This window comes from Oncorhynchus clarkii, chromosome 25 (assembly GCF_045791955.1).
Source record: "Oncorhynchus clarkii lewisi isolate Uvic-CL-2024 chromosome 25, UVic_Ocla_1.0, whole genome shotgun sequence".
NCBI lineage: Eukaryota > Metazoa > Chordata > Actinopteri > Salmoniformes > Salmonidae > Oncorhynchus > Oncorhynchus clarkii.
Window position 1 is genome coordinate 19363288 of NC_092171.1, and position 61670 is coordinate 19424957.

Consider the following 61670-nt stretch of genomic DNA (forward strand, 5'->3'; position numbering starts at 1 on the left):
TAAACGCTTGCTTACTTGCTTATGGCGGCACAATGTGCAGGATGATGTCATGCCATAGCTCGCCGTTATTCATGACAGCTGGAAGGTCCCCTGTTCTGAGACCAGTGTCTCTGCATATGTTGTCCACGCAGGTTTAATGTGGTCTTCCAGGAGGCCTGCGCCCATGAGAGGATACCCACAGTATGAGACTGCTGGTGGCTAGCTCGAGATGCCTGGAACAGTGACCAGCAAATCTCAGCCTCCTTAAAACATTGACAAATTGACACACAATGTAATAATACTTTTTGAATCACATTAAACAAAAGGGACTGCAGAGCAGGAACTCTGACATTCATCAGTGATGACCAACAGTTTGGCCATTTTATTTTACACAAAACAATCTCCCCTCCAATCCATAAGCAACTAATTAACAATATTTACATAGATACAAATCCAATACCAAACCCCAATAACCACTGAGCTTCCCAAATCAATCGAACTGGAACCTTGAACACTGAAAGCTGGACCTGCTTATGAATGTGAAAGACTATATAAACTAACTTTAAATCACAACTTCCGTTTCTTTACACATCTTCATATTATGTCCTTATCTGAACTGTATTAAACTATTTACACTTTTGTAAATGCACATGGTTTGTATAAGAATAGTTCAGATCTTGATTCCTATAGTACAATGCATTTCTACTTTTGACTTGTGCCTCCATAAGGATAGCACCAATAACACAAACAGCCCCCTAAAGAAGATCCCAATAATGTTGAATTATTCTGTTAGAAGTGTGTATCCTGTTCAACAAGAATTATGTGACGTTTAAGTGGTAAATCTCTTAGTGGTTGATTCACATTGATAAATGTGAGGAGGGTTGAATAACAACTTAACCTGCCGTGGGTTTGCATTTGTGGTGCGTTGTGAGGCTAATGATTCAAATGATCTTTTAACACTTCAAAGAATACAATAGTATTGCTTAAAATGTGTGTGTGTCTGTCTGCTTTAGGCTTTTGTGCTATATGCTGCATTCTACATTATGCTTTCCTAAATAGCCTGTATGTGTGGTTAGCTGCCCACTGTAATACACTGCATATTGTCAAATGTACAAATGTTCGCTGCAGAGATGAAATGACCATAGAAGAAGAATACATGCAGTTCAGAACATAAACCAATATTTCACACCATCCCGTAGGCTCATGGTTTGACTTAACAACAGTATTATACGTACATGGGCATTGGAAAACTGTGTAAATATGTAGAAATAAGTCAATAATACAATGAAAACACAGGCAAGAAATATTCACCTTGTGTATCCTGTCTCAGTATCCTTGCTCAGGTCAAATACAGCAGCCTATGGGTAGTACAGTCAGAAGGGAGGCAGCTAAAATCACACAAGCACTCGGATGGACACAGACACACATACAGCGAGTGGATGCATAGATGGAATTGGAGATCCAGAGGTAAACCCAGTCAAGAGCAAAAGACATGACCGATATCAAGATAACAGTTGAATAGGCTGGAACTCAAGGTTAAAATCCAATTGATATTCACATCTCAAATCTCCCCGGCAGTCAACAGAAAGTAATGTTATAGTAATATCTCTGTTGTTATATTTTTACAGGTCTAGGCTTCGTTTAACTATACACTTCTCCAGATAAAGTCAGAGGCAAAGGGTTTGAATAAGGCAGGTTTAAAAAAACAAAAAAAACATTTATGGATCAAGACGAATAACATCGTCAACAAAAAGCCATCAACAGTATGGGTGAAAACAACACAAATCCCTAAGTCAGTCCATAAAACAGACAGTGACATGGGCAAGTACTTTGTTTGTTCCTTTGAAACCCCATGTCTTTGTACAGTGAAGTCAATTGGTGATGTGAAATGTTAAAGGGATATTTTGGGATTTTGGCAATGAGGCCCTAACCCTTTATTTACATGAAGGTAGTTTCACGAGCCACACCTATAGACTTCCAGTCATTGCGCTAACGCTAGTTGGCAATAGATCGTGACACTACCTCTAACTTCCTTCATACTGGACACAGAGACATAAAAATGTTATCCACAAGTTCATCTGACTCTAGGGATGCCACAACCCATTGCCACAACCCTGAAGTATCACTTTAATAACAAAACATAAATGAATCAGCTGGGCTTCAACTGTAACATATGAAAATCCCACCAACAAAAAAGTGTGACCTCAAATATATAAATATCAAGTACCACTTGTCCCTTCTCTTTGAAAATGAAACAAAAATATCTGAACTGTTGCCATAACATGAAAACCTATTTACATGTATGTACACAAGTAAAAGAGTCATATATATATATATATATATATATATATATATATACACACACACACTGTATATCCTTCCCTGATCAGTTAAGGCCAAAGTGCTATGGGTGCGCAGCTACTCCAAACTTTGTATAGGCTGCATTTGCATTTAAATGTTCCTCATTTTTTTTCTCCAAAACAAAATTACAAAAAGCAAAATGACATCAAGCTCACAAGGCTCTTAAACTAGTGCTACGTTCTGTCTCAAACATGTAAAACTAAGTAACTCTTGCATCTAGAAGAAAACTATCAAGCCTTTTTTACACCAGTTCATCTTTCTTCATTAGAAAAGCAAGTGTTGTACAGCATATACATAGTGCCAGCAGACATATGAGGACTTCCCAGAGCTTTCTGGGACATCCTGTGGGTTTCCTGTAATGCCCTCTACCACTGAAAGAGGATCATGGGTAGTCTGTGTGAGTCGAGGAGAGTTGTCCATTGTCCAAAGCTGATGGAGAGGATAACAGGAGTATACCAGAGTCTGGGGGTGAGCTCCAGGGATAAGGCCAATCAGAGCATGCCGAAGCCCTCACTGCCCTCACTGATGGCGAGCTTCAGCATCTTGTGCAGCTCCTCATAGGAGTCATAGGTAGGGAGGCACAGCTGGTTAAAACTAGAGAGAAAATAATCCAGAGTCAATTTACAGTTGTGTATGTGTTTATTATATAAGATGTATAGTGTGTCTGTGCATTATTCAAGTAAAGAACTGAAACCAACTACATAGTACATACATGTATATGAGCCGAGTGTGAATGTGCATATACTGTAAATGTCCGTCTGTGTGTGTGTGTCTGCCCGTCCACTCACCAGGTGTGTGCGGTGGGCAGGGTGCTGTGTGTGGGCGCAGCGATGATCTGGAAGGAGGGGCAGAGGGTGCTGAAGCCCCCGGGGGGCAGCTGCGAGGAGCCGGTGGTGAACTGCAGCAGGCGAGCCAACTCCTCCTGGGTGAAGCTGGACACCACGGCCCAGAACCACTTCATCACCTAGAACACAGTCAGCATGGTGCTCAACACGAGCACATTTAACACATCTCCATCAATGCTGTAGCAAAGCAGTATCTTTCACCGTGTACTATGGGTCAGACCTGGTGATGTCACCCACCTTCTCTCTGAAGTGCCAAGACCCTCCTACGACCACAGCATGGGCCTTGAAGTCCTGGACATCGATATCCCCCGTACCACACAACAACAGCTAGGGACAAACAGACATTTAGACATCACAGGGCCATAAGAGTGACATTTAGAATGTATGACAAGGGATGTACGCTTGGAATGTATGACAGTGAATGTGATTTTATGCAGCATACCTCCAGCTCATTCTCATCAAATATGGCCAACAGGTTCTCTGGAACAAGTTCATTCAAACCTGCAATTCACAAAACAGTTTGTTGCCTATCCCCTTACAGAGACTCCAGATTAGACACACAGGTGAATGTGAAGAGGCCATACAATATCTACGTTTGTATCCTTACCTTTGAGAAAGTGCTCCACCTCGTCTCGCACCTGACTGGCGAGCCTGTACTGGGCCAGCAGGTTCAGATAATGCATCTTGTTCTCATTGTTGACAGCAATCTGAGCTCCTCCAGATATCAACTCCACCACCTGCAGTGACAGAGTAACAGAACTCAGGACATGACTGACAACACATACCGAACCTGACACACTACCTCTACTTTTACACACTCCACTTCTATTTAGGAGTCCTAAGCAGTCTACCAAGGAAATCATATGGGTTTCTTCTGTTTATTTATTGCTTTCTTTTTTTCCTGTGAGATGACTTGGTGGATAAGGGAAGTCATGTTAAATAGAATGATTGCCTCATCACCTTCTCCAGCTGTCCCGACTTGCTGTACTTCTCCTCAGCAAACACCAGGTCCATTTCACTGACATCATTGTTTAGGATGACACAGACTTTCATTTTGTAGAACTCCTGATCATCCGTCTCAAAGTACTGCCGTGGAAAATGAAATAAAAACACAGGAAAATGGAATTGAAATAGAATGACGTGTTTACCTCGGCCAAACAATAAGGATGACTTATCCAGAGCGGCAGGTTCAGATCTTAATATGTTCTAGAAACACCACAACATACAACTGGTACGCTATGAAATAAACAGATCTCCTTTCATGGCCTTGTGAACAATGCAACACTTACAATTTGATAACAATTAGGGCTGGGAGATATGGCCAAAATCTCATACCCCGATATAGATCATTTTCTGTAAATTCAATTTATAAATAGTTTATATAAAATGACCACATGTAAAGGCCTATTTCTTATTACATTTTGAATTATACTCAACAAATAAAAGGTACTTACTCATATTTGATTATTTATTTTATTTAGAACCTGTGCAAATTTTCAATTAAGCATGAAACAAAATATAAAATATGAATGTATAAAATCTAAAAAAGGTCAATAGAAAACACTTCAACTATAGTTGCAAACAAAATAAATATAGGCCTAAAATATATATATTTTGGGGGGCTTGCCTGTTTTGCATGTTATTTTGTCATTAATACGTGTCACATACCAATTTGGTATCTTGGGTCGAGTGACCAACACACGAAACCCCCGTTTCTCGACCATGTAAACTGGGGCCATGTCTTTGCAGATGTAAGTTGTAATGGCAGCTGTTACCTCCTTCCATCTTCGTGATTCTTTGCCATATGGTGCGTCGTGGGCAAAAGCCTCTTGCAACGAGTCGGGGGTTTGTTTGGAGCACTCGACTGTACTTTTTTGGGTCTCATTCATAGACTCTCTTCGTACTGTTTGACATGATTCTTGCGTAGGTGGTAAAAGAGGTTAGTGGTATTTGAGCCTGCTCTGTGTCACGTTCATTCTCCTCTATGTTTGTTTGTGTTGCACATTTCCTTTCTCACGGCACATGTGGAAGAACACAAAGCTTCGTCCAATTGGTGAAAAATATTGCCGTAAAGAGTGTGATTTGCGACAACGAAATAAACAATAGAGCACAATATGAAACGATAGACGCTTTTCTATCGTCACACGATATATATCGTCATATCGCCCAACCCTAATACTAGCCGAAGCATAGAGGTAAACATTGGGAGTGAGGTCTAACTCCAGTTCCTCTGAGCGGCTGTGGGACTGGGGTAGAAGGCGTACCTTGTAGTTCATCCTGAGTCCGATGATCTGGGCTAGGAAGGAGCGGGTGAAGCGAGCACGGACCATCTGCTTGTAGGCCCCGCCCAGGGCTGACTCGTACAGGCACTTCCCCACCACGCGGCCGGCAAACTCATACATCTTCAGACGCAGGTGGGCCGGCCGCTCTGCGTTGGGGTGGACCTGGGAAGACAGGCAGACACATTACCTCACTATCATATTGGCAAAGTCAGTGAATATTGACCCTAGCCGTATAGTGTTAGTTGTGCTGGTGAGGTCTTACCAGTCCCTGGTTGTCGTCACTGAAGCGAGTGAACAGCTGATTGGTGGTGTCAAACAGGGTCTTACAGACGAGCTCAAACCACTCCCTTCGAGGCCCTCCCCAGTCCAGAGCTAGGGGCCAACACAACACACATACTTAGTCATTCAACAGCCCTTACCACAAACAACACCAGCTGACTGGCCTGTCATCTGCTGATCTTACCTTCCTCATCCTGGAACACCACCTCAAAGTTCTTACTCCAGTCCGACACGGAAAAGTTCCGGGTGGATTTCAGAGACTGGGGAGAGAGAGATTTTAAAACATTGTAATTTTCAATTTCCAATCATTGTCTTCATACGAGTCTGCTGTAGCAGTTCTTAATCTCACTGCAGCTCGGAGAGTAGTTGCGCGGTGGATTCACTCACCGAGTCCAGGATGCAGTGGCGTGTGATCTTCAGGCAGGTCTTGGTGCGAGGTCTCTTGGAGTGGATGTGTCTGAGCTCCCTCTGGAAGAAGCTCACCTTGTCCTGGAACGTCTCCGAGCCTCCTGACAACGGCATGAAAAACATACAGATCTTATCCATGTACTCCCCATAGACACTGAATTGGAAGAGGAAGGAAACTAGGGCTGACCCCATTTAGTCGAATGGTCGATTGTTTGGTTGATAGGCTGTTGGTTGACCAAGATTTATTTAGTTGAGCAGTAGCAAAAAATAAATACAAACGTTAATGGTGTAGACACCTGTCTGATTGGCACCTGTCTGAGCTAATCCATTATGGAGGCTGTAATGATGGCATAGTCCATCACTATAAAACATGTGCTTTTGAAATTGTATATGGTTATATTATGTAAGAACAATGGTGCAACACTAATAACAATGATATTATTTATAACAAATGCACTTTCTGCCATGTTGGATAGCGGTCGCAGTTCTGAAACATCAGTGCGCTGTTGAATTGGCACCTTTTCCTAGACCAGCAAAGATAACCAGCATATTGGTGTTGAGAACAATGCGGTTGAGGCAGCAGCGGAGTTACGAGACGAGAAAACAGCCCTTTCCTTAATTGCCTAAGAAAAGTGAGGAGAGGGGAAACCAACTAAATTAGGTCTATAATCAATAGCCTAACTGTTAAATGTGCCTGGCTATATAAATCATCCATATGTATGTACAGAAATAAGACAGACCCTGCTTCTGTTGCCAGTTTGAGTGTTTGTTTAATAGCCTGCTGATTCTGTGAGCACCAAGCCTCATGCAACCACAACATGTTGGATAAACAATTTTACAAATTCGTCTGTTTTTAATCTTTGCTATGCTGTAATAAAGGTAATGGACTTTTTTTCCCCATTAGAACAGCCTCTCTGGTATTATTTATAGTTTTATTTATATATTTTTTGTGTTGTTTACACTGTTCCAACTTGTCAGAAAAATAATATTTATAATAATAACCCTCCTTATTGTTATTATCACTATTATTATTATTGATTGTGAATATAATAATAAGTAATGCCATTATAATTAGTAGGCTTAGTATAGCAGCCTTGTATAACCACCAAATTTATTCCACACATCTGACTTCCCCTTTACCTCCTGAGCAACCAGAAAACATTCCCCCGTTTTGAGTTTATTTGTCAGGTTTGAAAGTATTCAGAACCCCCGACTTTTTCCTCATTTTGTTACGTTACAGCTTTATTCTACAATGGATAAAAATACATAAAATCATCGATCAGCACACAGTAACCTCATAATAACAAAGCAAAAACAGTCTTTTAGACAGTTTTGCAAATGTATAAAAAATTAAAACAGAAATACCTTATTTACATAAGAATTCAGACCCTTTGCTATGTGACTCGAAATTGAGTTCAGGTGCATCCTGTTTCCATTGATCATCCTTGAGATGTTTCTACAACTTGATTGTAGTCCACCTGTGGTAAATTCAATTGATTGGACATGATTTGGAAAGAGCCCCGAAACAGGATTGTGTCGAGGCACAGATCTGGGGAAGGGTACCAAAAAAATGACTGGAGCATTGAAGGTCCCCAAGAACACAGTGGCCTCCATCATCCTTAAATGGAAGAAGTTTAGAACCACCAAGACTATTCCTAGAGCTGGCCACCTGGCCAAATTGATCAATCGGGGGAGAAGGGCTTTGGTCAGGGAGGTGACAAAGAACCTGATGGTCAGTCTGACAGAGCTCCAGAATTTTTATGTGGCGATGGGATAACTTTCCAGAAGGACAACCATCTCTGCAGCACTCCACCAATCAGGCCTTTATGGTAGAGTGGCCAGACGGAAGCCACTCCTCCATAAAAAGGCACATGACATTCCGCTTAGTTTGCCAAAAGGCACCTAAAGGACTCTCAGACCATGACAAACAAGATTAAACTCCTTGGCCTGAATGCCAAGCGTCACGTCTGGAGGAAACCTGGCACCATCCCTGCGGTGAAGCATGGTGGTGGCAGCATCATGCTGTGGAGATGTTTGTCAGTGGCAAGGACTGGGAGACTAGTCAGGATCGAGGGAAAGATGAACGGAGCAAAGTACAGAGAAATCTTTGAGGAAAACCTGCTCCAGAGAGCTCAGGACCTCAGACTGGGGTGAAGGTTCACCTTCCAACAGGACAACGATCCTAAGCACACAGCCAAGACAATGCAGAGGTGGTTTCGGGACAAGTCTCTGAATGTCCTTGAGTAACCCAGCCAAAGCTCGGATTTGAAACCGATCAAACATCTCTGGAGACCTGAAAATAGCTGTGCACCAACGCTCCCCATCCAACCTGACTGAGCTTGAGAGGATTTGCAGAGAAGAATCAGAGAAACTCCCCAAATACAGGTGTACCAAGCTTGTAGCGTCATAACCAAGAAGACACAAGGCTGTAATCGCTGCCGAGGGTGCTTCAACAAAGGGTCTGAATACTTATGTAAATGTAATATATTTTTTAAAGTATTTTTTATTTCTAAAAACCTGTTTTTGATTTGTCATTATGGGGTATTGTGTGTAGATTGATTTAGTACATTTTAGAATAAGGCTGTAATGTAACAAAATGTGGAAAGAGTCAAGGGGTCTAAATATTTTCCGAATGTACTGTACTATAAGTCAGGCCCTATTGGTCACGTTCATGCGATGCATACATGTGTCATGTAAAGAGAGCAAGGGTTGAGGGAATAGAGAATGTAAATGGCTCTAATTATGTTGCAGCTTTAACAACATGGACAGCGGCATTAACACTGTTGATATTCTGTGGTGGGGAGGAGAGAGAGAACGGGTACTAGTCACACAGTGTCATTTTCTTAAACACAATCAAATCAAGTGCGGTACTCCCTCTAGTCATTAGGGTGTCTTAATTATTTAATCAAACAGTGAGCTTAAAGCATCGGACAAGCTCATTGAATATAGTTTATTTGATTAAAATACATAGCATCTGTCTATATATGGAAAATGCAAGTTTTAAAATGTTGACCAATCAATTGGTCGAAAGAACAGACGACTCTCGGTCGACCAAGAGTTTTTGGGGGTCGGGGATAGTCCTAAAGGAAACCAACCGATATTCTTGTGCAGGAAACGGATGAAGGTGGCAGCCATGATGTTTCTGTCTTTACAGCTCAGCTCCACTGGCGGCTGGATCCCATCATCCACCACTAGAGTCAGGTACTTGTGAACGGGGTCAGGGCCGTAGTATGTGAACTGGGAGGGACAGAAGAGGAGGGTGAACACACCAGCTCATTAAATCTACTGATAAAAGGTCAGAAAGCATTATGTGGACATCGTACAGTGTTTCAGAGCAGTTCTGCTTGTCCTACCTTTGTCCCTGGACACACTCGAAAGGTAAAAAGGCGCCATGGAATAATTTTCAGGTAAAACTCCTTCACGGACAGTTGCTGTGTAGCAGAAAAGTACATTTTCCAGTCAATGACAAGTCTGCAACACACCCAACTGAAGAGCATGTACTATTTCTATAAAAATAGCTTTCCCTTTCCATCCCCTCTTCACCCACCTTTGGGGATATGTAGCAGTAGACCTTTTTAGGTTTCTTGACCTTCTCTGGCTGGTCTTCTACAGGGGAGTCATGCTCGTCCTCCTCGTCCCCCATGGAGGGTCGACTCTGAGGGGCCATCAGAGCCGAGGCTGGGAGCTGCCACGAGGAGTTACTGTAGTTACTGTAGTTCCCTGTGCCGTAGAGGTACGCCTCAAAGTAGATGCTGATCCCTGGAGTTGACACGTTCTTCTCCACACAGTTCTTCTCATTCTCTGTGAGGGAGGTAGAAGAGTAGCAGTTGAAACACAGGAGCGATGTAAGAGACTTTACTACACAAAGAACAAAAGTCTTCATATACACTGTACATTATCTAATTTTGAGTATGATAGTCTGACTTGCTGAAATACTTCCTTCACCTCGGCCTGTGTAATCGTACCCTAAAATAGGACCCTTACTCACCACTGAGAACGATGATGTCAAACTCCCCGTTGCTAATGGGCAGGTCGTTATAGGAGATGCGTGCCCGGAAACAGCCCTTCTTCCTAAGGGTGATCTTCAGCAGTACCTGGCACAGCTGCTTGTTGGACGTCACTGACTTACTGTAGTACTCCTCCAGGCTGTCGTCATCCACTGTGCCCAACTGATAGGAGGCAGATACAAAATGGATTCCCATTTTCCACTTTCACAGTCTAAATTCCGGAAACAATTGACTTCAGGCTGTTATATGAGGATTGTTATATTGGGCCTCAAGTGTCTTACCGAGTGGACGTGGACACTGTAGTTGACCTCGTCTATGAGTGAGGTGGAGTTACTGGTGGGGTTGCCATACTCGTCCCGGGGCTCAATCTGCAGGGTATGCTGCTGGCCATATACTAAGACCAGCGTGGAGAAGTGGTAGGCTATCTTAGTTTTAGATGGAACCACTGTCCCTGAAATGAACACAGAAAATAAGGGAAACAGATGAGCATTGAAGGAACGTTTCAAATTAAAGTATGTAGTGTTTACCAGTACAATACATGCAATGGCCCTGAGACAACAGAGAAAAACAACTCTCTTTCATTTACACAAAGGTTCAAGTTGCTTCCATGTTAAGGGAGCATTTCAACACGTATCAAGCCTGATTGGTCAAAGCTGTAGAGCATGATGACAAATGAAATCATTCCAAACATTGTAATAAACAACCAGATGAAAATACAATGTTCCGAAAAATATTGATTTTGTCTTAAATAAACTTGATGTCATGATCAGCATCACATCATGCTATATTTAGTAAACAAAGCCAAACTACAAACCAGATTGTGATGAAGAATACTATTAACAGCCTTATTATCGTGCTATGAGGACAAGCAATGGAAAGAACATTGGAAGTAACATTGGGCATTATAATAAGGGGTATCAACATTTCTGGTCTGGGTGGCCATTCATTCATTCCTACTAGGCAACTTCAAAGTTATGTTCTTTATGAGCAAAAGCACATGATTATCAATATCAATTACTTAAACGTCATCATGTCATCCATGCTTTGTATTAAATCTTACAAATATAGCACAGTCCTGTCCTGAAATGGGTTACTTACACAGCCCAACCTTACCTGGCTGGAATATCTTGTAGTAGGGGCTATAGGCCACGTTGAGTCCTCCCAGTTTGACGGCCACCTCATAGCGCCCGGCCTTTCGGACAGTGAAGGTCACTTTGACCACGTTGGACTCTGGCTCCTGCAGAACCTCCTGGGTGACGGGGATGTCTAGGGCCAGCTCTATGTGGGTGATGTTGACCCTTAACCCCACGGGCCGGTGGGCAGGGAAGGGCTGGCCGTTCTTATAGAAGAGCTGGGGTAGAGAGTCAGAGAAAACCATGAGAAACCATGGCAGGAAGTCTTGCACTACAACTTGTGCCAGAACACCATCCTGCCAACAGTCTATTCATTGTGTGCTTTATGATCCCAATAGAAACCCAACAAACAAGCCAAATAACAGAATCACTGATTTCAATCTGCAGAAACAAAAAAATCCTTCCTCCACACTCTTTAATACTTGATGTAGGTTGTTGTGCTTTAATCATACAGTTTCAAATATAAACTAAACTCTTAAAGTCCAGAAATTACTGAAGCAGACTTCAGATTTCAAGCCATTCGATAGGTAAGGATCTTACCTGAACACGGAAGCTCATAGTTTGGCCCACTTCCTGTGGGTCCTTCCAATCCCATGACACATTGCAGGAGCGCGGGTCCAGGTAGTTCCCCCGTACATAGTCGTAAATGCTGCGGTCGCCCCTCCTCCCAGGGTCATCATTCTGCAGGAAGCTAACCACCCGCGCAGCGAGCTCACATAGGAACTTGATGGTAAAGACAAACGCTATGATGGAAACAGTAATTCCACCTGACAGGGGGAGACATTGTGTCAGAGAGCTAAATGTGATTAAATGCACAGCACACATTAGTAGAGAGACCATTTGCAATGCAATATTACTTCAAAGAATGCCCTCCAGGTCTATTTGATTTAATGAGCTGCAGATAAGCAGTAATTGTATGGGTAAAGCCTGAAAGTCTTGGGACACAAACAGTATCACAAGTTCAAATATGTACTAGTATTTCAACAAGTTCAAAGTTCTTCCTGATAATTCTAAACTACAAGTTAGTTTAGACTCCAGGCCTGGCTGACATGTGCCCATCCCCTACTTCAAACAGCTACGGTCAGTAGAACTCACTCACCAATCACGTAAAACATGAGGTCCCTTATCAGAAAGCACAGTGCCACAGTACAGCCAAATATAAGAGCTCCCGCTGAAAGAGAAACAAAGAGACGGCATACTTCACTTGACTTTCCCAGCACAGAAGGAGCTTTCAACAGACATTTCATATAAAGCTGGCGTTCTCTAGTGTACACCATTCATTCTGAAAGGGCATACTTACAGATCAACTTGGAGGATTGACTTGTATTTCACTTTTGTTTTCTGATTCATCTGTAGATAATAAACCTTTAAATGTAGCACACGCCCAGGTTGGACTCTGCATCCAGGACATTCATCAGGAAACCTATTAGGTCCATGTTGTCCTACCCAAGTACTGCAGTATATGGACTAGGGCTGACCCCATTTAGTCCACTGGACGAATGTTTGGCCGATAGGCTGTTGGTCGACAGAGATTTCTTTAGTTGAGCAGTGGCTTAAGAATGTATGACACGAGACACCTGTCTGATACACGCCTGTCTGATACACGCCTGTCTGATACACGCCTGTCTGATACACGCCTGTCTGAGTGGACTAATCCATTGCAGAGGCTGCGTGGGTGGCAAACCAATATCACCAGTATTACTAATTACAATGTTAGTTTGCTTATGGTCGTTTCTGTTAATGCATTCAATATAGTACTATTACAGTCTAACCATCATTGTAGGATTGGACACGTTGTTTGCAGAGCGCACAACCTATGCTACACTTGTGAGAAAAAAAGTTGTGGTTTATTTAATTATATTTACGAGTTGTCCTGTCAATCTGGAGTACGCACCTTATTTCGCATAGAAGTAGGCCTAGGCTACCTGGCCTGGGTGCAAATGTAGGCCTACAAATGTTCCCGTTTGGGGATTTGATACAATTTTGAATTGTCTTAACTCACCACCACTGTGGAGCTTCTCATAGTAGTTTTGTCTTCGCCTTAAACTGCAAGTAAATTAAGTCTGTTTTTACATCCACTGAGAATGACAAAAGTTGTGTGTCTGTCTAAGCTCACCAGCGTGGGAAACTCGAGGTTTGCTAGCATGAGCTTCAGGCCAGACCAAGTTAATGGTTGATACAATGTTTCAAGTTCATTACAGAAAGGCCATGCATAGCAAATATGATTAATAGGATATTTATTTTTAAAATCAGGATATTTTCTACCTGCAGGCTGCAATGTTTTTACATTTGTTGTCTTTATTTAGGCTATTTTTAAATATTGTCAATGGCAATAGAAGTTACTTTTAGATTTGTATCAGGAACAGGTTTTCTTCTGGATTAGGCTATATTGATCTCTGGCTCCCTCTTTAATAATTTGTGCATCTTCATTTTTAATCGCAGTGCTTAAAGCATCAGACAAGCTCAGTAGCTTACATATAGTTGATTTTATTCAAATATAGGGTGTGTCTATATATATTTTGTACTTTTTATCTCCTCAATTTCGTGTGGGGCGGCAGGTAGCCTAGTGGTTAGAGCGTTGGACTAGTAACCCAAAGGTTGCAAGATTGAATCCCCGAGCTGACAAGGTAAAAATCTGTCGTTCTGCCCCTGAACAAGGCAGTTAACCCACTGGTCCTAGGCCGTCATTGAAAATAAGAATTTGTTCTTTTAACTGACTCGCCTAGTTGAATAAAGGTAAAAAATAAAATATCCAATTGGTAGTTACAATCTTGTCCCATCACTGCAACTCCCGTACAGACTCAGGAGAGACGAAGGTCGAGAGCCATACGTCCTTTGAAACACAACCTTGCCAAGCTGCACTGAATCTTGACACACTGCTCGCTTAACCCGGAAGCCAGCTGCACCAATGTGTCGGAGGAAACACTGTCCAACAGGTGACCAAATTCAGCATGCATGTGCCTGGCCCGCCACAAGGAGTCACTAGAATGCAATAAGACGAGGATATCCCGACCGGCTAAAGCCTCCCCTAAACCAAAAGACGCTGGACTAATTGTGTGTCTCCCAGTCACGGCCAACTGTGCCACAGCCTGGGATCGTGACCCGGGTCTGTTAGAGCGCTGCGCCACTCGGGAGGCCCACATTTAAACATTTCAATCGATTGGTCAAAAGCACAGACGACTCTCGGTTGACCAAGTTTTTTTAAAAGTTGGGAACAGCCCTAATGTGGACACTGTTATGTGGTGCATCAGTGAATAAACAAAGGCAAATCAAGATTTTCCAGGAATAGGAGTTAGGTATCTTCTCTGAGCATAGCTATTTGCTAATTGAGAGTGTATAGGCCAATGAGAATCGGTGTGTGTACTGCAGTACGTAAATTAGGATAGGAAATGGTACATTGGAGAATTGTAATGTAACAACATAGGCCTAGGCCTTAACATTATGTGGTTGCACTTTTTTTGGGGGGGTGAAAGATTTTATTTATGATTACGATTTTTTAAATCCAAAACATCCATGTACAAACAACAACAAGCAGACGCACACAAACATCCACAACATCATCCCCGCCCAGACCCACCTGCTCACACCCCCATCTTCAGCACTCGTATTACTCTCCGCCACATGACTTCAAACCGCACCATTTTTTATCTCTCCGTCGCCAACGCACATTTAGATAATAAAGCATTTGACCTTTCCATTGTGTTAACGATTTATTTCCAGTCAAGTATACGTTTTCTCAAGATGATTGATGAGAAAAGTATCGTCCAACACATCGGGTATCTCACTGCACCCTCAAGCTTGATGCCCTCAATCTCACACAATTTATCAATGAACCTACCAGATATAACCCCAAATCCGTAAACACGGGCACCCTCATAGATATCATCCTAACTAACTCACCCTCCAAAAACACCTCTGCTGTTTTCAACCAAGATCTCAGCGATCAGTGCCTCATTGCCTGCATCCGTAATGGGTCTGCGAGCAAACGACCACCCCTCATCACTGTCAAACGCTCCCTAAAACACTTCTGCGAGCAAGCCTTTCTAAATGACCTGGCCTGAGTATCCTGGAAGAATATTGACCTCATCCCGACAGTAGAGGATGCCTGGTTATTCTTTAAAAGTGCCTTCCTCACCATCTTAAATAGGCATGCCCCGTTCAAAAAATGTAGAACCAGGAATAGATATAGCCCTTGGTTCACTCCAGACCGGTCTGCCCTTGACCAGCACAAAAACATCCTGTGGCGTTCTGCATTAGCATCGACTAGCCCCCATGATATGCAACTTTTCAGGGAAGTTAGGAACCAACATACACAGGCAGTTAAGAAAGCTAAGGTTAGCTTTTTTAAACAGAAATTTGCATCCTGCAGTACAAACTCTAAAAAATTCTGGGACACAGTAAAGTCCATGGAGAATAAGAGCACCTCCTCCCAGCTACCCACTGCTCTGAGGCTAGGAAACACTATTACAACCGACAAATGCACTATAATTGAGAATTTCAATAAGCATTTCTCTACAGCTGGCCATGCTTTCCACCTGGCTACCACTACCCCAGTCAACTGCCCGGCACCCTCCACAGCAACCCGCCAAAGCCTCCACCATTTCTCCTTCACCCATATCCAGATAGCTGAAGTTCTGAAAGAGCTGCAAAATCTGGACCCCTACAAATCAGCTGGACTAGACAATCTGGACCCTCTCTTTCTAAAATGATCTGCCGAAATTGTTGCAACCCCTATTACTAGCCTGTTCAACCTCTCTTTCGTATCGTCTGAGATTCCCAAAGATTGGAAAGCTGCCGCGGTCATCCCCCTCTTCAAAGGGGGAGACACTCTAGACCCAAACTGCTACAGACCCATATCTATCCTACCCTGAATCTCTAAGGTCTTCGAAAGCCAAGTTAACAAACAGATGAATGACCATGCACTTCAGCCACGCTCAAGGTCCTTAACGATATCATAACCGCCATCGATAAGAGACATTACTTTGCAGCTGTATTCATCGACCTGGCCAAGGCTTTCGACTCTGTCAATCACCACATTCTTATTGGCATACTCAACAGCCTTGGTTTCTCAAATGATTGCCTCGCCTGATTCACCAACTACTTCTCTGGTCGGAGGGCCTATTGTCCGGACCTCTGGCAGTCTCTATGGGGGTGCCACAGGGTTCAATTCTCGGGCCGACTCTCTTCTCTGTATACATCAATGATGTCGCTCTTGCTGCTGGTGATTCTCTGATCCACCTCTATGCAGACAACACCATTCTGTATACTCCTGGCTCTTCTTTGGACACTGTGTTAACTAACCTCCAGATGAGCTTCAATGCCATACAACTCTCCTTCTGTGGCCTCCAACTGCTCTTAAACCCAAATAAAACTAAATGCATGCTATTCAACCGATCATTGCCCGCACCTGCCCGCCCAGCCAGCATCACTACTCTGGACGGCTCTGACTTAGAATACGTGGATAACTACAAATACCTAGGTGTCTGGCTAGACTGTAAACTCTCCTTCCAGACGCACATTAAGCATCTCCAAAATTAAATCTAGAATCGGCTTCCTATTTCGCAACAAAGCATCCTTCACTCATGCTGCCAAACATACCCTCGTAAAACTGACCATCCTACCGATCCTTGACTTGGGCGATGTCATCTATAAAATAGCCTCCAACACTCTACTCAGCAAACTGGATGTAGTCTATCACAGTGCCATCCGTTTTGCCACCAAAGCCCCATACACTACTCACCACTGCGTCCTATACGCTCTCGTTGGCTGGCCCTCGCTTCATACTCGTCGCCAAACCCACTGGCTACAAGTTATCTACAAGTCTCTGCTAAGTAAAGCCCCGCCCTAGGTAAAGCCTCCAGTATTTATGCTGCAGTAGTTTATGTGTCGGGGGGCTAGGGTCAGTTTGTTATATCTGGAGTACTTCTCCTGTCCTATTCGGTGTCCTGTGTGAATCTAAGTGTGCATTCTCTAATTCTCTCTTTCTTTCTCTCTCTCGGAGGACCTGAGCCCTAGGACCATGCCCCAGGACTACCTGACATGATGACTCCTTGCTGTCCCCAGTCCACCTGGCCGTGCTGCTGCTCCAGTTTCAACTGACCTGAGCCCTAGGACCATGCCCCAGGAATACCTGACATGATGACTCCTTGCTGTCCCCAGTCCACCTGACTGTGCTGCTGCTCCAGTTTCAACTGTTCTGCCTTATTATTATTCGACCATGCTGGTCATTTATGAACATTTGAACATCTTGGCCATGTTCTGTTATAATCTCCACCCGGCACAGCCAGAAGAGGACTGGCCACCCCACATAGCCTGGTTCCTCTCTAGGTTTCTTCCTAGGTTTTGGCCTTTCTAGGGAGTTTTTCCTAGCCACCGTGCTTCTACACCTGCATTGCTTGCTGTTTGGGGTTTTAGGCTGGGTTTCTGTACAGCACTTTGAGATATCAGCTGATGTACGAAGGGCTATATAAATAAATTTGATTTGATATCAGCATGCTGGTCACCATAGCAGCACCCACTCGTAGCACGCGCTCCTGCAGGTATATCTCACTGGTCACCCCCAAAGCCAATTCCTCTTTGGTCGCCTTTCCTTCCAGTTCTCTGCTGCCACAGACTGGAACGCTGCAAAAAGATTCCCATCTCCCTCACTAGCTTTAAGAACCAGCTGTTAGAGCAGCTCACGGAGCACTGAACCTGTTCATAGCCCATCTGTATACAACCCATCTATCTACCTCATCCCCAAACTGTATTTATTTATTTTGCTCCTTTTGCACCACAGTATCTCTACTTGCACATCCATCTTTTGCACATCTACCATTCCAGTGTTTAATTGCTATATTGTAATTACTTCGCCACCATGGCGTATTTATTGCCTTAACTCCCTTATCTTACCTCATTTGCACTCACTGTTTATAGACTTTGTTTGATTTTTTTCTACTCTATTATTGACTGTATGTTTTGTTCATTCCATGTGTAACTCTGTGTTGTTGTATGTGTCGAACTGCTATGCTTTATCTTGGCCAGGTCGCAGTTGCAAATGAGAACTTGTTCTCAACTAGCTTACCTGATTAAATAAAGGTGAAATAAATAAATAAATATGCCATGTCTTGACATATGCAGACAGACGGATTAAAAGTAAATTTACATTGTAATATTCTGACAGCCAATTTTCTAACTCCTCCAATAACTTTTGGGCTTTATAGCATTCCCAGAAGGCATGGATTATTGAGTCATTGTTCGTTTTACACTTAAGACATGACCCGTTGCGCTGTAGAATGTAGCATGCGCATCTTCAATATGTACCCATTGTTCATCTTTAATCGATTTAACTATATATTACAAGTAAAATCCCTGAGTGTCGAGTTGATACAATTCCAGGTCTGGAAGGTTAAAACTAGAGGTCGACCGATTATGATTTTTCAACGCCGATACCGATTATTGGAGGACCAAAAAAAGCTGATACCGATTAATTGGCTGATTTAAAAAAATAATATTTAGAATAATGACAACTACAACAATACTGAATGAACACTTATAATACATCAATAAAAATCAATTTAGCCTCAAATAAATAATGAAACATGTTCAATTTGGTTTAAATAATGCAAAAACAAAGTGTTGGAGAAGAAAGTAAAAGTGCAATATGTGCCATGTAAAAAACGTTTAAGTTCCTTGCTCAGAACATGAGAACATGAGAACATATGAAAGCTGGTGGTTCCTTTTAACATGAGACTTAAATATGCCAAGGTAAGAGGCTTTAGGTTGTAGTTAATATAGTATTTAAAGGACTATTTATCTCTATACTATTTGTATTTCATATACCTTTGACTATTGGATGTTCTTATAGGCACTTTAGTATTGCCAGTGTAACAGTATAGCTTCTGTCCCTCTCCTCGCCCCTACCTGGGCTCAAACCAGGAACACATTGACAACAGCCACCCTCGAAGCATCGTTACCCATCGCTCCACAAAATCCGCGGCCCTTGCAGAGCAAGGGGAACAACTACCCCAAGTCTCAGAGCGAGTGACGTTTGAAACGCTATTAGCGCGCACCCTGCTAACTAGCTAGCCATTTCACATCGGTTACACCAGCCTAATCTCGAGAGTTGATAGGCTTGAAGTCATAAACAGCTCAATGCTTGAAGCACAGTGAAGAGCTGCTGGCAAAACGCAAGAAAGTACTGTTTGAATGAATGCTTACGAGCCTGCTGCTGCCTACCATCGCTCAGTCAGACTGCTCTATCAAATATCAAATCATAGACTTAATTATAACATAATAACACACAGAAATACGAGCCTTTGGTCATTAATATGGTAGAATCCGGAAACTATCATTTTGAAAACAAAACGTTTATTATTTCAGTGAAATACGGAACCGTTCCGTATTTTATCTAACGGGTGGCATCCCTAAGTCTAAATATTCCTGTTACATTGTACAACCTTCAATGTTATGTCATAATTACGTAAAATTCTGGCAAATTAGCAATGAACCAGGCGGCCCAAAATGTTGCCTACTAACCTACTAATATTGCCTACTAACCTGGTTTTCTTTTAGCTAAATACGCCGGTTTAAAAATATATACTTCGGTGTATTGATTTTAATAAAGACATTGGTGTTAATGGCTAGGTACACGTTGGAGCAACGACAGTCCTTTTTCACGAATGCGCACTGCATCGATTATATGCAACGCAGGACACGCTAGATAAACTAGTAATATCATCAACCATGTGTAGTTATAACTAGTGATTATGATAGATTGATTGTTTTCTATAAGATAAGTTGAATGCTAGCTAGCAACTTACCTTGGCTTCTTACTGCATTCGCGTAACAGGCAGGCTCCCCGTGGAGTGCAATGAGAGGCAGGTGGTTAGAGCGTTGGACTAGTTAACTGTAAGGTTGCAAGATTGAATCCCAGAGCTGACAAGGTAAAAATCTGTCATTCTGCCCCTGAATAAGGCAGTTAACCCACCGTTCCTAGGCCGTCATTGAAAATAAGAATGTGTTCTTAACTGACTTGCCTAGTTAAATAAAGGTGTAAAAAAATATTATTTAAAAAAAAAAAATTAAATCGGCCAAATCGGTGTCCAAAAATACCGATTTCCGATTGTTATGAAAACTTGAAATCGGCCCCAATTAAATCGGCCATTCCGATTAATCGGTTGACCTCTGGTTAAAACCACCCTCCGACTTAGGAAGATGTAAAACTTTCCCTTTTATTCTATGAGTTCTATTTGCCCATATAAAGTCTTATGACTGAGTATACTTGTTTAAAGAATCTATTCTAATCTATTATTTTTATTATTTCCCCCCCCCATGCAAATCTTCTATCCTGAGATTTTAGAGTATTCTGAAAATATCTTTAGCAAAGGGGGGCAATGAGTTTTCAATATTGTCAGGTACAGTGTATTCAGAAAGTATTCAGAACCCCTTCTCTTTTTCCACATTTGGATACATTACAGCCTTATTCTACAATGGATTAAATAAATAAAAATCCTCAATCTACACATAATACACCATAATGACAAAGCGAAAAAAATAAAAAAATTAAAAAATGCCTTATTTACATAAGAATTCATACCCTTGCTATTAGACTATTAGTTTCCACTGATCATCCTTGAGATGTTTCTACAACTTGGGAGTCCACCTGTGGTAAATTCAATTGATTGGACATGATTTGGAAAGGCACACACCGGTCTATATAAAGTCCCACAGTTGACAGTGCATGTCAGAGCAAAAACTAAGCCATGAGGTCAAAGGAATTGTCCGTAGAGCTCTGAGACAGGATTGTGTCGAGGCACAGATCTGGGGAAGGCTACCAAAACATTTCTGCAGCATTGAAGGTCCCCAAGAATACAGTGGCCTCCATCATTCTTAAATGGAAAAAGTTTGGAACCATCAAGAATCTTCCTAGAGCTGGCTGCCCAGCCAAACTGAGCAATAGGGAGAGAAGGGCCTTGGTCAGGGAGGTGACCAAGAACCCAATGGTCATTCTGACAGAGCTCCATGGTTCCTCTGTGGAGATGGGATAACCTTCCAGAAGGACAACCGGCACTTCACCAATGAGGCCTTTATGGTAGATTGGCCAGAATGAAGCCACTCCTCAGTAAAAGGCAGATGGCAACCCACTTAAAGTTTACCAAAAGGAACCTAAGGGACTTTGACCATGAGAAACAAGATTATCTGGTCTGATGAAACCAAGATTGAACTATTTGACATGAATGCCAAGCGTCTAGTCTGGAGGAAACCTGGCATCGGCAGGGACTGGGAGACTAGTTAGGATCGAGGGAAAGATGAACGGAGCAAAGTGCAGAGAGATCCTTGATGAAAACCTGCTCCAGAGCGCTCAGGACCTCAGACTGGGGTGAAGGTTCACCTTCCACCAGGACAACTTTTAGCACACAGCCAAGACAATGCAGGAGTGGCTTCGGGACAAGTCTCTGAATGTCCTTGAGTGACCAAGCCAAAGCCCGAACTTGAACCCGATCGAGCATCTCTGGAGAGACCCGAAAATAGCTGTGCAGTGACGCTCCTCATCCAACCTGACAAAGCTTAAGAGGATCTGCAGAGAATGGGAGAAACTTCCAAAATACAGGTCTGGCAAGCTTGTAGCGTCATACCCAAGAAGACTTGAGGCTGTAATCGCTGTTAAAAGTCCTTCAACAAAGTACTGAATGCACTGTTTGAGCATTGTTAAACTTATGGGTATGTAATCAGCAGGGGACTGTCACATATTTTCTTGGTTTTAATATAACTGTTTGATACATGGAACTAAAAAGCACTGAACTGAGTGACATGTGTTGTCCTTTGTGTAAATAGGGGTGGTACTTTGTCCCAAAATGATAAATATAATTCTATGGGAAATCCATGCATTCCTGGTGCTTTTCTCTGTCCGAATGTTTTAACAGTGTATCATATTTATATTTGGGTGATATCTTTTTTTAGTGATCATTTTTTGTCTGCTGATAATTCAGGGATGCAAACTGGTGAGGGCCCAAAAATTTGACACTTTTTTGGGGGGGTTGAAACATACAAAAAATCCCTGCTAGGGGGAAATGCAGGTTAACTAATTAAACAACAAAGAATATGATCTACATGATCAGTCTCTGTGTGTAAAATAAAAAGTGGTAAATGTGAACCTAACTCACAGCTAAAAAATGTAAAGAAAGCAATCCAATGTTATTTGTTGCCTAAAGTTTACTGCAAATGACACTCAAGTCTTGAGAAAAAAACAATACATTAATATTGCAGCCATGACAGCCTTTATAATAGAACGCTCGTGACCACACACACATATAAATATTGCACTTGAGAAACAAACATATTAAAAGTAGAAATAGAATGAAACAAACAGGCATTCTATTCTTGCTCTATTATAGTGGCCACTATAGCAGACATCGGTCAAGTGCACAAAGCTACATGTGTGCAAAAATAATGTTCACCGAGTAAAAAAACTATAATCCCCCTCACACACACACACACACACACACACACACACACACACACACACGTGTTACTGTCAAATTCAACACAACAAAAAACATATCTGTGGGCTACACTGCACATTATTACATTGTACACTTTCTGCCTGTGGACATCTGTTCTACAATGTGCCTGCAGAGCATGATACCCTTTGTTGGCATAATTGATCTCTTTCAGGCAGAGAGGACACCTGGCTTACCCCTTTTTATCCACTGTATTGAAAAAGTGAGAAAGAGAGAAAGTGTTGTGTTCCTTTCACCTCTATAGTGGCATCCAGCTTAAGCCAGGCCCAGCTCCAGCTACACTTGATCCCTGAATCCACTTGTTTAACAAACAACGCCTCATTTCACCTCATTTTCTCATTATGAAAATTAACCACATCCTGTAGAGGGAAAACATTAGTTAACAGATAGTGGTTAGTTCTTTTTTTTTAACCTATATTTAACTAGGCAAGTCAGTTAAGAAAAAATCTTATTTTCAATGACGGCCTAGGACCAGTGGGCTAACTGCCTTGTTCAGGGGGAAAACGACAGATTCTTACCTTGTCAGCTCAGGGATTCGATCTAGCAACCTTTCGGTTGCTCTAACCACTAGGCTATGCACTAACCACTAGGCTAGATAACGTTAACATTTCACACAGATTTCCAGGGTTCAGTAAGCAACTAACGCGTTATAACTTGAGGAACGGCAAGGAATCGTATACCAGTTAATACTATAGCGAATGGTTAGGTTACTGTTTGCTCATCTGATGTGTTCTGTAAATTATTTGTAGAGATGACATTTTTTTTTTCAGACTCTTTGAAGGTTCCTTGAATTTGCCTTTTTTATTGCTACGTCTGTCAAACTTATCAACTGTATTATTTAGGTCTCATGCTAAGATAATAGTTCCTGTCTGGATTTGACCTAATATAGCTTAAATTCCATCTTAAAACACCAGATTTGCCTATTAAATCAATGTATAATCTTTTACCATGTAAGATACAATTCAACATTAGAAAATGTCATTTTTGGTCTGTGTGTTAGGATATAACAGAAAAGGGTGTATTTATCAAGCATGCCCACACCACTGCTGTTACTACAGTAGGTGGCAGTTGGGCTGGGCGACATGGCCTAAAACTCATATCTCCATTTTTAAAAAACTTAAGTGATTCAAGATATATATATATTTTTTTAAGTTCTCTCTAAATAAGCTTTGTTGTACAATTAAAAGGTCAAATACACTGCTTTTTAAACAGTCACCAAAATTCTAATGAATTGAGTGCTTGTGAGTGCACCTAGGCTGAATATATATGCCTTCCACAACCACTAATAAATGTCATTATTTTATCAAAAATAGTTGTACCTTTTTTTTTTTTCAATAATAACTGATTTGGCTTTCAGGTCTGTCTATAAAAATGCTATTTTTGTAACAAATGTAACCAAAACCATGCATAATGCACATTCAGTAATAATGGTTTATATAAAATGAACACCGGTCTCATAAACAATCTGTCAAACACAAGCCCATGTGCTAATGAGTAGCCAGCTAATATTTATATTTCATGTTCAGCCAACTTGGATCTAGGTAAAATTCCACTAACAAGGCAAAACATTGTAATTGTTATGAACACACCCTTCTGTCCGTCTCCAACTGTTTGAACAGCATGCTAGCCTGTCCACTTTGTTCAGATGTTGAAATAAGTGGCCTGCCTTATTTCTCAGAATGAGAACGAGTTGCCAATTCCATATAATTGTTTTATGCTTATTGCACATTTATAAAAGACAGACTAAACAGCTAGTATAACAATCTTTATTTGACTAAAATGCTGCTAGTGATACGTGGTACCGTAACCCGTGGGCACGCAACGAACTAAGCATACATTTTCCAGAATAATTGTTCATTGGTACATCCGTTTTATTAGTGTCTGCTCTGCTTGAAATGTAAGGAGTTGAAACATAAACAAGGTATGGTTCGAGAGGTTCACGTTTCCTCTATTACAGTAAAATAATGTCTCAATGTGTTTCGGTGTCCATATGAACGATTCCGTTGGACCAAACCTCAAATAGCAAGTTGAAACCGTTTGTCAGAGAAGAAGAAGTGATCTCCCATCTTAATTGTTGTGAGTGGTAGGGGGAGGGGCTTTGGAGAAAGAGGCGAAGCGAGAAGTTTCACCTCGTCATTATATACAGATCTCTGGTGTAAATGGGAAGGTGCACAGCACAGACGGAGCGAACGAGACCAAAAAGACAACATGAAAACAAGCAGACAAACGCTCATAAAAACAAAAAATACAACAACAACAAATTATTCTGCGATACAGGCATTTGGAATATCAGGCAAAAACATTCATTTTAATGAATTAGATATAACGCTCAGCCCTAGGTGGCAGCATAGACCTCTCCAACCCTGGCTCCTCTTTAAATATTACATTTCTCCTTTTTTGAAATAAAAACACTTGCAGGAAAACCACATCTGCTGACAGTCTCTAAGTGTTCAATCACTAAGTGTTCAATCTCTAAGTGTTCAAGAACCATATGCTTTTTCCCCATCATGAAGCCTGTGCACATTCCATGTAATCAATCAAATGTATTTATAAAGCTCTTCTTACATCAGCTGATGTCACAAAGTGCTGTACAAAAACTCAGCCTAAAACCCCAAACAACAAGCAATGCAGGTGTAGAAGCACGGTGACCAGGGAAGACTCCCTAGAAAGGCCGGAACCTAGGAAGAAACCAGGCTATGAGGGGTGGCCAGTCCTCTTCTGGCTGTGTTGGGTGGAGATTATAACAGAACATGGCCAAGATGTTCAAATGTTCATAGATGACCAGCAGGGTCAAATAATAATAATCACAGTGGTTGTAGAGGGTGCAACAGGTCAGCACCTCAGGACTAAATGTAATAAATTGGATTTTGTTAACCACTCAAAATACACTCAAAGTTAACCAGATAAAACATTTTAGCAGTTGTATAAGGGCAGTGGGCCATTTCATGAAATGGAAGAGTCATTGTATGAATACATCGTTATTGTATACATTACATCTATAGAGCATGTGAGCATGCAAGCTGAACAGACATTTAACAGAAAACATACAAAAAACGAAGTAAAGTACTTTTGTACTTTGAGGTGCTATGCCTTTTTAGGGCTTTTAAGCTCCAACTCCTCTCCTAGTGTACCAAGAGTCTAAGGATTATGTCATTGTACATAGATGAGTGGAGGCCTGACACACACCTAAGAGAAGTGTCTAATGCCTTCCCATTCACCCCGTCCCAATCCCCCAGAAAGAGCCCCCCTCCACTCTCACGAATAACCACCATTGAATCTTAGCTGTAATGACAAATTCAACATCCTCTCCTAATCGATCCAGAACTCTTACTCATTTTACAGCAGGTTTGCAAGTCACAAAAGTAAATTAAATGACATTGTAGTATCGTTAAATACTTCTCTCTCTCCCAAGCCAAACCCATTCCTCTCTACCTCCCTGCTTTCTACCCCCTTTACCCAAGCAAAGCTTGTCCCAACCTCCCATCGTTGCCCATCCAAGCTAAGCTTGTCCCAATCTCCCATCCCTGCCCACCCAAGCTAAGCTTGTCCCTACCTACCATCCTGTCCTACCCTCCCTCCCTACCTCTCTGACACACTTACACCCATCAACTTACTCATCCATTCCCGCCCAACATATACCCTATGCATCAACACACCCATTCTCTCCCACCCTCCTACACATATTCACCATCCATCACCAGTTTTAACCAGTAGGTAGCCTAGCGGTTAAGAGCGTTGGGCCAGTAACCGAAAGGTCACTGGTTCGAATCCCTGATCCCTTGACCGAGGCACTGAACCCTAATTGCTCCTGTAAGTCGCTCTGGATAAGAGTGCCTGATAAATGACCAAAACATATATATACAGTGCCAGTTAAACGTTCATTCAAGGCTTTTATTTTATTTTTTACATTGTAGAATAATAGTGAAGACATCAAAACTATGAAATAACACATATGGAATCATGTAGTAAGGGAGATGGAGCTAGCATGTTGGAGTGAACGGCTGTGTGAGAGAGGCTCCTGCAACTGTTTTGCGAAACAATCTAACTTAACCTACTTTACAGCACTTTTTACAACATAAGTCTCTTTCTAATACAATATTGTAACTTTGTATGTGAACATGCCGAGTAAATAGGCGACTAAAGGACAATAAATCCTCATCGGAGCCCTTCTCCCCACCAAACAACAAGACAGACATGGCGGAATGCACAGGTAACAACGTGACACTTACAGAACTTACCCGGGCTCTGGGAGAACTACGTGTTGCTATAGCTGAGGATTTTAAGGCTACTATTTCTGAACTGGACAACAAAATCGAGAGCACCATTCAATCAGTTGCTTCTTTGCCTGTTGTCCCCGTGCCTGGACCGGGCCAACGTCCTCACCCAGTAATCACCTGTTGTCACAGTTTCAAGACCAAGGATCTGATCCTGCGTGAGGCTCGAATGAGGGGTAACCTGTTACATAAAGGACATCCCTTCCGTGTCTATGATGATTACGTGCCCGATGTGGCAAAGCATCAGGCCGGCTTCAGAGACGTCACGACCAAACTCTACAAACTCCATCTTGGCCCAGCCTTGCTTTTCCCTGCCAGAGTCAGAATTACCCCTCCTTCTGGTGAGAAGATCTCTCCTCGGTTTTGGACGCAGAGAATTTTAACCGGGAATATGCACCAATCCCCCGTGCGGGTTAGATTGCCTTGTCATTGTGTGTTAGGGTGTGGTGTGCTCATGGACTCAAATCCATACTATGTCATAGCGGATGAAACCTTATTAAACTGTCTCAGCAAGGGCTGCCGACTGAAGTTTTATTGACGCTCCCGGACATGTAAGATGCTGAGCCGGCCAATGGAGGGCGGTTAGAGCTTTCATTCCGGCTGGAAGACTGACCTGTCGTTGAAGTTTAGAGGATGCCTGTTTGAGTGGCTTGTTGGGTTTGATCATTGACACTTTTGGATGGATATACTTATATCACCCATTTTTGTTTTGTTTCATTATTTCTCAATTCTTAGATTATTCCTACATTATTCTTATTATCATATCATTTATTGGCGGTGATGGTTAGGTCGGGGCAGATGGGGTGGCATTAGACACCTGGATATCATGCTGGGTTCTGTCATTACGGCAGGCCGCTCTGCTTCTGTCATTACGGCGGGCCGCTCTGCCGTTCTGCTTCTGTCATTACGGCGGGCCGCTCTGCTTCTGTCATTACGGCGGGCCGCTCTGCCGTTCTGCTTCTGTCATTACGGCGGGCCGCTCTGCTTCTGTCATTACGGCGGGCCGCTCTGCCGTTCTGCTTCTGTCATTACGGCGGGCCGCTCTGCTTCTGTCATTACGACAGGCCGCTCTGCCGTTCTGCTTCTGTCATTACAGTGGACCGTTCTGCTTCTGTCATTACAGCGGGCTGATCTGCTTCTGTCATTACAGCGGACCGCTCTGCTTCTGTCATTACAGCGGACCATTCGGCTTCTGTCATTACAGCGGACCGCTCTGCTTCTGTCATTACAGCGGACCGCTCTGCTTCTGTCATTACAGCGGACCGCTCTGCTTCCGTCATTACAGCGGACCATTCTGCTTCTGTCATTACAGCGGACCGCTCTGCTTCTGTCATTACAGCGGACCGCTCTGCTTCTGTCATTACAGCGGACCGCTCTGCTTCTGTCATTACAGGGGACCGCTCTGCTTCTGTCATTACAGCGGACTGATCTGCCGTTCTGCTTCTGTCATTACAGCGGACCGCTCTGCTTCTGTCATTACAGGGGACCGCTCTGCTTCTGTCATTACAGCGGACCGCTCTGCTTCTGTCATTACAGCGGACTGATCTGCCGTTTTGCTTCTGTCATTACAGCGGACTGATCTGCCGTTTTGCTTCTGTCATTACAGCGGACTGATCTGCCGTTCTGCTTCTGTCATTACAGCGGACCGCTCTGCTTCTGTCATTACAGCGGACCGCTCTGCTTCTGTCATTACAGCGAACTGATCTGCCGTTTTGCTTCTGTCATTACAGCGGACTGATCTGCCGTTCTGCTTCTGTCATTACAGCGGACCGCTCTGCTTCTGTCATTACAGCGGACCGCTCTGCTTCTGTCATTACAGCGGACCGCTCTGCTTCTGTCATTACAGCGGACCGCTCTGCTTCTGTCATTACAGCGGACCGCTCTGCTTCTGTCATTACAGCGGACCGCTCTGCTGTCATTACAGCGGACCGCTCTGCTTCTGTCATTACAGCGGACCGCTCTGCTTCTGTCATTGATCTGCCGTTCTGCTTCTGTCATTACAGCGGACCGCTCTGCTTCTGTCATTACAGCGGACCGCTCTGCTTCTGTCATTACAGCGGACCGCTCTGCTTCTGTCATTACAGCGGACCGCTCTGCTTCTGTCATTACAGCGGACCGCTCTGCTTCTGTCATTACAGCGGACCGCTCTGCTTCTGTCATTACAGCGGACCGCTCTGCTTCTGTCATTACAGCGGACCGCTCTGCTTCTGTCATTACAGCAGACCGCTCTGCTTCTGTCATTACAGCGGACCGCTCTGCTTCTGTCATTACAGCGGACCGCTCTGCTTCTGTCATTACAGCGGACCGCTCTGCTTCTGTCATTACAGCGGGCTGATCTGCTTCTGTCATTACAGCGGACCGCTCTGCTTCTGTCATTACAGCGGGCTGATCTGCTTCTGTCATTACAGCGGACCGCTCTGCTTCTGTCATTACAGCGGACCGCTCTGCTTCTGTCATTACAGCGGACCGCTCTGCTTCTGTCATTACAGCGAACTGATCTGCCGTTTTGCTTCTGTCATTACAGCGGACTGATCTGCCGTTTTGCTTCTGTCATTACAGCGGACTGATCTGCCGTTCTGCTTCTGTCATTACAGCGGACCGCTCTGCTTCTGTCATTACAGCGGACCGCTCTGCTTCTGTCATTACAGCGGACCGCTCTGCTTCTGTCATTACAGCGGACCGCTCTGCTTCTGTCATTACAGCGGACCGCTCTGCTTCTGTCATTACAGCGGACCGCTCTGCTTCTGTCATTACAGCGGACCGCTCTGTTTCTGTCATTACAGCGGACCGCTCTGCTTCTGTCATTACAGCGGACCGCTCTGCTTCTGTCATTACAGCGGGCTGATCTGCCGTTCTGCTTCTGTCATTACAGCGGACCGCTCTGCTTCTGTAATTACAGCGGACCGCTCTGCTTCTGTCATTACAGCAGACCGCTCTGCTTCTGTCATTACAGCGGACCGCTCTGCTTCTGTCATTACAGCGGACCGCTCTGCTTCTGTCATTACAGCGGACCGCTCTGCTTCTGTCATTACAGCGGGCTGATCTGCTTCTGTCATTACAGCGGACCGCTCTGCTTCTGTCATTACAGCACCGATCTGCTTCTGTCATTACAGCGGACCGTTCTGCTTCTGTCATTACAGCGGACCGCTCTGCTTCTGTCATTACAGCGGACCGCTCTGCTTCTGTCATTACAGCGGACCGTTCTGCTTCTGTCATTACAGCGGACCGCTCTGCTTCTGTCATTACAGCGGACCGCTCTGCTTCTGTCATTACAGCGGACCGTTCTGCTTCTGTCATTACAGCGGACCGCTCTGCTTCTGTCATTACAGCGGACCGCTCTGCTTCTGTCATTACAGCGGACCGCTCTGCTTCTGTCATTACAGCGGACCGCTCTGCTTCTGTCATTACAGCGGACCACTCTGCTTCTGTCATTACAGCGGACCGCTATGCTTCTGTCATTACAGGGGACCGCTCTGCTTCTGTCATTACAGCGGACTGATCTGCCGTTCTGTCATTACAGCGGACTGATCTGCCGATTTGCTTCTGTCATTACAGCGGACTGATCTGCCGTTTTGCTTCTGTCATTACAGCGGACTGATCTGCCGTTCTGCTTCTGTCATTACAGCGGACCGCTCTGCTTCTGTCATTACAGCGGACCGCTCTGCTTCTGTCATTACAGCGAACTGATCTGCCGTTTTGCTTCTGTCATTACAGCGGACTGATCTGCCGTTTTGCTTCTGTCATTACAGCGGACTGATCTGCCGTTCTGCTTCTATCATTACAGCGGACCGCTCTGCTTCTGTCATTACAGCGGACCGCTCTGCTTCTGTCATTACAGGGGACCGCTCTGCTTCTGTCATTACAGCGGACCGCTCTGCTTCTGTCATTACAGCGGACTGATCTGCCGATTTGCTTCTGTCATTACAGCGGACTGATCTGCCGTTTTGCTTCTGTCATTACAGCGGGCTGATCTGCCGTTCTGCTTCTGTCATTACAGCGGACCGCTCTGCTTCTGTCATTACAGCGGACCGCTCTGCTTCTGTCATTACAGCGGACCGCTCTGCTTCTGTCATTACAGCGGACCGCTCTGCTTCTGTCATTACAGCGGACCGCTCTGCTTCTGTCATTACAGCGGACCGCTCTGCTTCTGTCATTACAGCGGACCGCTCTGCTTCTGTCATTACAGCAGACCGCTCTGCTTCTGTCATTACAGCGGACCGCTCTGCTTCTGTCATTACAGCGGACCGCTCTGCTTCTGTCATTACAGCGGACCGCTCTGCTTCTGTCATTACAGCGGGCTGATCTGCTTCTGTCATTACAGCGGACCGCTCTGCTTCTGTCATTACAGCGGGCTGATCTGCTTCTGTCATTACAGCGGACCGCTCTGCTTCTGTCATTACAGCGGACCGCTCTGCTTCTGTCATTACAGCGGACCGCTCTGCTTCTGTCATTACAGCGAACTGATCTGCCGTTTTGCTTCTGTCATTACAGCGGACTGATCTGCCGTTTTGCTTCTGTCATTACAGCGGACTGATCTGCCGTTCTGCTTCTGTCATTACAGCGGACCGCTCTGCTTCTGTCATTACAGCGGACCGCTCTGCTTCTGTCATTACAGCGGACCGCTCTGCTTCTGTCATTACAGCGGACCGCTCTGCTTCTGTCATTACAGCGGACCGCTCTGCTTCTGTCATTACAGCGGACCGCTCTGCTTCTGTCATTACAGCGGACCGCTCTGTTTCTGTCATTACAGCGGACCGCTCTGCTTCTGTCATTACAGCGGACCGCTCTGCTTCTGTCATTACAGCGGGCTGATCTGCCGTTCTGCTTCTGTCATTACAGCGGACCGCTCTGCTTCTGTAATTACAGCGGACCGCTCTGCTTCTGTCATTACAGCAGACCGCTCTGCTTCTGTCATTACAGCGGACCGCTCTGCTTCTGTCATTACAGCGGACCGCTCTGCTTCTGTCATTACAGCGGACCGCTCTGCTTCTGTCATTACAGCGGGCTGATCTGCTTCTGTCATTACAGCGGACCGCTCTGCTTCTGTCATTACAGCGGGCTGATCTGCTTCTGTCATTACAGCGGACCGCTCTGCTTCTGTCATTACAGCGGACCGCTCTGCTTCTGTCATTACAGCGGACCGCTCTGCTTCTGTCATTACAGCGGACCGTTCTGCTTCTGTCATTACAGCGGACCGCTCTGCTTCTGTCATTACAGCGGACCGCTCTGCTTCTGTCATTACAGCGGACCGTTCTGCTTCTGTCATTACAGCGGACCGCTCTGCTTCTGTCATTACAGCGGACCGCTCTGCTTCTGTCATTACAGCGGACCGCTCTGCTTCTGTCATTACAGCGGACCGCTCTGCTTCTGTCATTACAGCGGACCACTCTGCTTCTGTCATTACAGCGGACCGCTATGCTTCTGTCATTACAGGGGACCGCTCTGCTTCTGTCATTACAGCGGACTGATCTGCCGTTCTGCTTCTATCATTACAGCGGACCGCTCTGCTTCTGTCATTACAGCGGACCGCTCTGCTTCTGTCATTACAGGGGACCGCTCTGCTTCTGTCATTACAGCGGACCGCTCTGCTTCTGTCATTACAGCGGACTGATCTGCCGATTTGCTTCTGTCATTACAGCGGACTGATCTGCCGTTTTGCTTCTGTCATTACAGCGGACTGATCTGCCGTTCTGCTTCTGTCATTACAGCGGACCGCTCTGCTTCTGTCATTACAGCGGACCGCTCTGCTTCTGTCATTACAGCGAACTGATCTGCCGTTTTGCTTCTGTCATTACAGCGGACTGATCTGCCGTTTTGCTTCTGTCATTACAGCGGACTGATCTGCCGTTCTGCTTCTGTCATTACAGCGGACCGCTCTGCTTCTGTCATTACAGCGGACCGCTCTGCTTCTGTCATTACAGCGGACCGCTCTGCTTCTGTCATTACAGCGGACCGCTCTGCTTCTGTCATTACAGCGGACCGCTCTGCTTCTGTCATTACAGCGGACCGCTCTGCTTCTGTCATTACAGCGTACCGCTCTGCTTCTGTCATTACAGCGGACCGCTCTGCTTCTGTCATTACAGCGGACCGCTCTGCTTCTGTCATTACAGCGGACCGCTCTGCTTCTGTCATTACAGCGGACCGCTCTGCTTCTGTCATTACAGCGGACCGCTCTGCTTCTGTCATTACAGCGGACCGCTCTGCTTCTGTCATTACAGCGGACCGCTCTGCTTCTGTCATTACAGCGGACCGCTCTGCTTCTGTCATTACAGCGGACCGCTCTGCTTCTGTCATTACAGCGGGCTGATCTGCCGTTCTGCTTCTGTCATTACAGCGGACCGCTCTGCTTCTGTCATTACAGCGGACTGATCTGCTTCTGTCATTACAGCGGACCGCTCTGCTTCTGTCATTACAGCGGACCGCTCTGCTTCTGTCATTACAGCGGACCGCTCTGCTTCTGTCATTACAGCGTACCGCTCTGCTTCTGTCATTACAGCGGGCTGATCTGCCGTTCTGCTTCTGTCATTACAGCGGACCGCTCTGCTTCTGTCATTACAGCGGGCTGATCTGCTTCTGTCATTACAGCGGACCGCTCTGCTTCTGTCATTACAGCGGACCGCTCTGCTTCTGTCATTACAGCGGACCGTTCTGCTTCTGTCATTACAGCGGACCGCTCTGCTTCTGTCATTACAGCGGACCGCTCTGCTTCTGTCATTACAGCGGACCGCTCTGCTTCTGTCATTACAGCGGACCGCTCTGCTTCTGTCATTACAGCGGACCGTTCTGCTTCTGTCATTACAGCGGACCGCTCTGCTTCTGTCATTACAGCGGACCGCTCTGCTTCTGTCATTACAGCGGACCGCTCTGCTTCTGTCATTACAGCGGACCGCTCTGCTTCTGTCATTACAGCGGACCATTCTGCTTCTGTCATTACAGCGGACCGCTCTGCTTCTGTCATTACAGCGGACCGCTCTGCTTCTGTCATTACAGCGGACCGCTCTGCTTCTGTCATTACAGGGGACCGCTCTGCTTCTGTCATTACAGCGGACTGATCTGCCGTTCTGCTTCTGTCATTACAGCGGACCGCTCTGCTTCTGTCATTACAGCGGACCGCTCTGCTTCTGTCATTACAGGGGACCGCTCTGCTTCTGTCATTACAGCGGACTGATCTGCCGTTTTGCTTCTGTCATTACAGCGGACTGATCTGCCGTTTTGCTTCTGTCATTACAGCGGACTGATCTGCCGTTCTGCTTCTGTCATTACAGCGGACCGCTCTGCTTCTGTCATTACAGCGGACCGCTCTGCTTCTGTCATTACAGCGGACCGCTCTGCTTCTGTCATTACAGCGGACCGCTCTGCTTCTGTCATTACAGCGGACCGCTCTGCTTCTGTCATTACAGCGGACCGCTCTGCTTCTGTCATTACAGCGGACCGCTCTGCTTCTGTCATTACAGAGGACCGCTCTGCTTCTGTCATTACAGCGGACCGCTCTGCTTCTGTCATTACAGCGGACCGTTCTGCTTCTGTCATTACAGCGGACCGCTCTGCTTCTGTCATTACAGCGGACCGCTCTGCTTCTGTCATTACAGCGGACCGCTCTGCTTCTGTCATTACAGCGTACCGCTCTGCTTCTGTCATTACAGCGGACCGCTCTGCTTCTGTCATTACAGCGGACCGCTCTGCTTCTGTCATTACAGCGGTCATTACAGCGGGCTGATCTGCTTCTGTCATTACAGCGGACCGCTCTGCTTCTGTCATTACAGCGGGCTGATCTGCTTCTGTCATTACAGCGGACCGCTCTGCTTCTGTCATTACAGCGGACCGCTCTGCTTCTGTCATTACAGCGGACCGTTCTGCTTCTGTCATTACAGCGGACCGCTCTGCTTCTGTCATTACAGCGGACCGCTCTGCTTCTGTCATTACAGCGGACCACTCTGCTTCTGTCATTACAGCAATGATTCACAAAGTTACATTTGCTACTGGGGAATTACTCTCTTCCCCCAAGTACATCAATGACAGATTCCGTCAGTTTTACGAGACTCTATATGCATCTAAAGCAGATCCTAACCCCTTAATTATGAAAACGTTTTGGAGGGCTGTAATCTCCCTGCCCTGAACCAGGAAGATTCCAAATTCCTGAATAAGGAAATATCTCTAGGAGAAATTCAAGAAACAATTACATCTTTAAAGAGTGGCAAGACCCCAGGCCCAGGTGGATTCCCTGGTGAATTCTATAAAACATTCAGCAACATGCTCTCCCCCTACCTGCACAAAATGTTGGTTCAGGCCAATGAGGATGGAGCTCTCCCACCTACTTTGGATGAGGCGTTTATTACAGTTATTCATAAAAAGGGTAATGATCCAGAAGAGGTAGGGTCATACAGACCAATATCGCTCCTTAATACAGAACAAAAGATTTTAGCAAAAACTCTTGCTAATAGGGTTAGCACTTTAGTGGGCAAATTGGTCCATTCGGACCAGACCGGCTTTATCCCTAACAGAAACTCATTCTTCAATCTCAGGCGCCTTTGACCACAGTTGAGTGATCCAATATATTCAAGGTCCTACAGAAATGTAATATTGGAGATGGGTTCACAAAGTGGATTCAGTTTTTATATAGGAACCCCTGTGCGAGAATACTCACTAACCAATCGCCACAATTTAACCTTTGTAGAGTGACAAGGCAAGGTTGTGCGCTGTCGCCTCTGCTTTTTGCTCTAATCATTGAACCTCTCGTCACAGGCAATCAGATCTCATGCAGCAATACACAGCTTTAATACTAATGATACTCTAAATAAGATTTCACTATACGCAGATAACATACTATGTAACAGAACCCCAATCTAGTATTCCAGCTATTCTTGATTTGATGAATTTGTTTGGTACCTTCTCGGGATACAGAATAAATTGGAACAAGAGTGAATTAATGCCCATAAGGTTGCAAAACACCTCTTGGTTAGAACTGATTCCATTTACCTATCTAGGAATTGTAGTTACCAAACAATACCCCTCACTATTTAAAGAGAATTTCCCCCCTCTGACGCAAAAACTCAAGGCAAACATATAATTTTGGAGAACTCTCCCAACTTCATTGCTCGGAAGAATTAATGCCATTAAAATGGTCTTCGTCCCACAACTGCTTTACCTATTCCAAAAAATCCCAGTATTCATACCTAAGTCCTTTCATAAACATCTCAATTATCAATCTGGGATCATCTGGGATTATAAAACACACAGGATAGGTAAAAAAAAACACCTGTAAATCCAAGATGGAAGGAGGATTCTCTCTCCAAAATGTTATATTTTACTATTGGGCCGCTAACCTCCGTGCTGTTACGTTTCTGCTGGATGACGCACTTCAACATTCCGGTTGGCTTAGTATGGAGCGTGAGGATTGCCACCCCTTCTCTATTGGCGCTGTGATTTTGTCGCCTGTCAAGTTGGAGATGTCACTTTATAGTAACAATCCTATTATACATAGCACAGTCTGAATCTGGAAGCAAATTAAAGTATACTTTGACCTTAGTCCAATATCATTCCTACTCCATGTTGCCAGGAATCCCTCCTTTGCCCCCTTTAACCTTGATAACACCTTTGAGCGATGGGGAGAACTAGGGAGCAATACCATAGGGGATCTACATATAGAAGGGACCTTTGCCTCTGAGTTGCTGAGGGAAATGTATAATCTTCCCAGAAGTAACTTTTTCAGATACCTACAGATTAGAGACTAATCCCAACCAATACACACAAAAAAATATTCTGCGATACAGGCATTTGGAATATCAGGCAAAAACATTCATTTTAATGAATTAGATATAACGCTCAGCCCTAGGTGGCAGCATAGACCTCTCCAACCCTGGCTCCTCTTTAAATATTAAATTTCTCCTTTTTTGAAATGTAACGCTTGCAGGAAAACCACATCTGCTGACAGTCTCTAAGTGTTCAATCACTAAGTGTTCAAGTTCAAGTGTTTAATCATGAATTTAAATGCATTCCAGGTGACTACCTCATGAAGCTGGTTGAGAGAATGCCAAGCGTGTGCAAAGGTTTCACTTTGAAGAATCTGAAATATTTTTTGATTTGTTTAACATGTTTTTGGTTACTACATGATTCCATGTGTGTTATTTCATAGTTTTGATGTCTTCACTATTATTCTACAATGTAGAAAATAAGAAAAATAAAGAAAAACCCTTGAATGAGTAGGTGTCCAAACTGTTGACTGGTACTGTATATGTAAGTCACCTTTCCATTCATATACACACATATACTCCCACACACATATCCCTGAAACAGTTATTGCACTTATTGTTTCAGCATGACTATGTAATAACAGTCAACTTCTCCTTCACAACATATTACCTAGTTCTGCTCATCTGTGTGGCTATTGCTTAATAAAACAGTGAAACGCTAGGTCCTTGCAATACATCAGTATCTTCTACAGACAGCTGTTGAAGTCACTCTGTCTCAATACAAGGCAGAAGCTTTTCAACGCCTGTCAAACGATGTCTACAACGTGATCAGGCACTCACCGATAGACCACTTCTCATTCAGCCGCCTCTCAGCAAGGTTGTGCACCAGTTGGATCTCGTAGTCTTGGTCGCGGCGCCCCCTTGAGGCCTGGAGAACCTTGACGCCCGTGGACAACTTGATGTAGTCTTCGTAGTAGTATCCCCACGCAGCCAGAGAGAGCTGCAACTGGCTGTCAAACTGGGCTAGATCATCCAAATTCATACAACCCAAGGTCTTCAGTCTTCATTTGGACCACAGTGCAATATGGTCAAACAGAGAAAAAAAAAACTGTCAATTGTATTCATTTCACCTCTAGCATGGCCACAGTCTCACACAGAGCGACTGAACAAGAAGAACCTGGCTTTAAACAGGGCTGTGGTCTGTTAGCGAGTGCCTTAAATAGGCTTCTGTGTACTCTATCGTGCACGTAAAACAAATATTGGTTTATCACCTTGTTCTGCACTGCACCACAGTAAACGTAACATGATCTACTAAGTTACATTTATATTAAGCATTAAAAAGGGGCAATCTGCAGTTCAAACAACAACAAATCGGTCAAACCGCCCCTGATTTGGTAAATAGCTGCGGGAATGCTGGAGAAATGTAACCACTCTCAAATTCATAGACAAAGCAAGGAAATCAAATGAGATCAAAATTACAGTTAACCATATTGAGGCAATACAGTGTTTGTTTACAATTACTTTATTTAGAAACAAAGGAGTAGATCAAGTTTATATTTTGGGTTCTGATGGGGTAAGAACATTTTACTACGCTCATGAGGGATTTATAAGTTATATTCTTCAAGAATCTATGCAAATTAATCATGAATTTAAATGTCCAGAAATGGATGTAGCAATCACAGATTGCCTCTTCAAGAGTTATATAAACATTAGAAAGCCAGAAACATTAGAAAGCATAGTGTGGTATGGAGTGAGTCATGATGAAAGTGGATTAGTATTCCTATGACACATGTATTAAATGGTACAGTGTAATCTACTCAAGGAGCAAAAGCTTTCCAGGGTTGACAGCTGCTGTAGCCACAATAAACACAGTGTAATAACCACTATAACCCAGCTGCTCATGTTCACAATACATTACTTTAGGTAAAGAGCCAGTGCTCAGACAGACCTGAGCTCATACTGTACTGAACAATCTGCAAAGAGGAAGTCAAGTTTACATTCCCCTCCGTATGACTAACCTATGTATCACAATAAAATATATGAATGTGATACAACTGAAAATAGAGAACATTTGTCTTTATTTATGAATTAATACATGAAACAAGTAAAGGTTATACTATTATACAGAAAGGCATATAGGCTCAGTCTGACTGCAGTTCAACTCAGTCCACAGAGAGCTACCCCCACATTTGTAGGATTGCAGAACATTGACTACTATATCGTATGTGTAACAGCCCCTTAAGAGCACTCATTACTGCAGTGACCCTCTGAAACACTGCAGCCTCCTGAGCTCAATGTCACCAAGCGCAGCCAGCCATGAATGGGGAGTCTGCTCCCAAGTGGACAAAAAAGCAGACACAAAGCAGTATCTGTTCTATGGTTGTTATTCTCAGCCATGTAGCCTCTCTCAGTGAAAGAGAGAGACCTCTCAGTGTTTCGCAAAATGAATGAATTCTGTAAGATGTAAGTGCAGAATTGTGTAGTAATGTTGAATCTGCCCATGACAGGTGAGAGGTAGGTAGTACTGTGCTAATAACATGGTGGTCTTATGCTTACGTATGATAGTAGTGCTCAAGGCTTTGAGAGCAAAGCCACTCCTGGAAGGCAAAGTCTCGCAGCAGCTGGATGTGAGCCTCTGCGATGTCCCTCCAGCGCCGCTTCTCTCTCACCACGTCCTCCAGACGAGTCAGAACACTCAGGCTCAGCTCCTCCAGAGTCTCCACATCTACACACACAGACAGACAAAGACGCAGACAAATCAGCCAGAGCAGACATGCCAGTATGAGGATCTATTCTAGTCTATAGCCTTGTCACAAAGACATACACCTCAACATTACCAGAATGAGGGGAACACAAGAATATACTCTTACCTGCAAACAAGAAGGCCCTAAATCACTGAAACAACAACCTCAGGCACTACAAAGAGTTACACTAATGGCTGAAGATAAGCTGTCGAGAAGGAATTTCACCCATTGGCCGAACCTTCATTAAAACGCCCTTTGAACTGTGATAGGCTTTTGTGCAAACTCCAATGGATGAGATAATTCAAAGATAATAAATTCCTCTTGTTGTAAAAGAACTGGGATGCTGTGCATTAACTACAGAGCAAATCAATTAAGATTTACTGTGTTTGGTTGCAATTACATTAGCCTCCTTCCCATCAGCAATCGTTCAGATATGCCAAACTGCCACTGAAGATGTTCCATGTCATTCATAAACATTGGATCATCGCAAAGAGTGGCATATATTTTCTCAACTAACCTTCAAGTAAGTGTTTGTATTCGGAGAGACTGTGGCCTTGAATCCATTCTTCAATCTGACTTTCTTTGCCTTTCTTCCAGCACACTTCCCAGAAGAAAATCCACGAGACTGAGCAGAAGAGGAAGGTCAGCAAAAAGCGGCGGTCCATCAGACCATCTTCAGCCTGGACTCAGACTCCTCTGCTCCTCACAAAGGCTGGGCCAGGTCCAAAATATTGCACGATAAAGTCTCAAATGATCTTAAATTCTCCAGCTTCTTCACTTGGAAAGACCTTGAGCAACAACAAAACATGACAGGTATAAATAAGTCCGGCAGTTCAAAAAGAATGAACCTAAACAATGACTGAGACAATTAAAAACGTGTGACCATGCTCATTTAGCTACTCAGACACTGTCACTAATCAGTACCAGCATAGCCAAGAAGACATGTATGAATATTAATGTATCACAGTGGAGGAGTGTTGGGTGATGGGATACGACATGTAATCCAGATGATTTAAATATGCATGAACTGGCAAGGGTCCTAAAAGGTCTCATTACTTGAATCTCATAATCTGAACTAAAGACCACCAAAACCCATAGTGATAAAAACATAGACTAAATGCATTGGGACAATACCCATAGACAGACTATCTACAAAAACAACATCCCCACAAGATACCCATTTGTTATCAGCGCTGCTTTGGAAGCCTTCATCAAGGTTGAAATGATACGGCATTGATATACATATGACCCCTATGAATGACAACTAGGTCGAGGATACTAGGCTGTATCAATAAGGAGGTTTTTTGACAGCATATCACAGAGTGCTGTTTGCTAAAGATCTGACGAGAAATTACACATCTGGAATGGTGAAAGGTTTAGCAATACTGCATAGCTTCAGTAATCAATATGCCTTGATACTGGCTCTTGGGGTTAACTTGTCCTGCTAACGTTACCTGGCTGGTTGGCAAAGTAAGGCGATCAATTAATGGAACAAGCAGTTAGTTATTTCGTTATCTCGCTACTCCATGCATGTGTAGAATGGAGAACCGTAGCTAATAACGACCATCATTAGAAACGTGATTAACATGTCTTAGGCTATGCAAAACTAACAAAACTGGCAGGGATGAATATATAGCTAGCTACAACATGATTTTAGTTAACGTTAGTTAGATACACAAAAAACATGTCGCATCATCAATTCCTTCAAAACAAGTGCATGATAGCTAGCTAACCTTAGTTGCTGATAGCTAGACTGTGCTAACTAGCGACGTTAACCGTCAATGTCAACGCAAAATAGAAATGTGGTATTCCAGAGCCAAATTCAGTGTTTCAAAACAAATGTGATAATCCATTCCTCACGCATAGCTGCGCCAACTTTTCATTGAAATACATTACATAGCTAATACAACGTTCATTTCAACAATAACACTTATCATACCTTGCTTGTATTTATCACATTTAGCTAGCCAGCAGCAATCGGAAGTCAAAATGTGCAAAGGCAGCAAACGTCTATTGTTGATGACGTACAAACACAGTTACACGAGGGCTATACTACTAGGGACATGCAAGAAGTCCGCTGTTGGATAACAAATCATGGTAACGTCGTCCTTTAAGTTATCATATTATAATGACATGATACAATGTATATAGTGGTTGTTGATTTAGCTGTTTTAATGATTGAACATGTGTTTCAGTAGTTGTTGATGGGAGTTCGTATGCTTTGTGTTGCTCTGCTACTACTAACTAACGAACGTTAACTTGCTAACCATGAGCTAACGTAACGTGCATTTCTCGATTAACCGTAGCTAGCTAGTAGTTTTTGTTCTTGTTTTTCTTTTTTTGTTCTGACTGTATTATTCCAATATGTGTAATTCAGGGGAAACGGAAGACTAAAAAGTTTGCTTCAATGAAGAGAATGATAAGTTTGAAAGATCAGAGAATGTGAGTTGCTAGCTAGCAAGCTAAGTTACTACCGTCGGTAAACACGAATATGAATGTATATTGTACTTTCTGCACAGGATCATCACACACACACCATTTAGCGAGCTAACGTTAGTTGACTAACAAACCATGCCAACTTTGTATATACTAATTGTCAAGCTAACAAATTGGCATGGATTGTCAGAAATAACTAGCTTGCCAGTTTGCTTACTAATTGTTCACACATTCCTTTCTTTACTTTGAATAAGACATAGGTATCTATCACGATCTCTCCAGTTTGAATTTCTATGGTAATGACTGTGTTTCTTTAGAAAAGAGAAAGACCGTACCAAAGTACTGGCGAAAAAAAAGAAAGATCCTTCAGAAATAAAGGAAAAAGAAGTGTAAGTACATCTGAGTAAACAAATATAAATGTACCAATAGTTCTTAACTGATATTCAATATATTGTGAACACATGATTGATTATACGTTGATACCTTCTTACTGTGTGTTCACACATTCCTTTCCTACCTGCAGGCCAAAGTATCCATCATGTCTGTTCTTCCAGTACAACACTCAGCTTGGCCCCCCTTATCATATCCTTGTCGACACCACATAGTTCAGTCAATGATGGACTGCCTGTACGCCAAATGTGAGTATCTGGAAAAGTTTATTCCGCTGAAACTCAATTAATGTAACCCTATTAGGCAATAACTATATTTTCAATTATCATCAAGGTATCCCATGCATCACAGACTGTGTAATGGCCGAGATAGAGAAACTGGGGATGAAGTATCGAGTTGCTCTAAGGTAACTAGCCTGTTGTGAAGACCAACACCCAGGTACATCTAGACATTCAGACATAAACACATGATCAGAGCACAGGAGATTGGTGGCACCTTAATTGGGGAGGATGTGCACGTGGTAATGGCTGGAGCAGAATAGGTGGAACAGTATCAACAACATTAAACACATGGTTTCCTTGTGTTTGCTGCCATTCCATTTGCTCTGTTCCAGACATTATTATGAGCCGTCCTCCCCTCAGCATCCTCCACTGGTTTAGAGGGTTATTATCGATGTTCCATAGGGGAAGTATTTGACAGATAAATATTTGTCTGTTTCTGTAGGATAGCCAAGGATCCTCGGTTCGAACGACTTCCATGCACCCACAAAGGAACTTACGCTGATGACTGTTTAGTTCAAAGGGTAACACAGGTAATGTAATTTAATGTACTAAATTGACAATATATTATACTGATCAAAAATATAAACGCAACGTGTAAAGTGTAAGCTGAAATAAAAGTTCCACATTGAGAAACCTTATTTCTCTCAAATTGTGTGCACAAATTTGTTTATATCCTTGGTAGTGAGCCTTTATGTTTTTCCAAGGTAATCCATTCACCTCACAGGTGTGGCTTATTAAAAAGATGATTAAACAGCATGATCATTACACAGCTCCACCTTGTGCTGGGGACAATAAAAGGCCACTTTAAAATGTGCAGTTTTGTCACACAACACAATGCCACAGATGTATCATGTTTTGAGGGAGAATACAATTGGTGTGCTGACTGCATGAATGTCCACAGGGTTTGCACAAGGTGCTTAAAGTACTTGAATTTGCCACACAAATTCAAGTACTGCAATACCTTAAATCTGACATTTTTGAAGTTGGTCCTTGAATTAAAATGAGAGGAGAACAGAAAAGGATCAAATATGAAAAATATTAGAAACATTTATTTGTCTTGCTAATTAATTCCCAGGCAGACTACTGAGTTTTGTTTCTTGTTTCGCTCTCTGGTTTCCAGGCAAGCTCACTCATTTCACCCATACTGCCACTCAGCTAGGCAGGTACAAAACTGACTGAATAGGCACCTCCAAAGGTACATCGATAGCTAAAATGACGGGCAAATGTTGATTCAATCCTGCATGGCAAAATATTTATGTTTTGCCAGACCTAACCAGGGAGCAATGATTTATATATGCTCGTTATGTTCCCCTGGTCCCCCGGATTTACCTTGTTGGCAGCGCATTCATTCACCACTCTGCCCAACATTAAGCAGTTGACCTCAGCAGGAGCAGTTGACTGAAATTAAACTAGCTGTAATCAAAAGATGGGCTGCTATAAGTTCTTATAACAAAATGCATTCTTTATAGAGATTAGTGAGACAGACAGTGGTGAGTCAGGCTGAAATTAAATAGGCAAAGGAGATACAGAGAGAGGAAGCATTGAAGCAAGCAGGGAGAGAGGTTAGCACTACAGTGGTAACCAAACTTGGTGTCCGAAACCCACGTGGTGTCCCCTAAAATGTAAATATAGTCCCCTGAGATAAGATTATCAAACACATTAATAACTTGTTTCTCTTCAAATGGGTATAGAATACAAAAATGTAGAGTCAACTAAGAGCCTTTTACACTTTCAGTATTCACTTTCATGGCATGTGTTGGGACAGACTGTGGGACCTCAAATTTAGGGAAATATAAAGACAAGTTTAATATTATTGCCATGTAAACTAAAATATGAATGCAACAATTTCAAAGATTTTACTGAGTTACAGTTTATATAATTCAACATCATCAGTACTGACTTACCACTCATGTATGTAGTGACAAGTTCTGTTTAAGGTTGTGATGTATAGTAAGTTATGGAGATATTTTGCCATTAGGTGGTGACTAGAAACAATTGCATAATATGAACTATTACAAATTGATTTTATTTTTATTTTACCAGGTAGGCCAGTTGAGAACAAGTTCTCATTTACAACTGCGACCTGGCCAAGATAAAGCAAAGCAGTGTGACAAAAACAACAGAGTTACACATGGGATAAACAAACGTACAGTCAATAACACAATGCAAATGTAGTAAGATTAGGGAGGTAAGGCAATAAATAGGCCATAGTGGCGAAATAATTACAATTTAGCATTAACACAAGTGATCTATGTGCAGGTAGTTGGGTGGGCTATTTACAGATGTGCTGTGTACAGGTGCAGTGATCCGTAAGCTGCTCTGACAGCTGATGCTTAAAGTTATTGAGGGAGATATGTCTCCAGCTTCAGTGATTTTTGCAATTCATTCCAGTCATTGGCAGCAGTGAACTGGAAGGAAAGGTGGCCAAAGGGGTTGTTGGCTTTGGGGATGACCAGTGACATATACCTACTGGAGTGTGTGCTACAGGTGGGTGTTGCTATGGTGACCAGTGAGCTGAGATAAGGCAGTGCTTTACCTAGCAAAGACTTATAGATGACCTGGAGCCAGTGGGTTTGGCGATGAATATGTAGCGAGGGTCAGCAAACGAGAGCATACAGGTCGCAGTGGTGGGTAGTATATTGGGCTTTGGTGACAAAACAGATGGCACTGTGATAGACTAAATCCAATTTGTTGAGTAGAGTGTTAAGAGGCTATTTTGTAAATGGCATCGCCAACGGGGTGGCAGGGTGGCCTAGTGGTTAGAGCGTTGGACTAGTAACTGGAAAGTTGCAAGTTCAAACCTCCGAGCTGACACGGTACAAATCTGTCGTTCTGCCCCAGAACAGGTAGTTAACCCACTGTTCCTAGGCCTTCATTGAAAATAAGAATTTGTTCTTAACTGACTTGCCTAGTTAAATAAAGGTACATTTAAAAAAAAAAAAAAAAAGATCTGTAGGGTAGTCAGTTTTACGAGGGTATGTTTGGCAGCATGAGTGAAGGATACTTTGTTGCGAAATAGCCAATTTAATTTTGGATTGGAGATGCTTAATGTGAGTCTGGAAGGAGAGTTTACAGTCTAACCAGACACCTAGGTATTTTGTAGTTGTCCACATTTTTTAAGTCAGAACCATCCAGAGTAGTGATGCTAGTTGGGCGGGCGGGTGCGGTCAGCGATCGGTTGAAGATGCATGCATTTAGTTTTATTGGCATTAAAGAGCAGTTGGAGGCCACGGAAAGAGTGTTGTATGGTTATAAAGCTCGTTAGGAGGTTTGTTAACACAGTGTCCAAAGAAAGGCCAGATGTATACAGAATGGTGTTGTCTGCGTAGACTTGGATCAGAGAATCACCTGCAGAAGGAGCGACATCATTGATATATACAGAGAAAAGTGTCGGCCCGAAAATGTAACCCTGTGAAACCCCTGCCAGAGGTCCGGACAACAGGCCCTCTAATTTGACATACTGAACTCTATCTGAGAAGTAGTTGGTGAACCAGGCGAGGCAGTCATTTGAGAAACCAAGGCTATTGAGTCTGCCGATAAGAATGCGGTAATTACCAGAGTCACAAGCCTTGGCCAGGTCGATGAAGACGGCTGCACGGTACTGTCTTTTATCGATGGTGGTTATGATATCATTTAGGACCTTGAGCGTGGCTGTGGCGCACCCATGACCAGCTCGGAAACCAGATTGCATTGTGGAGAAGGTACGATGGGATTAGAAATGGTCGGTGATCTGTTTGTTAACTTGGCGTTCGAAGACTTGATAAAGGCAGGGCAGGATGGATATAGGACTAACAGTTTGGGTCTAGTGTCTCCCCCTTTGAAGAGGGGGACGGTCCTTGAAAATAAATATTAGTGCTTGAAAAAGTACTTAAGTCCTTGAATTTGACTTGCCACAGTCTCTTCGAATCCTGTGTCCACCAGAGCTGTTACCAGATAATATAATGTTAATTTCTCTACCATAAACTGCCTCCAATGTCAGTTTAGATAATTTGGCAGTACGTCCAACCGGCCACACAACCACGCGTAACCACGCCAGCCCAGGACCTCCATATCCAGCTTCTTCACCTGCAGGATCGTCAGTGACCAGCTATCCGGACAGCTGATGAAACTGGGTTTGCACAACCAAAGAATTTCTGCACTAACTGACAGAAAACATCTCATGGAAGCTCATCTGCTTGCTTGTCGTTCTCACCAGTGTCTTGACCTGACTGCAGTTCGGCGTTGTAACCCACCTCAGTGGTTAATTTCTCACTTTCGATGGCCACTGGCATGCTGGATAAGTGTGCCTTCACAGCTTAATCCTGGTTTCAACTGTACTGGGCAGATGGCAGACAGCGTGTATGGTGTCATGTGGGTGAGCGGTTTGCTGATGTCAATGTTGTGAACAGAGTGCCCCATAAAATTGCATTTTATCAATGGCAATTTTAATGCACAGAGATACTGTGATGAGATCCTGAGGCCCATTGTCGTGCCATTCATCCGCTGCCATCACCACATGTTTCAGCATGATAATGCACAGCCCCATGTCGTGAGAATCTGTACACAATTCCTGGAAGCTGTCCTGCATACTCACCAGACATGTCACCCATTGAGCATGTTCGGGATGCTTGGATCGACGTGTACAACAGCGTGTTCCAGTTCCCGCCAATATCCAGCAACTTCGCACAGCCATTGAAGAGGAGTGGGACAACATTCCACAGGCCACAATCAACAGCCTGATTTCCATGAGGCAAATTGTGGTTATACCAGATACTGTCTGTATTTTTTTCTCCACGCCCCTACCTTTTTAAAGGTATCTGTGACCAACAGATGCATATCTGTATTCCCTGTCATGTGAATTCCATAGATTAGGGCCTTGTTTATTTCAATGGCCTGATTTCCTTATATGAACTGTAACTCAGTAAAAATCTATGAATTTGGTCCATGTTGCGTTTTATATTTTTGTTCTGTGTATATTAGGTGAACCCTGTAGTTATTAGAACACTGGTTTTCTACCAGAGAAGAGCATCAATGAAATTGTGTGTCTTTCACAGCACAAGTGCTACATCCTGGCAACTGTGGACAGAGACCTGAAGAGAAGAATCAGAAAGATCCCAGGAGTACCCATCATGTACATCTCCAACCATAGGTCAGAATTAACATAAATTACTAGTGTTCAATTATTCATTGAACACTAGTAATGGATCATTAGGAACACCTTTCTAATATTGAGCACCAATACCCCCCACCTTTTGCCCTCAGAACAGCCTCAATTTGTTGGCGCATTTACTCCACAAGGTGTCGAAGGCGTTCCACAGGGATGCTGGCCCATGTTGACTCCAACGCTTCCCACAGTTGTCAAGTTGGCTTGATGTCCTTTGGGTGGTGAAGCATTCTTGATACACACAGGAAACTGTTGTGTGAAAAACCCAGCAGCGTTGCAGTTTTTGACACAAACCAGTGCGCCTGGCACCTAATACCATACCCCGTTCCAAGGCACTTAAATATTTTGTCTTACCCGTTCACCCTCTGAATGGCACACATACACAATCCATATCTCAAGGCTTAAAAATCCTTCTTTAAACCTGTCTCCTCCCCTCTCAATAAGGGATCATAGCGTTCACCTGGATTCACCTGGTTAGTCTGTCATGGAAAGAGCAGGTGTTCTTAATGTTTTGTACACTCAGTGTATGGCAGTAAAATGTATAGCAAGGTAAAATACCTTATACCATGATCTTTAAACCATGTCTAACAATATTTATTCACAGGTTCAACATTGAAAGAATGCCTGATGACTATGGTGCTCCAAGATTTTAACAATCAATGGATGGACATATGATTTAAATTCCAGTTGGACTGTGGCTTCTGTCGAGGAGGATTTGATTTGTTTACCTGCTTATTGTATACTATCAAAGGACTTGAGTTTATGCTGGGTTTTTTGTGAAAAGGGGAATGACAGAATATTTTTTGCAAGCTTATTCTGGCTGTGTTTTTCATACCAATCCAAACCTAATTTTTGTCCCATAAAAGTGCAATAAATTAATGGAAGAAGTGAAATGTCTCCAGTTTTTCTATTATAGTACTCCTAGAGCTTTGATAACTTGGAGAATGCATTTATTATACAGTAAACCCTTGAGCTTTGCTGCATGTAGAGTATCCAAGAATGATGCCAATACAATATATTTGCTGTTAAATGTTCATATAATAGCTGCCCACTGTGCTGGCATTATATCAAGTACCTGCAAGCCATTGGAGTTCACAGTATATTTATCAATAGACTAATGCATTTTCCGCTCATCATTTGTCTGTAATAGAGGAGTAATTTTGTTTGGCTGACGCCACCAACAGTAGACGAAATGTGCATGTCGTGGAAGATGTAATCCGTCAGATAGAGCATGCGCAGCTGCTGGGTTCTGGGAGTGTCTGAGCGGCGCAATATTGTAGCAGGCATGAGATCAGCACTCGCTACTGTGAAGCCATGGGCGTTCAAACTGGACAATGACTTGGACTGACAAGAAGAATATGATGTCAAAAGGACTAGACTGAAATGCGCCACCGGCTAAGCAGAGTGTCGAAGAAATGTCCAATCGAATCTTTCCCGGCGTTTTGGATATAGACGGAATCCCCGCTCTGGGATAACGGTGCCGGGTATTAGTGATTTGTAATAAGGTAGTTTGTTGTGGCCTACCCTGTTGGAAGACTGCTATTTTTTCCCCGTTATGTTGAAGGCATTGTGTGTATTCATTATTTCCAAGGTGCTGAATTTATCATCAATGTTGTAGGCCTAGTATAGTGTGTTTAATGTTGGCTGCCAATTCAGGCCTTTTCTAGTTTTGATCATTTTTGTGTAGTTTCATGGTTTTCAGTGATATACTTGACTTAATCTGCATCTTATAGATCATTGTGATTTTTATAAAGTGCCAATAACCATGTTGATCAGATAGTGATTATGACTATTGAGGTAGCAAAAATTCCCTTTAATCTCTGATTTTGGAAGCATTTGTTAATGTTTTTGAAGTTGAACTCATCTGACAATTTAAGTGGACAATTGTAACAACATATGGAACATATTTTCAAGTCCGTGTGCCATTTTGTTCATGAGAGGCACAGTATTTGAATTTGCAGGCTAATAGGCTACAGCCTGCAGTTTTGCAAAGTCCTACATATCCAGTGGGTCATGAATTGCTCATGTTTCTCACCTGCTGTGGGAGTGTTACTTGCTGAGAAACTGCAATCAGATTGACAGTTAAAGGGCGAGGCTGTAAGCCATTTGTGCCAGCCAGGTTCCAGGACTGGGGTCCGTTGTGTGGCGGGATGCTGAGGACCACAGTGGGGTGTGCGGGGGTGGAGGAGAGAGATGAGGAGCAGGAGGATGAAGGTGAAGAGGACTTGCGGGATGGAGGTGTGCCCTTCTTTGTGAACAGGGGAGGCCTACCGGTGGATGAGGAGACTTGGGAGCAGATGTGGAGGCATGTGGCCCGGATTCACCCTGATGGTGAGGCCATAGGGAAACGCATCCGGGGAGCCAGTGATCTGCCCAAGGTAGGATGAAGGTGAAGTCCTGACCTAGCTAGACACCCTGCCTGACTGTTGAGAACTCTACAGGCTGCACTCGTACGCAGACTTTGTCAATAGCTCCCCCCAGAAATATAGGCATAGACACTGTTTCAGTAATATGCACACCAGTCACATTTATTTAAAGTAAACCATCATTCAAGATTGAGATAAACATACAGTAAATGGTTCAGGAAGATATATTTTCCAATAGCATGGGCTTAGTATATTATGCTACATGAACTTCATCAAATTCACACTTACTGACAATAGCGTGAATAGCTGATTATGCAGAATGATGGTAACTGAGTGATTCAGTTACGGCCCGTCTAATTGTACAACGGTCATTTAAACGCTACATATTTCTGTCATGCAACATACAGGCATGCAGAATCCAGTTGAGCTGTCCACGCCTTCTCCTCACCTGGATATAATACATTCAGTAAATCAACCATATGAATGCAATGTTAATTGACTATACAGTACATTTGGAAAGTATTCAGACACCTTCCCTTTTTCCACATTTTGTTACGTTTCAGCATTATTTTAAAATGGATTAAATAAAAACATTTCCTCATCAAGCGACACACAATATCCCATAATGACTAAGCAAAAACTGGTTTTTAGACATTTTAGCAAATATATTAAAAATAAAACTGAAATACCTTATTTACATAAATGTTCAGACCCTTTTCTATGAGACACAAAATTGAGCTCAGGTGCATCCTGTTTCCATTGATCATCCTTGAGCTGTTTCTACAACTTGATTGGAGTCCACCTGTGGTAAATTCAATTGATTGATCATTATTTGGAAAGGTGCACACCTGTCTATATAAGGTCTCACAGTTGACAGTGCATGTCAAAGCAAAAACCAAGCCAAGAGGTCGAAGGAATTGTCTGTCGAGCGCCGAGACAGGATTGTGTCAGGGAGGTGATCAAGAACCCGATGGTCGCTCTGACAGAGTTCCACTGTGGAGATGGGAGAACCTTCCAGAAGGACAACCATCTCTGCAGCACTCCACCAATCAGGCCGTTATGGTAGAGTGGCCAGACGGAAGCCACTCCTCAGTAAAATACACAACAGCCTGCTTGGACTTTGCCAAAAGACACCTAAAGGAATCTCAGACCATGAGAAACAAGATTGAACTCCTTGGCCTGAATGCCTAGCATCACGTCTGGAGGAAATCTGGCACCATCCCTACGGTGAAGCATGGTGGTGGCAGCATCATGCTGTGGGTATGTTTTTCAGCGGCAGGGAATGGGAGACTAGTCAGGATCGAGGGAAAGATGAATGGAGCAAAGTACAAAGAGATCCGTGATTGAAACCTGCTCCAGAGCGCTCAGGACCTCAAACTGGGCGAAGGTTCACCTTCCAAAAGGACAACGACCCTAAGCACACAGCAAAGACAATGCTGGAATGGCCTTGGGACAAGTCTCTGAATATCCTTGACTGGCCCAGTCAGAGCCCGGACTTGAACCCGATCGAACATCTCTGGAGAGACCTGAAAATATATGTGCAGCAACGCTCCCCATCCAACCTGACAGAGCTTGAGAGGATCTGCAAAGAAGAATGGGAGAAACTCCCCAAGTACAGGTGTGCCAAGCTTGTAGCGTCATACCCAAGAAGATGTGAGGCTGTAATCGCTTTAACAAAGTACTAAGTAAAGGGTCTGTATACTTATGTAATATTTCAATTTTTTATTCTAAAAACCTGTTTTTGCTTTGTCATTATGGGGTATTGTGTGTAGATTGACAATGAAAAAAACAAAAAAACAATCCATTTTAGATTAAGCCTGTCACGTAACAAAATGTGGAAAAAGTCAAGGGGTCTGAATACTTTCCGACGGCGCTGTATGCTTGAAGACATCCACTGACTATTGTCAATGATGGGTTGTTTGTTTTCGTTAAGTATACTAAGTGAGTCTCCGACTGCACATTCCAGTTAGGAATTTCATTATACAAAATTACATTATTTTCGGACCAAAACCAAGTGGATAAAGCTGTCAAAATATACATTACAGACCACACAGATAAACATGTCACTAGATTGTCACAGCAACCTTTCAGTTAAACCCCATCACACTTAACCGTTAGGCTACCTGCCACCCATAGACTCACCATAGGGAACAATTAAGATAATGATCATGGGTTAAAAATTTTAAAAACATGGTTGTTAGGTTAAACAAGTGGACATTCTCCAACTCTGTAAATATAGGGATTGTGTGATATTAATGCCTCTGGTTGTGCTCTGCCTCTCCCCCATAGATTCCAACACTGAGTGTGCCTACATACCAGCCAACCACCAGTATCCCACAGCGCCTAGAAGCCATACAGAAATATATCAGGGATTTGCAGTATCCTTTGCCTGAAATGGTAGAACTGCTTGTCACTATTGCCAAGCTCTGAACCAATGATAGCCCAGGTAGCCTAGATAAAGCTATGACTATTCATTAGACCTCAGGGTGCAGTTGTTTGTCATGGTCAGTTTTTATGATTGACAGGGTGGGCTGAACAGTTTAGGACATATCCAGATATGTCAACAAAATATACATTAGGTTGAGCAAACAAACTAAATTCCATGCATGATGCAAGCACACTATGCTCTGGGTTTGAATTCAAGATGGGTCTTCTGAAATATGTGTTAGCCATGCACTGTATTATGTATTGCTTTAAGCTTCATACATAATTCATAGATATAGGCACAAGCTGATTCCATGCTATTGGAAACTGGCCCAAACACAGTAGATGTACTGAATAAGTATTATGGTGGTGACTGACCAGTATAATAGTTCATATATATACTTCATACTTGTTTGACTCTGTCTTTTTAGGACAATATGTATGTCCTTAACATGTCACAACATCTCAGAATGTAAGGCCATGTTTAGGCTATAATCTATTTTAAGCATAAACATTAGCACCTCTCAGCTCAAGAAGCTCATCCATAATTCACAAACGATGAAGTATGAATATCAGAAATCACTTAACATGGTTTTATTCCCCATGAGAATATGTTTAGTTGGGTTTGAACAGTTCCATGTTTCACTCCCTCTGCATTCTTTGTACTTAACAATATCCTACAGGTACAATCACACAGGAACACAGTTTTTTGAAATCAAGAAGAGCAGGCCTCTTACTGCGTAAGCACAGTTTCTTCTATCCAATTGATGTTTCCTAACGTTTCGTTTTAGCTCTTTGATGATCTTAAGTGTTTGTAAATGTCAGACAGTGTAAATGACATGACTGTTGTCTGCCAGAGAGAATCTCAGGGTTTGAAAAAAATAGCTTTTCCTGGAGCTGCAGAGAGGCCACAGAGGCAGCAAACAGAAGAAGCAGCTGATGATGTTTACCAATTGCTTCCTAGTTGCGTTGATCATGACAGAAGCTGAAAGAACTGGATATCTGGATCAGCTGTATGTCTGTTGCGCCCCAGGACTGAGGGAACAGGAACTGTTATTATAGCCTAATAGGATCTGTTTCCCGGGCAGGAGCTTCTAGTACATTTTTCTTGCTCATCCACTCAGTTTGTGACATTTGGCACCAGACGATTTTATTTAAATGTTTCTCAAAGTGCCAGTTTTCTAAGCTTTGAGATCTTTTTAGTGATCAATAGTTTTGCCTAAAGGAGGTAATAATTTTATCTTTGCATGCATGCACATGTCCTGCAATGTGTGCAAATGTTCTTCAGGCCATTTAGAATCCATGTTTAGAATTATTACCTTTAGTGTAGACTATTTTGTTGCTTTTCCTTCAGGTGTATTCTAACCCTCATATTCTGTGTAGGTTGATGGACATCGCCAAGGAGATGATCCGGGAGTCACTACCAATCAAGTGTCTGGAGGCAGTGATCCTTGGAATGTATCCTTTCCTTTAATTAGCTTAGGTATTCCATAGGTCACACTGACAGCACGTGGAAATTGTAATGAGTTTCTTATGCCCGTGTTTTTACCTGCACATCAATTTTTGGTCAAATGTTGGAGACTTAGGAATGGGGTGAGGATAAAGGATGACCTGGAAATGTTGTTTTCCAACTGAGTGTTTATGGGAAACTAAAAATAACCCAGAGTGATGCCCCAAACAGTGTGGTAACAGGGATTTAGATAAGACAAAGCTTTATGGGCACAACCAGGGCATCCAAGTATTATGTGATTAGAACAGACTCGTGTGCTTACAGTCTGAGACTACTGTATGTGACTCATGTATTCTTGTTTAAAAACCAGATCATTGGGGCTTGAAAACTGTTGTTGTCTATGTTACCCTGTAAAGGAGCAGTCCAGTGTGAGCATACAACCAGGTAATAGGGGTTTCCATTTCCTTGACCTTGCCTGTCCCAGTTACCTCAGCAACAGCATGCCGGGTGTGGAGCGCTTCCCCCTCAGCTTTAAGACGCAGTTCTCAGGGAACCACTTTTGCCACATCGTGCTGGGGATGCACAGCGGTGGCCGCTTCGGAGCACTGGGCATCAGCCGGCGGGAGGACCTCATGTTCAAACCCCTGGAGTTCCGCACGCTGGCTGACCTGGTGCAGGAGTTTGAGGGGGCCTACAGGGGCTACTGGCACACCTTGAGGAAGGTGAAGATTGGTCAGTATGTGTCCCATGACCCCCACAGTGTGGAACAGATAGACTGGAAACACTCCATAATAGACGTGGACAAACTGACCAAGGAGGAGCTGCGGAGAGAGCTGGAGAGACACACCCGGGACATGAGGCTGAAGGTATGGGACCAGGGATACAGAGATCATCTGTTAAAGAGTGTTGGGGTGTGATGGGATGTACAGCACTAAAGCAGGACATGTTCACACATCCAGGAAGGATCCTGGGGACTGAGATGGAAAATGTCCATGAACCAAACCAGTCAGCTACCTTCTAGTGATTGCATTAGCTCCAACCAGTGGTGGAAAAAGTACCTAACTGTCATACTTGAGTAAAAGTAAAGATACCGTGATAGAAAATGACTCAAGTAAAAGTCACCCAGTAAAATACTACTAGAGTAAAAGTCTAAAAGTATTTGGTTTTAAATATACTTAAGTATCAAAAGTCAATGTAACAGCTAAAATATACTTAAATATCAGAAGTAAAAGTATAAATAATTTCAAATATCTTATATTATGCAAACCAGAAGGCACCATTTTCTTGTTTTTAAAATTTACGGATAGCCAGGGGCACGCTCCAACACTCAGACATAATTTACAAACAAAGCATGTGTTTAGTCCACCAGATCAGAGGCAGTAGGGATGACCAGGGATGTTTTCTTGATAAGTTTGTGAATTAGACACATTTCCTGTCCTGCTAAATTAATACAAATGTAACGAGTACTTTTTGGTGTCAGGGAAAACGTATGGAGTAAAAAGTACATCATTTTCTTTAGGAATGTAGTGAAGTAAAAGTTGTCAAATAAATACAAATAGTAAAGTCCAGATATATACTGTAAATAAAAAAAACTACTTAAGTAGTACTTTAAAGTATTTTTACTTAAGTAAATTACACCACTGGATCCAACTGGGACTGAATTAGTCTGCAGCATATCACTGTACCAGCACTGAATTTAGATTAGTGTCAAATTAAATTGGGATGCATGTGAGCTACATTAGATCTGAATCTATATGAGATGGAAGCACAAGGGGATCGTTGAATGTGAATCAATCCTGAGCAGATGGAAAGCCCTTAATCAGAGTTGCTGACCTCTTTTTGACCCGTCATGCATGATGATATGGAGTTGACCTGCCAATTCAGGACCTATCATCCTCAAATGATGACCTCTCATGGGCTATCATCCCAAACAGTAATGAAAGGAGCCTTAACGCAGGGCCCTGTGAATAATAATAACTAATGTGATGACATTTCTCTGCTCCATTGTGAGTCACGCATGGCTGCCTCAATCAATGGCTGATCCTTTATAGCGAGGGCTCTCACCCAATGGCAGCACTCACAATCACATTAAAGATGGGGACGGTTTTACCGTCATCACCGTCAAAACTGTGCCTCCTTGAGCACATTAGGGCCTCATTGAGGTGCTCGCTCACCTTAGCACTACTCTAAGTAATTGAAAGCTGATGATCTGTGTGTGTGTGTGTGTCCTTCCTCCTCCCTTCTCTGCATAAATGGTGTGCTGAATTTTAAAATAAACGTTTAGTAATTGGAGAATTGCACTTCTCCTTAGTCTACACGGTGGATATGACCAGAACTCAACTTGTAAGCATTTGTACCTCTACCTTTGTGTTGCCCCTTGTTGTTACTGTGAGGTAAACATAACTGTGTGATTGTCTTTCAGATTGGAAAGGCTGCGCCCCCTTCACCCACCAAAGACAGGAAGAGTAGCATGGGCTCGCCCCTTCGTAACCCAGGCAGCCCCATGCGCAGGAACAGCCGCATCGAGAGACGGTAATACTGATTGTGCAATGTAGTCAGATATCAGGAGCTGCTTAGTCTCACTATAGTCTCTCTGACAGCACAGTAAATACTCGTTAGGTCAATAAACAAGATGCTAGCTGTAGTGGAGATGGCCCTGCACTGATCTGAACAAGCACTAGAGGCTATAAGTCCTATGATGGTGTAGTTCAAGAGGAATCTCTGAACAGTAATCTCTCAGTTTTAATCTGTGTCATGAGAAATCATATATATATTTTTTGGGGGTTTACAGTCCATCTGGAGAGAAGAAAGTTCTTGATCCGAAGCCGCCACCAGACATGAATGGATATCAGATTCGAGTGTGAGGAGGATTTCACTTCATAAAATCATCCTGCAAAACAAGATCTTAGAATGGTGGGGTTCTGTCTGACAAAAGGTTTGTTCTGGGGAATGGGGCTTTTGTGTTCAGTTTTCCAAATAGGTTTGTACCGTGTAAGCAATTTATTTTGGGTATTTTGCATTCAACAAACGTGAGGTATACTGTACAGAGCATGGCCATGTCAATCACTGATTATTGACTAAATGTACAGTACTAGTCAAAAGTTTGGACACCTACTCATTCTAGGGGTTTTCTTTATTTTTATTATTTTCTACATTGTAGAATAATAGTGAAGACATCAAAACTATGAAATAACACATATGGAATAATGTAGTAACCCCAAAATATATTTTATATTCTTCAAAGTAGCCACCCTTTGCCTTGATGACAGCTTTGCACACTCTAGGCATTCTCTCAACCAGCTTCATGAGGAATGCTCTTCCAACAGTCTTGAAGGAGTTCCCACATATGCTGAGCACTTGTTGGCTGCTTTTCATTCACTCTGCGGTCCGACTCCTCCAAAACCATCTCAACTGGGTTGAGGTTGGGTGATTGTGGAGGACAGGTTATCTGATGCAGCACTACATCACTCTCCTTGGTCATTGTCTTGTTGGAAAACAAATGATAGTGCCACTCAGTGGAAACCAGATGGGATGGCGTATCGCTGCAGAATGCTGTGGTAGCCATGCCAGTTAAGCATGCCTTGAATTCTAAATAGATCACTGACAGTGTCTCTAGCAAAGCACCATCACACCTCCTCCATGCTTCACGGTGGGAACCACACATGCGGAGATCATCCGTTCACCTACTCTGCATCTCACAACAACATGGCGGTTGGAACCAAAAATCTCAGATTTGGAATCATTAGACCAAAGGACAGATTTCCACCGGTCTAATGTCCATTGCTCGTGTTTCTTGGCCCAAGCAAGTCTCTTCTTCTTATTCATGTCCTTTAGTAGTGGTTTCTTTGCGACAATTCGACCATGAAGGCCTGATTCACGCAGTCTCCTCTGAACAGTTTAAGTTGACATGTCTGTTAATTAAGCTATGGGAAGCAAATGTTTTGACTGAAATCTGAGGTGCAGTTAACTCTAATGAACTTGTCTTCTGCAGCAGAGGTGACTCTGGTTCTTCCTTTCCTGTGGCGGTCCTCATGCGAGCCAGTTTCATCATAGCGCTTGATGGTTTTTGACATTTTCCATATTGACTGACCTTCATGTCTTAAAGTAATGATAGACTGTCATTTCTCTTTGCTTATTTGAGCTGTTATTGCCATAATATGGACTCGGTCTTTTACCGAATAGGGCTATCTTCTGTATATCACTCATACCTTGTCACAACACAACTGATTGGCTCAACTCATTAAGAAGGAAAGGATTTCCACAACTTAACTTTTAACAAGGCACACCTGTTAATTGAAATGCATTCCAGGTGACTTCCTGATGAAGCTGGTTGAGAGAATGCCAAGAGTGTGCAAAGCTGTCATCAAGGCAAAGGGTGGATACTTTGAAGAATCTCAAACATAAAATACATTTTGATTTGATTAACACTTTTTTTTGGTTACTACATGATTCCATATGTGTTATTTCATAGTTTCATAGTATTATTTAACAATGTAGAAAATAGCAAAAATAAAGAAATTAGTAGGTGTGCCCAAACTTTTGACTGGTACTGTATGTTCAAAGCCTATAATTCTAAGGTCTCGCAATGCTCAACTTTGGGGATATTGAACACTCGTTTTACACCAGGGGATATCAAACCCTTGTGTAGGATCAATTCCACAGGCCTACTTATTATTATTATTATTATTATTTTGTTCTCAGTGGGATCTCAACTTACGTTTGAGAGGTAGAATACACAAGGTGCAATTTCAAGATGTGGTTGTGCATCAGCAGTTTTCCTCTGACGTCAGTCACTGGAAGTCACTAAATGAACCCATGTCAGCTAAATATTTTTAGATTGGTAAATTAGTCTAGCGGGCAACTATCTAAACTTCTAGTAATCCTGATCGAATTACCAACTGGGGGCCCCCCATTGATTTTGTTTGTCACTCTGACATCATATTAAAAACTGCAAACATTTCTCTCCACCCTATGGCAAAATGTGTAGAAATGCAGGACATTAGCTGTAAACTGCACACAAAAAATCCCCCTGACAAAATTTGTAGAATTGTATGAAATTAGTTATAAAATTGCTAAATTTTCTCCCTGCCCCAAACTTGATTTAAACCTGCAACGTTTTCTCTACACCCCATGGCAAAAAAATGTGTTTAATTAAAAGTTGCCCACCCTGTTTTACACAGACAATTATATTTAAATTAACAGGCATAACTAGCTGACCTATTCACAATATCTCGTTGAGTAATAGATGTTAAGTCCCCAGCAACTTCTTTCCAAAAATGTGGCATGGGTCATTCAGCAGCTCTGTAGTTCTAGGTTGCTACCAGGCTTTTTATGAAGCCGGAAGCTTGGTAGTGACACCGTTCTTTTATAGTTCATTCTACAATAAGATTGGTTCAGGCAGCATTTAAGGAATTCCCAAAGGCTAAACCGGTATGGCTCATGTTTTTAAAGATGGGTTAATATGCAATGTTACATTTGGCTTAAGCTGTGTAAGGTGTAAAAATGAGTAATTAGACATATCACAGAAGAGATCCATGTTGTCAGTTATTAAGAATTGCAATCTGTCTCCATGTTGTACTTTAAGTGTGTAAATATTTATTTTAGCTCTGCTGGATAGTAACCGCTTTTGTAGTGTAGTTTGCAATCCACTTACCTTGTGCCTTTTTTTTAATGAACATTTTAATAGACAGTGATAAAGAAAACAAGTGTTACTGGATGAATAGTTTATCTTCAATTTCACTAGCAAAACATACTGTACCATCTGCTCTATCCCAAATAGCCAGCAGACTGAGTGATCTACACCTGATCTCGTATTTGTGTGTTCTGCTATTGATTACACATGATTGAATATGGGGTAATTCAGCGTGCAGTAGTCTATTTAAACCTTCCAAAGCATGAGAAGTGTGATTCCTTTTAGGATAGTAAGAGAAAGTGGTCACTGTGGTCAACAGAAGTTTAGAATTTTGTGGTCACTCATGAGACAACCTCAAATGCACAAAATGTTTTTGTCCAATTGTGAACGATTACATTGCAGGTGATTTATTTTTTTTGCTGTCATTATTCTTGATGAAATGGGCATTTTGAAGGCAGCAGTTACATTTTTATATTGACATGGAGTGAAATATTTAGTTTTTGTTCAGTATAAATAACCTTGTTCTTATTTTAAAACACAGCCTTAGTGTGGTTGTCTAGCTACTCTAAATATTAAACAGTTGTATTCAAGGTGCAAAGAGATTTGTTTACAGTATTCTCATCTGCATTTTTATATGGCATTTAGGCCAGAGTTTCTGTAATTTTATACTAGCCTGAATTTTTATTATCACCGAGCATTTGAGAAATTGAAGTCCGCACCACATTTCTAAATATTGCCACAGAGCACATTGAAATTTGTTGGTTGGGATTCCTTTAGTCCACTTTAATTTCAATACCATAAACAGAGGTTGTCTTGTGCCAAAAGATTGTAATTGTCCTTTTATCATGTTGTAAGGCTTTCTATTGACTTAAAGTCAACTCCTCTCACTTTCCTTCCAGTGTGTCTGTTGTTGCTAGGATTTATCTAACTCATTGACATGGGTCAGATGGCTGAAAGTTTATTAGCAAGCTTCAGCTATATTTAGAGATCTACAAAATACAACAGTGGACAAAATGTAGTTAAAAATCAATGACCGATACAGTATAAATAAACTGGGTCCTAAGGACATGGAGGACAAACTGATAGCCTACATGCCAACCAAGAGTCCAAACTGGGCAGTGTAACCTGGACTAAAGAGAGTGACTAAAATTTCCTCCTTTAATTGTCTTCAAAGAAAGCTTAATACAAATCCCATACTGAGGATATGTGTACTGGGGGGCCATACAATAAGACAATGAACAACATTTGGTTGCCGCTATACTAATTTTCTATATATTCTCTGTTGCCCGCTGGTACACTGTGAGACATTCGACCTAACCCATTTTGGGCTCCAAGACATCCGTGACATGAAATCAGAGGTTCTGATATTTCCTCCTTTCATTGCAATGTGGTCTGTTTTTGTTCCTTAGTGCAAAGATGTGGTGATGACACTGTATTAATACATGTCATCTGAAATATTGTAACCGTAAATCACCCGTATGGCTTTGTGACACTTGAAACTGAAATAAACAAGGAACTGGTATTGGACCAGATTTGTTGAAAACAAATGGTGTAACATTTGAGTGATTAACCTACCTCTTTACCCATTCATCACATGCTTTTTGGAGAGATGCCAGTGCTAGCAACCAGCATGGGTTGTACAAGTCAATTGTACTGTGCTGGCTGTGTCTACAGTGTACTGACGCCCAAGGATTCTGCTGCACAAATCAATTAAGTCTAATGGAAGCCTACCTAACAGCACTGCAATCGGCTAACAAGGCTTAACTAACTAAACCCTGCTAACCTGACATATTTCATCATACGAGCACAGAGGACTGCCATGGTTGTTGCTCTCCTGAACAAACATCCTCTGTTACTGTTTCATGTTCAGACCAGGGAGATTTTGATAGCTCTTATATACAGTAGCACAAGAGTAGCTGGTGACTGTTCTCTTATGAAATGGCTCCTGTTAGTATATGCTATAGCTGAATGTACATCATGTAGGTATGGTATGTGAAATGCAAGTGTTTAAAGGAATCACAGCTGCAGTTGAAATAGGTTTGTTAA

General features: G+C 42.9%; 2 protein-coding genes and 1 pseudogene across 2 annotated transcripts; 2 read left to right on the forward strand and 1 right to left on the reverse strand.

The window, feature by feature from the left end:
* Window positions 1-270: 270 nt before the first annotated feature.
* LOC139384043 (apoptosis-resistant E3 ubiquitin protein ligase 1-like) lies at window positions 271-41523 on the reverse strand. Its single transcript, XM_071128677.1, has 22 exons — window positions 41442-41523; window positions 40020-40290; window positions 39315-39483; window positions 37599-37819; window positions 12394-12465; window positions 11835-12061; window positions 11275-11512; window positions 10443-10612; window positions 10143-10323; window positions 9702-9955; window positions 9508-9585; window positions 9250-9391; window positions 6134-6255; window positions 5931-6006; window positions 5730-5839; window positions 5450-5629; window positions 4146-4271; window positions 3793-3922; window positions 3628-3686; window positions 3423-3512; window positions 3129-3304; window positions 271-2934 (listed from the first exon to the last, which is right to left on the reverse strand). Exons 2-22 carry the CDS (start codon window positions 40165-40167, stop codon window positions 2832-2834), a joined length of 3072 nt encoding a protein of 1023 aa, XP_070984778.1. The 5' UTR covers window positions 40168-40290; window positions 41442-41523; the 3' UTR covers window positions 271-2831.
* Window positions 41524-41546: 23 nt separating this feature from the next.
* LOC139384045 (rRNA-processing protein FCF1 homolog) lies at window positions 41547-48522 on the forward strand (annotated as a pseudogene).
* A 533-nt stretch (window positions 48523-49055) lies between these two features.
* On the forward strand, window positions 49056-58874 carry LOC139384044 (tubulinyl-Tyr carboxypeptidase 1-like). Its single transcript, XM_071128678.1, has 7 exons — window positions 49056-50130; window positions 52408-52496; window positions 53226-53282; window positions 53926-54000; window positions 54477-54858; window positions 56415-56524; window positions 56784-58874. The coding sequence occupies exons 1-7, from the start codon at window positions 49903-49905 to the stop codon at window positions 56854-56856; spliced, it is 1014 nt and encodes a 337-aa protein (XP_070984779.1). The 5' UTR covers window positions 49056-49902; the 3' UTR covers window positions 56857-58874.
* Window positions 58875-61670: the final 2796 nt, after the last annotated feature.

Coding starts and splice junctions, on each gene's coding strand:
- LOC139384044 (XM_071128678.1), top strand. CDS start 49,903: ATGCTGAGGACCACAGTGGGGTGTGCGGGGGTGGAGGAGAGAGATGAG. Junction 54,859..56,414: donor CCCGGGACATGAGGCTGAAG/GTATGGGACCAG, acceptor ATTGTCTTTCAG/ATTGGAAAGGCTGCGCCCCC. Junction 56,525..56,783: donor AACAGCCGCATCGAGAGACG/GTAATACTGATT, acceptor GGGGGTTTACAG/TCCATCTGGAGAGAAGAAAG.
- LOC139384043 (XM_071128677.1), bottom strand. CDS start 40,167: ATGGACCGCCGCTTTTTGCTGACCTTCCTCTTCTGCTCAGTCTCGTGG. Junction 11,513..11,834: donor CTATGAGCTTCCGTGTTCAG/GTAAGATCCTTA, acceptor TCTCTACCCCAG/CTCTTCTATAAGAACGGCCA. Junction 6,256..9,249: donor TTTCCTGCACAAGAATATCG/GTTGGTTTCCTT, acceptor TGCCGTTGTCAG/GAGGCTCGGAGACGTTCCAG.